This window comes from Zingiber officinale, chromosome 1B (genome assembly GCF_018446385.1).
Source record: "Zingiber officinale cultivar Zhangliang chromosome 1B, Zo_v1.1, whole genome shotgun sequence".
NCBI lineage: Eukaryota > Viridiplantae > Streptophyta > Magnoliopsida > Zingiberales > Zingiberaceae > Zingiber > Zingiber officinale.
In genome coordinates this window covers 149,938,167-149,996,429 of record NC_055986.1, presented here as the reverse complement: position 1 = coordinate 149,996,429, position 58,263 = coordinate 149,938,167, and the positions used below count along the sequence as shown (strand labels likewise).

At 37.3% G+C, this 58,263-nt stretch overlaps 1 protein-coding gene across 3 annotated transcripts; it reads right to left on the bottom strand.

The window, feature by feature from the left end:
* Positions 1-14,538: 14,538 nt before the first annotated feature.
* LOC121984902 (pyruvate kinase isozyme G, chloroplastic-like) lies at positions 14,539-45,493 on the bottom strand. Of its 3 annotated transcripts, none has more exons than XM_042538085.1 (12): positions 45,080-45,493; positions 44,484-44,735; positions 43,491-43,656; positions 43,088-43,222; positions 42,898-43,008; positions 42,718-42,806; positions 26,923-26,985; positions 16,432-16,607; positions 15,769-15,862; positions 15,673-15,692; positions 14,917-15,025; positions 14,539-14,834 (listed from the first exon to the last, which is right to left on the bottom strand). In XM_042538085.1, the coding sequence occupies exons 1-12, from the start codon at positions 45,287-45,289 to the stop codon at positions 14,727-14,729; spliced, it is 1,533 nt and encodes a 510-aa protein (XP_042394019.1). In that variant the 5' UTR covers positions 45,290-45,493; the 3' UTR covers positions 14,539-14,726. The 3 variants fall into 3 exon arrangements, with proteins under 3 accessions (XP_042394019.1, XP_042394010.1, XP_042394027.1); XM_042538076.1 differs by lacking the exon at positions 15,673-15,692 and adding an exon at positions 15,497-15,672; XM_042538093.1 differs by lacking the exon at positions 15,673-15,692 and adding an exon at positions 15,497-15,672 and having other exon boundaries at positions 44,484-44,701; positions 45,080-45,492.
* Between the last annotated feature and the right edge of the window lie 12,770 nt (positions 45,494-58,263).

The window sequence follows — 58,263 nt, the reverse complement described above, 5'->3', positions numbered from 1 at the left end:
ATTTTATTACAAGCCGAGCTCGAGCTTAAGAACTAAAGCTCAAATCAAACTCAAGCCGAGCTCAAGCTTAGGGATAATGAACCGATCCTGAGCTCGAGCCTCTTATTGTTCAACTTGGCTTGGTTCGATTACACCAATACCTGCTTAGACTTTTGCTAGTCATCCGATCACATTAACCTGCTTGGGCTTTCCCTTGTGATGGTGATAAATCCGCAAGTGCATGAAAATGTCGTCAAGTAATAAAAGATCGAATCCACAAGGGTTATGAATTAAGTACTAGTCAAAATGACAAAGTAAGTTATCTAGAGAATCAAGGGTAGTTGAAGTCATGAACAAGCTAGGGAGAATGAGAGAGAGAGAGTTGAGAGCGAGATGTGAGCAAGAGAGAATCAAGAGAGAGGCAGAAAAGAGAGCTGAGTCAGTGGAGTGAGTGAAGGGTGAAGTGATTCTAGGACTTTAGTTTCATCAAAATGATTGTAAACACTAAATCTATGTTTGGTTTCCTATCCTCAATGGATATTTATGTAGGTAGACTATCCCGTGATATCCGATTTAAACTTTTGAAACTACACCAGCGGATCAACCCTAATCATTGTCTACTTTCGGAATGATCGTAATTAGTGATTGGAACCTAGGGGGCCTTGTCACAAGATCCCTCGACCTCTAATCAACTACTTTTCCTATTATGTGACAACGAATTAGGTTTGATCCATTAAGATCTATGATGACCTAGGGTTCCTCGTGGCATACTGGGTTGCACTTTTGTATTCGACTCTTTGTGTCTCAGTTTTCTACGAGTCGAAGGATCAGGTTCTCCTTTTAGTTCATCCCTAAACCCTTATGGGATATGAATCTCATGCTTTTAGCATCGAGATCGTGTTAATATGGTATATCTGGACCATAAACACACATTTCATCAAACAAGAAACATGTAAACATATAGATTAAATGAAAAGATGTTCACATTTCAGAAGGGCTACTCCCTACATCCTAGAGTCAAGAGAACTACTCCATTACAAGAGAATTACAAACCAAAGACACTAAAAGAAGCATTCGTACAATCTAAAATAGAGATTAGAGATGAAGAAATGCTATGAAGAAGATTCTCGGTGTCTTCGAAAGGATTCCTTGCTCTGGTGGTGAACGGATCGTCATGATGGCTCCTTGAACGGTAGCTCTAGGGTTTCCCCTAGAGGGGAAAACTCTCTCCCCCAGCAGGGGGATGAAGCCCCCTGGTCCAAGATACTCAAACAAAGGTTTGCTTGACCCTTTTATGTCAATTTTTTTTTAAGCTCCCTGACATACTTTGTTTGATGAACATGAATTCCTTCCTTGACTTATTTGATTCAAATTCTCATAAAAATATCAATTCTCCTACTAAACTCACCTTTAATATTTGTAATGAATTAATTGAGAAATTGTTAATTTCTTGACCTAAAAATGATGTAATCAACATACACTTGGGAAACAAAGATATCCTTATCTTTAGACTTTAGGAGCAAAGTAAAATATATTTGTCTTCTTCTAAAGCCTTTAGATGCTAGAAAGGATGAAAGTCTTTCATATCATGCTCTTGTTAAGCTTATAAACATGGTTTGAAAATTTTAGGTTCTCAAACTAGGATAGTTGCTCTACAAATACTCTTTCCTAATAGATCCATTTAGGAAAGTTGACTTCACATCCAATTGAAATAGTTTAAAACCCTTGTGATCGGTGTACACTAAAATTCAAATAGACTCTAAATGAGCTATCGAGGCATAAGTTTCATCATAACCTAATCTTTTTACTTAGATTGAAACCTTGAACTACTAGTTAGCTTTGTTTTTGGAAACAACTCCATTGTCATTTAATTTGTTCCTAAAAACATAGTATCAATAACAATACTATTCTAACGTCTAGGAACTAAATCCCTAACTTAATTTCTCTCAAATTGTGCCAACTCTTCTTGTATAGTCAAGATACAATATAGATCAAGTAATGCATCATTTATTGTTTTAGGCTCAATTTGTAAGATTAGTGAAAGTTAACTTCCTAGGATCTCAAATTAAGACCTTATTCTCACCCTTTTACAAGTATCTTTCATTACTTACTCTAGGTTAATTCTACAAGTACTAGGTGATTGTGGTGTATTATTCACATAGTCAACCCTATTTTCTTCCGCTTTCCTTCATCATTCGATGTGAACCTAGCTCACTCTTGAACATTGCCTTCCTAATTTATTAATTTCAAGTTTAATAGCAAATCCCTTTTTCAAGTTTTTGTTGATATTCTTATCAATGTGAGAATTTCTAGGATAACTTGTACTAGTTTCACCAAATCTTTCTTAGCAACCTTTGCTATGTACTTCATGTTGGTATATGCCAAGCTTCTATGCCACAACCAACTTTACTCTTGAGCCATGAAACACTTAGTAGATGTGTTAGTCAAACAACAAAGATTACTACAATAGATATTTTTTTCTTTTTTTTGACCTACCAACACATCTTGATTTAGTTCCTTATGTTACACCAGGCTTTTGGTTGAATAAAATTTAACTTTATATCTAAATTTACATGATTGACTAACACACAAAAGATTGAAATTGCATATTTTTAACTAGTAAGAGCTCTTTGATGATAAGGATAGGAGATACCTCTGTTGGTACTCCGTGATAGTTTTGATGTGATCAACCAAATCAGATTAGGTCCTGTTAGTATTTAACTCTTATGACTAAGTGTACAAGATCTTAGGAACACAAGAAGTTGAGCGGAAGACACGGTTAGTGAGAATGATGGCACGGGAAGGGAGTCGATGTGCTCGGTGCATCCGAGGGATGAGGTGTTGTGGAAGAGTACACTGGTGGACGAAAATGATGTGCGTGACGTTTGAGGGACAAGAAGCCAGAGCGGAAGCCTGTTTGAGGAGAAGGCTGGAAATTAGATTCGGATGAGCCCTATTTCGGTTGCCCAAAATCATCCAAGCGATCGGAGCAGCGGAAGGGCTAAAATGGAGCTATGGAGCTGCTGGAGGCGACTTCAGGCAGAAGTAGGGTTGCAAATGAGCCGAGCCGAGCTCAAGCTTGATTCGGCTCAAGCTCGAGCTCAAGAAAATTAAAGAGGCTCGGTTCGAGCTTGAGCTCGAGTGAGTTTCTGAATTTGAGCTTGAGCTTGGCATGACCATTTAATCATGGGCTCGAGCTCGGCTAAAAAATAGCCGAGCCGAGCTCGAGCTCGAGAAAATTAAAGAGGCTCAGCCCGAGTGAGTTTCTGAATTTGAGCTCGAGCTCAGCTCGAAAATAGTGAATTTAAATGTAAAAACAAGTGCGCACAAGCTAAAATTTGAACCTTCAACCTCTAACAACCTTATAAAACACTCTAGCCACAAACACCTCCTCAACTTATTACTTAACTTTAATGTAGTAATTATTTTAAATATTAAAATATTAAATTAGCCGAGCTCAAACAGGCTCAACGAGCCTTCGAGCCGATATTAAATGGGCTCGAGATCGGCTCGAATATTAAATGAGCTCGCTCGAGCTCGGCTCGAGTTCGGTCAACTCTGAGCTCAAGTCGAGCTCTGATCGAGCTGTTCGTGAGCGGCTCGCGAGCGACTTGACTCATTTACACCCCTAGGCAGAAGACGCCTTTAGCTGGGCACAAGACGCCTTCAGCTGGGCTGAAGGCGCCTTCAACCAGCCATGGAAGGCACCTTCCAGCCCTTGGAACGTGCCTTCCAGCTCATGGAAGGTGCCTTCGACCAGGCAGATTTTGCTGTTGGTAGTGGATAAACTTTTATCCACTGCGCCTCGCTGGAGGCGCCTTCCAGCTTTGTGGAAGGCGCATTCCAACCACGGGTAAGATTTTTCAGGGGCTATAAAAAGATTCCTGGACCTAGAAAATATGTAACAACTGCTGTATTCATTTCCTAGCTATTTCTAAGCTTTTAACGAGTGTAAGAGGCTTCTTCGCCTTCAAATAAGGAGATCTTTAGTACATTTACTTGCTTTGGATTAACAACCTCCCCGGTTGTAACCAAGTAACACTTTTGGCCTTATTTTTCTTTAGTTGTTCATTTATTCTATTTTTTTAATCTGAGTTAAAAGTTGAAAAAGGTTTTTCTTAACAGCTAGTTCACCTCCCCTCCCTCCGGCCTACCTTGGATCAACAGTGGTATTAGAGCCAAGTTCGCTTCAGGAGGACTAACCGTCAAACGAAGCACACGAGATGGCCGGATCAAGCATCTATCCACCGAAGTTTGAGGGGAATTTCGTCAATTGGAAGAAGAAGATGAAAGTATTTTTCAAAACTGATTTTGATTTGCTTTTAATAATGGAATTTGGTTTTGTAGCACCCGAAGGCAAAGAAAAATACCACTGGACCAAAAAGGAGCAAGTCGATTTCATGGCAAACGGTAAAGCAGAGTTCTATCTGCTAAGCGTCTTACTGTCACAAGAAGTCAACCGGATCGGGGCCTACGAGTCTGCAAAAGAGCTTTGGGAGAAATTCCTAGAACTACACGAACGAACCTTGGAGGCGAAACTCACGAAACGAGATCTGCTCAGAAACCAGATCAGCAACATCAAACTGGAAGAAGGTGAAACCATTGCACACATTCACTCAAGGATCAAGGAGCTCATCATGGGACTCACGAATCTCGAGAAAAGATAAGTAACCGAGATTCACTAAGGTACGCTCTTAACGCATTCCCTAGAAATACTGAATGGGCATCATTAGTAGATGCTTATTATATATCTAAGGATCTAGATTCAACTACTTTAGAAGAATTATTTTCAACTTTTAAAGTCCATGAAATGAGATGTGCAGGTCCGAAGAAGGAGCATAACATTGTCTTAAAGGCAAAGGTGGAAGAACAAGATTCAAAATCTTCTCTTGATGATAGTGAAACAACACTGATGGTATGTAAATTTAAAAAGTTATTTAAAACTAAAAGATTTAATCAAGTGCGGGGTAGGAAAAGAAGGATAAGATGCTACCACTGCAATAAAGAAGGGCATGTGAAAGATAACTGCCCTAAATTGAAAGACAAAGGCAAGAGCAAGAATAAGAAGCTAACCCAAGCGAACAAGTACAAGAATATGAAGGCGATGTGAGACAAAACATCGTCAGAATCAGAAATTGAAGCCATCATCGGACTTGCGCTAGTGGCAAGTAATCAAGAAGAAGGAGATGAAGCAAGCTCGTCCGAAATAAGCATCGAAAGCATCGATGAAGGGGGAGTGACATAGGAAGAAAGCAGTACTTTAGGGGGAGCTTTGGATCACGGGATCGACAAGATAAGTCAGGTATGATCTCTTCTTCCTGACAAATCATTTTAATTTATTAAATTATTAACAAAAAATTACTGTAAATTAGAAAAAGAAGTTAAGAAATTAAAATCAATACTAGCTGAATCTTGTCGATTAGAAGACTTTGATAAAATTAAAATTGAGAATGAAAAATTATAAAAAGAGATAGAAACTTTGAAAAATCACACATGCTCAAATATTCAACATATTAGAAAATATAGTGGATTGAATTGGTACCTTAAATACCATAAGAGCCAAATTAGAAAAAAATTTCAAAGAAATACGTACCTAAGAAATTCCTAGTTAACCCAGTTGGAAGGAATCTATTTTGGATTTCAAAATCATATTTAGATTAATTACTTTTTGACTTAAAACTTTCAGAGAAAATTAAATATTGAATATCTTTAAGAGACTTTGTTTAGAAAGTAGTTGTTGTTCCAATATCCAAGAAGGTCTAGTGCCTTGTCACAACCTAAAAGCTAATTATTGAAATACGTATTTAATTGACTAACTGTTAAGCATTTAGAAGTTATAAAAATACCTTAATTTTCTATTAAAAATTAATTAAATATATTTTTTAATTAATTCTTATTAATAGTTAGAATTTTTTTCTCTTAGATTTTTAAAAGTACCCCATTTTTAATGTGATCTAGAGGGGGAGTAGTAAGAGATTAAGTTTAGGGGGAGAGTAGTACACATTTTAATTTTTTTACTTGTAAAGTTTTTATAACTATTTTTTATTTATGTTTTACCCTAATTTAACTTAGGTTTGATCATATCAAAAATGGAAAGATTGTTGGTACCCCATGGTAGTTTTGATGTGATCAACTAAGTCAGGTTAGGTCCTGTTAGTGTTTAACCCTTGTGTCTAAGTGTATAGGAGCTTAAGAATACAAGAAGTAGAGTGAAAGACGCAGCTAGCGAGAAAGATGGCACGGAAAGGGAGCCGACGGGCTCGGTGCATTCGAGGGATGAGGTTCTACGAAAGAGTACATCGGTGGACCAGAAGGGTGTGCACGACGTTCAAGGGACGAGAAGCCGGAGCAAAAACCTGCTCTTGGAGAAGATCGAAAATTTGGTTCGGGTGAGCCCTATTTCGATTGGCCAAAATCACCAAGGCAATCGGAGCAACGGAAGGGCTAAAATGAAGCTATGGAACTGCTGGAGGCGCCTTCCGCGACCTTCAGTTGGGCTGAAGGTGCCTTCAACCAGCCATGGAAGACGCCTTCGACTAGGCAGATTTTGTCGTTGGTAATGGATAAACTTTTATCCACTCCGCCTCGCTGGAGGCACCTTCTAGCTCTATTGAAGGCGCCTTCCAGCCACAGATAAGATTTTCTAGGGGATATAAAAAGACCCCTAGACCTAGAAAATATGTAACAACTGCTGTATTCATTTCCTAACTACTTTTTGAGCTTCCAATGAGTGTAAGAGACTTCTCCGCCTTCAAAGAAGGAGATCTTTAGTGCGTTTACTTACCTTGGATTAACAACCTCTCCGGTTGTAACCAAGTAATTCTTTTGGTCTCGTTTTTCTTTAGTTGCTCATTTATTCTATTTTTTTAATCTGAGTTAAAAGTCGAGGAAGATTTTTCTTAACAGCCAGTTCACCTCCCCTCCCTCCGGCCTACCTTGGACCAACAACCTCAATAGTATACTTACCAACAATTTTGAGCTCACCATTATTTCCAAATGATAATATCTTATTCTTGTAAATGATAATAGTAAATTTTCTAATATATCCCATCATGTGCCTTGAGAATCTATTGTCTACCATCCAAATGTTTGATTACTCCCTCTTGTTTGGTACCTATTCAAATGTGAAATATTAAATATTTTAGTACCCGAACATTGGGTCCAAGAAGGTTAAGCACAAGTTCCTTTGGCACTCATATGCTCGAACTACCGTAGACCTAGAGACCACTAGTAGAGAATTTAGGCATAAAACTACTCTATTAATGAGTGAAACATAGGCAATTTCCTTTTGTTTTAGTATAAATCCTATGCTCGCTCTACTATAAATAATTCTTTGGTCCCCAAGTATCATATAAGTGAATCATTATAAGCACTAGTCAATTGTTGTACTTGTAACAATTAGATCATTGTGCACTGGAGAGTGAATAACTCTTTTTCATTTTATTGAGTACGCAGTAAAAGTGACCACAACATGCTAAGGTATCTGAAGATTTTCTATGAATGTTAAAATCGAGCAAATTTACTTTAGATTCTTCAGTGATTGCTTGTATAACTCCAATCGACTTCTTACCATATTTGGTGTTAATTTGTTTGTTAAGGATTATTTGAAACTTCAAATCTATGATTAATGCCTACCTGAAATTGAACATCAGTCGACTGATGCATTCCTATTAGTCGACTGATAGTGTGCAATCGCCTAACATAGTTGATTGTCAAAGGTTCTGTGTTCTCAAAGTTCTGGCTAATCAACTAACCAATTGACTGCAAAAGTTATTGTGTAAACCACGAACAAGGTAGTAGTTGCAGTAGTCTCTTGTTGTGTTCCTAGAAGTCAACTGCTACCAAAACCATAAAATGATCATGATTTGGCCATATCAATTGATTGCTTTGTCTTGTGCACTGTCTTGTGCACTCAACTGATGTGAAAACCCCCACGGATTCATGGGTTGGCTATATTAGTCAACTATTATGACCATATCAATCGACTAATGTAGAAAATCTCAAATTGATTCGTGGTTTATCTCAAACAGTTGACTTTTATGTACCTAGTAGTTGATTGATACCAACATCACAATCTGATTTATGGTTTAGTCAAGCTGTGATTTCTTCATCCCTTGTACAATAGTGGATTGATATTCATCTATCAGTCAACTTTTGCACTATTTCTCATCCATTCTAATCCACGAGCCACACATATCTTTTTTTTACCCTTATCCCACATTTACCTTGTTCTAGAAAAATCTCCTGTTTTCTGGACTTTTGTGTCTGCAATCTTCTCAACTCTGAGTCTTCATTGCTTAACATTCGATCTCCTGATCTACTAGAGTTTCATCTTCACCAAGAATTCGGTTTCCCACCTTCTTGGACGTCATTGCTAAACATTAAATCACCGGACTTGTTAGAACTTCCTCTTTATCAAAAATATGGTCTTCACTCTTCTTGGATTTGTCATCTTGATCAAGCTACTTTTCTTGTACACTTAACAATCATGTAAGATTCCATAAGTTTGCCTTAACTTAAATGCTATCCAACATTAAAACCGCATACATGTACAGGGCGTGATTGTACCAATACTAACCTCAATGATGTATTCTCTTCCTCAAGTTTTGTAACTTGTGAAAAGCCTTTTTCTTGAGTCTCACATGTATGGGATTATATTACACTTCCTGTAATATGTTGGATCCTGTGATTGTTTTGATGTGATCAACCAAGTTAGGTTATGTCATGTTTGTTATTTGATCCTTGTGTCTAAGTGTGCAGGAACTTAGGAACGCAGGAAGTCGAGCGGAAGACGCATCTAGCGAGAATGACGGCACGAGAAGGGAGACGACGAGCTCGGTGCGTCCGAAGGACGAAAGAGCTGCGAAAGAATATACCGGTGGACGAGAAGAACGTGCACGACGTTCGAGGGACGAGAAGTCGGGTCGGAAGCCTACTCGAGGAGAATGCCGAAAATTGGGTTCGGGTGAGCCCTATTTCAGTTAGCCGAAATCACCCAAGCAATCGGAGCTTCAAAAGAAGAGGAAAAAGATAAGCTAGAAACTATTTATACCATGCAGTATTTATACCATGCGGTCCGAGGCGCCTCCAACCAGTCCGAGGCACCTCAGACCAGTCTGAGGCGCCTCCATCGCCTTGAAGGCGCCTCAGACTAGTCCGAGGCGCCTTCAAGAGCATTGAAGGCACCTCAGACCCAATTTTCGTGACCGTTTTCAACCGGATAGAGCTTTATCCGGTCAAATTGCTTGGAGGCACCCTCAACCCTCTTGGAGGTGCCTTCAACACTCGGGATAAGATTTCCAGGAGCTATATAAAGGCCTCTGGAGCTAGGAAATTAATCAATCAACTCTGTAACAACTTCCTAGCAACTTTTGTGCTCTCTTATTGTGTAAAAGGCTTCTTCGCCTTCAGAGAAGGAGACTTTTCTAGTGTGCTTTCCCACCGCCTTGGATTAACAACCCCCTGGGTTATAACCAAGTTAATTTCTAGTCTCTCTTTTATTTCTTGTTATTTCTTTTATTATTGTTGCTATCTTTTTGAGTTGAAAGTCTTGAGGAGGGTATACCCTGTTTTGCAGGCAATTCACTCCCCTCTTGTCGGCCCCGCTGCTTCAACAAGTGGTATCAGAGCCTGATCGCCTCAGAAGGACTAACCGCTAATTGAAGCACAAAGATCAAGACAATGGCTGGAGCGAACATTCATCCCCCGAAGTTCGACGGAGACTTCACTACGTGAAAACGCAAAATGGAGGTATTTTTCAAAATAGAGTTTGATATTCTTCTTATTATGAAATATGGTTTTGCAGCACCTAAAGACAAGGAAGAATATAACTGGACGAAGGAACAAGTAGATTTTGTGGCCAACAGAAAGGCGGAATTCCACCTGCTCAGCGTTCTGTTGCCCCAGGAAGTAAGTCGGATCGAAAACTACGACTCCGCAAAAGGCTTCTGGGAAAAATTCCTGGAGCTTCACGAAGGTACCTTAGAAGCAAAATTAGCAAGGCGGGATATCCTCTGGACTCAGCTAACGAACCTCGGATAAATAATGGTGAGAAGGTAGCGCAACTTCAAGCAAGGATCAATGAGCTAATAACTCAACTCAACAACCTCGGAGAATCGGTAACGAACCGAGACTCGATCCGATATGCGCTCAACTCCTTCCCCAGAACTCCTGAATGAGCATCCTTAGTAGATGTTTACTACATCTCTAAGGACTTTGAGGTAAGTAGTTTAGAAAGTTTATTTTCTACTTTCGAACTTCACGAGTCTCGACTTGCAGAGCCTAAACAAGTAGAGAAGTCAAACCTCAACATTGCCCTACAAGCCGAAACGGACGATCCCGACTCCGAAACATCAATCGACGAAACCGAAGCGGCGCTACTGGTAAGACGTTTCAATAAATTTCTTAAAACTAATAAATTTCGATCACAGTCGGGAAAGCATTAGCGCAACAGAAGGACGGTCCGGTGTTACAACTGTAATGAAGAAGGGCACATCAAGGATGACTGCCCCAAATTAAAGAAAAAGGACAAAGAAAATTCTCGAAGACTGACGCCCTTAAGGCGCAAGAGTCTGAATGCTACATGGGATGAATCATCATCCTCGGAATTCGAAGTCGAAGCCTTCTCGGGATTAGCACTGATGGTCAACCATCTTTTCGAAGAAACCAGCTAGGAGATGAGCATAGATGAAGGGGGAGGATCATCAGAAGAAGAAGAAAGTTGCGACGAAGGGGGAGCATCACCAAGTGAGGTAAGTAAGGTACGTGATCTCACCCCTACTCAGTCTTTTGAATTTATCAAAGTACTTACAAAAGATCTAGTGAAGTTAGAAAAAGAAAATGTTGAATTGAAATTAAAATTAGCAAAAGCATGTCCACTAGAAATTTATGATATTCTAAAATTAGAAAATGAGAAATTAAAAATTGAAATTGAAAAATAAAAAAAAATCAAGCATGCTTAATTAAATTTCCAAAATCAAAACTTAGAGTTTATGGAAAATTAAATTGGTATATTAAAAAGCATCAGAGACAACTTAGAAAAGTTCCTAGAAACTATGTACCCCCTAAGTTCTTAATTAATCCTGTAGGAAGGAACCTTTACTGGATTCCAAAATCATTTCTAGACTAAATATTTTTTTTTAAGTTAGAGCTTACAACGAGAAAATTAAATAATGAGTTTCTTTATGAGATTTTATCTAAGGAAGTGGTTGTTGCTCCAATAACCAAGAAGGTCTAGTGCCTCGCCATGACCTGGAAGCCAAAATATTGAAATAAAATATTTAATTAACTTTCTGGAAAAATATTAAAATTGGAATTAAATAATGCTTTAGAAAGTTTTTCTTTAACATTTTTTTAATTCAACAAAAATATTTTTAAACTTAGAAAAATCTTTCATGCATAAAATTTTTACTTAGGAAAATTTTCAAATAATATTTTTTGCCTAAGTTAAAATTTCTTCTGAAATTAGAACTAAATTAGATTTTTTTTTCTCTTACTTAAGTTTTAACTTAGAAAATTCTTAAATTATTTTTAACTTAGAAATTCTTTCAAAAGTCTCAGAAATTTATTTTAAAAGACTTAGAATTTAGTTTGAACATATTTTATGCCCCGTTTTTGTTATGATCAAAGGGGGAGAGATAGACACAAGTTAAGGGGGAGTTAGAAATATTTTCATATTTCATTTGAATTTTTGATAGTCTTTTCAAAAATTAATGTTGCAATTTATTTTAATTGCAAATTTATGCTTAGACTGTTAGTTTAATCATTTATTTAAATTATTACTTGTTTGTTTTACCCTAACTTGTACTTGGGTTGATGCACATCAAAAAGGGGGAGATTGTTAGACCCCGTGATTGTTTTGATGTGATCAACAAAGTTAGGTTAGGTCCTGTTTGTTATTTGATCCCTGTGTCTAAGTGTGCAGGAACTTAGGAACGCAGAAAGTCGAGTGGAAGACGCTGCTAGCGAGAAGGACGGCACGGGAAGGGAGCCGACGGGCTCAGTGTGTCCGAAGGACGAAAGAGCTACGGAAGAGTACACCGGTGGATGAGAAAAACGTGTGCGACGTTCGAGGGACGAGAAGTCAGGTCGGAAGCCCGCTCGAGGAGAAGGCCGAAAATTGGATTCGGGTGAGCCCTATTTCGGTTGGCCGAAATCACCCAAGCGATCAGAGCTTCGGAAGAAGAGGAAAAAGAGAAGTTGAAAACTATTTATACCATGCAGTTCGAGGCGCCTCAGACCAGTCCGAGGCGCCTCCATCACCTTGAAGGCGCCTCAGACCAGTCCGAAGCGCCTTCAAGAGCATTGGAGGCGCCTCAGACCCAATTTTCGTGACCGTTTGCAACCGGATAGAGCTTTATCCAGTCAAACTGCTTGGAGACACCCTCAATCCTCTTGGAAGCGCCTTCAACACTCGAGATAAGATTTCCAGGAGCTATATAAAAGCCTCCGGAGCTAGGAAATTAGTCAATCAACTCTGTAACAACTTCCTAGCAACTTCTATGCTCTCTTATTGTGTAAAAGGTTTCTCTGCCTTCAGAGAAGGAGACTTTTCTAGTGCGCTTTCCCACCGCCTTGGATTAACAACCCCTGGGTTGTAACCAAGTTAATTTCTAGTCTTCATTTTATTTCTTGTTATTTCTTTTATTATTGTTGCTATCTTTTTGAGTTGAAAGTCTTGAGGAGGGTATACCCTGTTTTACAGGCAATTCACCCCCCCTCTTACCGACCCTGCTGCTCCAACATAATAGACCTAATATATTCTTGAAGTGCCTTTACCCTTTTTTTTTTTTTTTGGATCTAGTAGGGGAGTTAATTAAGCATGCAATTGTTTGAAATAATTTCTCAATTTTTGAAGAGTTTGCTTGATCGCCACTAGATGATGATGCTTTCTCACTAGAGGTCTCAGACCTCTATGGAGTTGGTTCCTCACTTGAATCAGCTACTCCATTTATGGCTATAAACACCATGTGCCAAGCGACTTGACAAAACTCTTCAACCGATGACTCTTGACTTAGAATGATTTTCATCTCATATAACTTGGTGGGGCTTCCTTTTTTTTCTTTCTTTTTTCCTTTTCTCTTTTCTTAAGCTCCGGAGTCCTTATTATACTCAAAACAAACAACACTAGATTTAGATTTTGTCCCTCTTGATTTGACTTCTTGGCATCTCAAAGCATCTACTTCACGTCCTTAGTGTTGAAGTTCTTGTTCTTTCACATCATCCTCTTGATGAAGTGCACCACCTTACTAGCCGAAAGATCACCATCATTTTCTTACTCTTGCTTGGACTTGTAGATGATTCCTTCTTTCCCTTCTTTTTCTCCCTTTTCTACAATTAAAACTATATTTTTCTCTTTGAAAATCGCATTAATTTATTGAGTTCAAATTGACAAGATAACTCATCAATATTAACTAAGAAAAGATCCTTTCATACTTTATCGGCATCTACCATCACTGACAATAAAATAATCCTAGTAAAAGCTTTAACAATGACCACAAAGTGCTAATATTGTAGTCTACGTGTCTTCGGGGTCATAGTGTCGTAATAGGATATCTAAATTATCACCTAAACATTCGCGATTCGAACCCCAACTATGATATATTTGTAAAAAAATTTCCTCCAAATGAATGACGCAACTAAAGGATACTGGACTTCTGAACTAGTCGCCACGAACGCTTCTCGATTTACCCTGATGATCGATAAAAAAACTTTCATAAGATTAAATCGATCATCCTAAAAATAACCAATGAGATTAACTAAAATTATTTTTTTTTAATATAGCAGTCTGTATGTCCCCTAAGATTTTATTCATGCACTCACTTTCATTTTGACCACTAAAAGATAATGTTTTTCTTTATAAAAACATTAATGGTTAAAAGCCCAGGGCCACCACTTAAACCTATTTATGCACTGACTTTTATTTGTACCACTAAAAGACTATCTAAATATTTTTTGATGAAAAAAATATTGATCTTCCAACGGTGCCACTAGAAGTATGAAACCATCTATATATATATATTTTTTAAATAATTTGATGGTACTTTGCCATTCACTCTGAAATTCCAAGACCATTAATAAATTCTTTGGATTCTAATCTAAAAATTCAGTAATGCTTTCAATTAAACATCTGACAAATAGAAATGAGAAAAAATATATCGAAAGAAGAAAAACAGTTTAAGTGCTTAGACTTGCAAATTGTAGGTGAGAACCCTACGATATGAAAAAAGGTAAAAAAGAAAAAAAAGATTTGTAAAGTGAAGAAGTTGCTAGGGGTGACATACGAGACACACAACTGTAAATCTTTTGAAGGATGAATTAGGATAACTAGGTTTATCAGATACTACGAGGAAGATTAACAAGACTTAGCATGCAAGACTATATAGAAGGGATTGGGCAACTGATTTGAGTCAGTGGATAGGCAACTGAAGGGAGCAACGTAAAGGATGTTTGGAAGATTTTACTGGAGAAAGATGTGCCCTCTAGTGAAGTTAAAACCATAGAATTAACCCTTTTAATAAATTACCTAGGTTGATTCACACATCACAAAAGGGGAAAAAATTATTTGACTTGATTTACAATTTACCCTCTTAAACTAGAACTTAACATGTGATCAGTAAAATTAACAACAATATTATTTACAGATGACTTTGCTAATAGTTTCAAGGATCCAATTTAGCTGCAATATGTTTCACCGAGAATTTATCTACATAATTAAAAGAATCATGAAGACTCCGATCTAATCAAGCTTAAACTTTTCGAACTTGAATGTGGTGTGTTGACTTTCGTCTCCAGATTGAGTGCACTCCACTCTGAACCAGTGTGACATCTTCTCCATCCTTCAGTTGTCCATGACTCTGCTCCATCAAATTCAAAAATGTAGTTTCAAACAAAAAATAGCAAAGAAAGAGATTAAATTAACACAGTCATTAGCAATACCAAGAGGACATTAAGGGCTCTGGAGAAGGTTTCTTCTGCATCAGCAGAGAACTGCATATATATAGGCATCACCCCATGATAAAGTGTTAGCCTCTTCTTTATTTTTTCCCTGTCAAACATTTAACAAGACCAAAAGAGTTTTGGGAACTTTTAAACTGACTTCACATTTTAAAATTGCAGATCAAGAATTCAAAAAATATTTAAGTCTTGAATAGTATAATGCTCATATTTCCAGAGTAGATTAATATGTTCTTAATATAATCATATTGAGGCAGCATCAATAGATCCACAATAAAACACTAGAAATCAAGAGTGCTTATTAGTGGATGCAAATATAGTTGGCAAGTGTGATAATGGATTAATTTGAATGATTGATCAATTTATTTTGTTGGGCAATTTTAAATCCCAAACCTTGTATGATCATAATATTTGAACTAGAAGTTGAAGTCTCCTGACCTTTATATCATGAACAGATTTATAAATATATTATTCTTTAAATTTTAGTAAACTACAACTTCATCTAGTGTCTACATTTTAATTATTACTTCTCTAACTCTGTAATTTAGCTTAGTCCACATACTGATTAGTGAATGCAAATATAGTTGAGCAAGGTCGATAGTGGCTTAGAAGTATAGCCATGGAACCAGTTTGCGTGAAAACAATGAGAGCTGTGCCAAGAGTGTTTGCCATTGTTGTGGCATGTGAAGCAAACATAGCACTCATTTGGCTTTGAGAAAACTCCATCCCGTCCATTACCTGAAATAACATACAGTTTTCTAAAAGCATAATGGTTTAACATAAGCATGAAATGTAAACAGAAGAAGGCCCAGTATTGACTGAAGCATTTGATACCAGAGCAAAAGTAGCGGGAAGTTGGTGCACCATACTGGTTGATTCAGTCTTTAGTGCCACAGTATGCATTACTTTGACAGCTTTCACTGGATACCTTAGGAAAATTAAGCGAGTAACTGGTTAAAGCATAAGATTAATGGTCAAATGGCTTCGCTAGAAAACCTAGAAGCACATTCAGGAAAGTTACTTCAAATTTATAGTATTCCTGACAAATTAATGTAAGACACTTCTAAAGCTGAAATTATCACCATGCTGATTTAGAAATAACGTAACACTCAACCAAGAGTGATTTGATATTTATACAACCTTGATTGAAATTATTACTTGATAAACATGGTTAAGATCACCATGCTTTTAGATTGAAATTGGGAAACCACAGTTGCAGGTGACTCAATCACTGAGGTGACTGAAACCATTGCCCAAGTGGTACCAAATGCAGTACTTAAATCACAACTAGGCAATTCTAGAATGGTTTTGTTTGATTCACTCGTACTAAACACCAATGCTGTAATTAGCAACCCATTAGTGATAATCTGTATATGCAAGCCTCCGTAAGGCCCTAATGTTAAAGTAACTCCATGCAAAAAAGTTCATGAGATTGATACAAAATGGATTCATAAAGTAGAATTGTCAAGCCAAAATCAAAATATAAATACAACTTACTTCCCATGTGCAGTTTCACCAGATAGCATTATTGCATCCGCACCTTCTCGAACAGCAATTGCTATGTCTGAAACTTCTGCTCTAGTTGGCGTTGGATGATTTATCATACTCTCTAACATATTTGTGGCTACAATCACTGGCTTCTCCATACTTCTACACTTTCTGATTATATCCTCCTGAAAATAAAAATTAAGCACCTCAACTTTAACAAAGCCAGTGGATGATGAGGATAGATATCTATTACATTTACAAAATAAGGATGTAAGAAATGAACTTATAATAATTCATCAAATGACGTGTTTCTGATAACAATGACAGTGAAATATGATGCTTATTTTATAATGATAAACTAACTGAACACTGATAAAACAACCACCATGATAGAAACAATACCAGTAAAAAACACAAAATCATCCAATTTAGTTCTATATTTCAATTATATTTTATTTATATTAGGTTTAAAATAATATTGTATTTTATTTCATATTAACTATTTCTAGCACACTTGTTCCATTGTTGACTAATGCACTATCTCTTTATGAATTGCTTCAGATGCAATTCATATCATTTGATTTTCAATTTCTAAGCTTCCACACTATTATAGAACTTAAAAGAATGGGTTGAACTAAATTAATATAAGGGACATTTTTTTAAAAAAATAAAGGCTCTATTAGGGAAGTTGAATCCTTTCATTGTTTTGGTACTATTAGAATGATTGTGTTTGTAGATGCAATATCAAAGTTTCGTTCCAAACTGCGGTCTTTATCCGTTGTTGGAATGAAGCTATTTTTGTGTCATACAAAACATTGATAGTAGTGCAAGTCAGCACCAAAGAAAAACAAAGAATTCCCTTTACTGAGCCACCTTTGTTGTCAAAACCTAGTAGCATGAAGTGAATGCAAAGGAAGCAGTGGAGAGGAGGAATAAAGAAGAGAAACCTATTTCGAATTTCATGGGAGTCATCACTAGGGAAATTTCCCCATATATTGTTACTAGAAGCCTCTGTCAAAGGCCCCAAGTTTGTCTAAATCCTGTGCTGACATCTAAATGCAATAGTGGAAAAAAAATGCCTCCCCATTATGAGAGTTTAAACCATGGATTCATCAATGTCAGCATGGACAAGTTTGTCATGTCTACAGTTTGATAGCAAGATCATATTTATTCTCTAAATTTGCATATTTGGTATCACCAAATTCAAATAAGAATTTGTGATGAATGGAAGTCTACCTATTATACACAAGATCGAATTTACTAATACTTAAAAAAATGATGAATTAGGTAACACCGAACCTATGGCGACCGACCTAGTCTATGAAAGTTTCCTATTGACCGCTAGGGTAAATTGGAAAGTGCTCACGGCAGACGGCCCAGAAGCCCAACATCCCGTGGTTGCGCGCCCCATTTGAAGGAGAACTCTCTATAAATGCGCCGTAACTGGGATCGAACCGCGGGTGCCTGGTGACAACTTGGCGCCCTTCCGTTGCACTATAGCCCCAAGGCAAACTAATACTTAGTTATAGGCTTTCAACATTCAAAAGCTCTAAGCACAATGATGATTAGGACCTATGATCCTTTACCGAGAGTTCTTAATACTTTGGTTTGATATCCACATATTGTGAGACAAGGTAACACTCATACCATTGACAACTTATTTTTGAAATCCTTTAAATAAAAAAGTTATATATCAATGTCAAGAAATAATCTAGTTCAAAAGGTAAGTAAGTTATCCCCCCCCAGTTCATTATTTATACACAAGTAGATTAAAATCTCGTGTCGTTTCGCTCGACACAGGCGAAATATTTCGTTTCGCTCGCGGCATTGACACCGGCATCGACACAGGCACGCCTACAGTGTCGACATGGCCCGAGGCCTCCTGAACGCATCGTTCTGGCCTGAAGGCCGCTAGGAACACGCCCCGCTGGCTCGGAGGCTGCTAGCGATGTGTCCGGACGTGTTTGCGTGAGAAAGCAACATTGCATGAGATAGGTGCGGGCTAGGTTTAATTAAATCTGCTCACCCACACTGAGGGACCCTCGTGGGCGACGACCGATTTTTATTTTTTATTTTTTTTAAGCTCCCAATTATGCCAATAAAATTTTGCCTTTAACATTTATAGGATAGGTTACACAAAAAAAAATTCAAATAAAAAAAATTTAGGTGCTCATGGGGTGTGCAAGGTAAGGTATGCAGGATATCAAAACTCTCTATATATACTTTTTAAAATATATTTTATTTTATATTTTTTAAATATTCAGATTAATTTTTATTTATTTTTAGTTAATATATTTTATATTTAAAAAATACCAAAACTATGTCGGCATAACACGGCACGATACTGAAACTGTATTATTCCAGTCCGAGCACGAATAGAGATTTTAAACCATGAACCAAATAAGAATTAAGGACTGCCATGAATCCATATAAATTCAAGAAGCACGAGAGAAAATTTATATAATAATAATTTTTTTTTAAGATATTAACACACAATATTAAAAAATAAAATTTATCGGATTAAGTCTACCTCTACTCTTATAGAAGATAAAAAAGGATGATAAGGCAATGTTCTAAGATACCATGATATTTCAAACACTTTGATGTAGGGAAAGGGTGCACCACAAGACAACAAGGGCCCTTGATTAAATTCTTTAACAAACACTCATAGTTGATGTTGAATAGACACAAATGAAAATTCACACAAAGATTTAGCAGCACTTAAGGTAGCATGAGGATAAACAAATCAGTAATTAGAATCACCAAAGAGAATTTTATTTTCTCAATTGATGTTTTACCATTGGATAATTGAATAAATTCCTTTCAAAGACTCCAATCTAAACAAATTAAAAAAAAAAATCAAAATATAAAATAAGAAACAACCCAATGTAAATCTAACTACTCAAACTATACTTCACTCTAAAATAAGATGATTACTAGTTTAAAGTCTTCCTTAAAAACTTATTCTATGGTAGAGAATGACTTTTTACAAAGCTAGAGTATGGTGGTCTAACAAAGTACTTATGGAAGCTTGCCACTTGTTACTCAAAAATCTATGAAAATATGATAGGAATGTTATCATGACGATTACAAGAATACAACAACATCCAAGCATTATCCCACTAGGTGGGGTTGACTATATGAATCCTTTTACGCAATTGGGCTCTATATAATTTATATTTAAATAAATTTTATCTTATTTTATTGTTACTAACTAAGTCTTTTTTTTATCTTTCTGTTCCTCATTTGATATGCATATTTGTCATAGTTTCACATTACTTAACTAGAACATTTATTAATCGTCTAAGTACATGTTCGTATCATCTTAAAGTCTCCCGGAGCATGTGCTCAAGTCATTATCCAACATTTAACTCCATATAACATAGCAGGTCTAACCGTCGTTTTATAAAACTTTCTACTTTACAATCACAAAGAGCACCTTAAGTTTTTCATTTCAATCATCCCGTTTGTATTTTATATAAGACATCTCTCAATCCTTCCATCGTCATCTCCTATTTAACAATTGTCTCGTTACGCCTAATACTACTAAATTTAAATTTCATATATTTTGTTTTACTCTATTAAGCTTAAAACCTTTCACTTCTAGCATTTTTCGCCAAGATTTGAATTTAGCATTTACTCTCATCTAGAAAACAAGATCATCTACAAACAACATGCACCGCGGTACCATATCTTGGAGGGATATGTTGAGTTCGTCCATGATTAGTGTCAAGAGATAGGGACTTAGAGATGATTACAAGAATACTTATTCTTTTATTTAAAAAGAGTGAAAGTCATCTTAGGTTCTTCCAAACTTAATAAGTGATTTTAAACCTTTAGAAGGGTAGTTGCTTTCTTTTAAAATCTCAATGTAATAAAAATTCAAAAGTTCTAAAAAGGATTTTGCTCTTAACGAATCTTCTTTGATTTGTCTTTTCCTTATTTAATGTGTACATTTGTCATAATTTCATATCACCAACTGAAATATTTATTAGTCATCTAAATACATATCAATTTTCCTTCAATAGGCGCAACCTTGTTATTCTTTTTAATGTTCTCATTTTTTATCTTATACAATCTCTTATGTTTACAGATCCACCTTAATATCCTTATCTCTACGACTCTCATCTTCTGCTCGTGTGCTCGAGTTATAGCTCAATATTTAGCTCCTTATAATGTAATTGCAATTTTACAAATCTTTCTTTCAAGTTTTAAAGTTATTTTATGATCACAAAGAATCTAATGTTCTCTTTAACCATTTTATATAAGACCTCTCTCTCAACTCCTCAAACATTTTACAAAATACTCATAAATACTTAAAGTTCTCAATTAGGTAACTCGTCATTTTTTATCTTAATAATTGTGTTACTACGTTTAATATTACTAAACTTAAATTCCATATATTTTGTAGACAACAGTGTAAAATCTTTCACTTCACTTTCAGTGTTTTCCGCCAAGATTTAAGCTTAACATTTACTCTTTCATGTATTTTATCTCCTAAAACAATATCATCTACAAACAACATGCATCATAGTAACATATCTTAGATGTGTCCAATGAGTTCATCCATGTTTTTTTAATAAAACCAAATAAAATAAAAAATAAATTAAAATATTTTATTCCTAAGCTGAATCCTTGTATCAAGGGATTTTCATGACTAAATTTGTTTTCCTATAAAATTAGAAACTACCCTAAAATAATTATCATCTTTTCAACACTCCCCCTCAAGCTGGTGACTAAATATCATCCATTCCCAGCTTGGATATAATTGTTAAGAAGTCGTGTCTATTAAGTCCCTTTGTAAACACATCCGCAAGTTGCTCCTTTGTAAGGATATAGAAAGTACAAATCAACTTGTCATGAGCTTCAAGAATTAACCCTCACCTCTCTTTCTTGGATTAGCTTTTAGGTAGTGGAGTATCTGTTTTGCAGCATGTAGATGGACTTTTTAGGTTGTGCATGAACGAACTTAACACACTCACCGTATATGCAATGTCTGGCCAAGTGTGTGCTAAATATATTAGCTTCCTAACTAATTTCTATAAACCTTCCTTGTCTACTAACTTATCATCATTCGTCTCTTCAAGTTTATGATTGTATGATTGGAATCAATCGAAATTGATGCACGTTTACACATTATTTATCGACACCACATACTTTTGTTATTAAATGAAAATACCTTATTGAGACTGAGCTACTTCTATCCCAAGAAAATATTTCAAGCTCCCCGTCTTTGATCACAAAATCCTTTGCCAAATAGCTTTTCAAGGCCTCTTTTTTTCTCTTATCTTTCACAATAACAATAATGTCATCAACATACATCATAAGAACAATAACTAACTCCCAATAATTCCCCCTTGAAGGAATGTATTTTATGAATAATGTATGACTAGCATTGAGCATCACCTTTGTAAACCTATCGAACCAAACTCATGGGGTATTCCATACAATGCCTTTCTCAATTTGCAAACCTTTCACCCTAATGGAATCTCCACATCTTAGCCACCGGTGCAAATGTTTTTTAATAGTTCACTCTATAGGTTTGTGTGTAGCCCTTAGACATCAATGTCTTGTATCTCTCTAGAGACCTATCTAATCTGTAACAACAAACACCTATTTGCATCTCATTGTTCTTTTATTTTGTGGCAATCCTTTATGGCGTTCTTAGACTTATCAACTTAAATTCTAAGTTTGTGATGTCTTCAACCGTTTATAACTCAAGTTTGTACTTCGTTAAGCATTGGATCTCAGTTTTTATCATCTATCTTATCAATTTAGACTTTCTTACTTCTTCAAATAATTTGTTGTGGGTTCATGAGACATACTTCTCTTTGGATTCACATCACTCCATCTCTACTCTCATAGCTTCTCTCCATTTCTCTTTAATTTAGAACTTATCAAGGCAATTCCTTTTGGCATTCTTGGACTTATCAACCTAAATCCCAAGGTTCGTGCTTCGTTAAGCACTGGGTCAAGGTTTTATCTATCTTATCGATTTGGACTTGTTTCTTCTGACAATTTGTTGTGGGTTCATGAGACATACTTCTCAATCACTTGTGATGAGATGCTCTTGGACTTATCAACCTCAAGCCAAAGATTGTAGCATCTTCTATCTTCTATACCTTAGGTTCGTAGTTTATTAAGCATTGGGTTTAAGTTTTTACCATCCATCTTATCAATTTAGACTTTCCTTATTTCTTTTGACAATTTGTTGTGGGTTCATGAGACATCCTTCTCCTTGGGTTCACATCACTCGATCTCTACCTCATAGCTTCTCTCCACTTCTCTTTAATTTAGAACTTATTAAGGCAATCCCTTGTGGCATTCTTAGACTTATCAACTTAAATCCCAAGGTTGTGGCATCTTCTAGCTTCTATACATTTGGGTTGTGCTTCGTTAAGCATTAGATCAAGGTTTTTATCATCCATCTTATCGATTTAGATTCTCCTTGTTTCTTTTGACAATATGTTGTGAGTTCATGAGCCATACTTCTCTTTTGGTTCACATCACTTCATTCTACTCTCATAGTTTCTCTCCACTTCTCATCAGATAAAGCCTTATATAAGGTATTAGGAATTGGGATGATGTTTAAATTTGCTAAGAAACTACTATGAGATGAAGAAAATCACTTATTTGACCAATAGATATCTTGGACGTAATGCACTCTCTTGTCCCTTTTCTTAAGGCAATAGGTAAATTATAACTTGATGAAATAGAAGAGAAAATAGGGTTTGTGCATACCTCATTTTCAAGAGTAGAACCTAACTTTTGGACTTGCACACGATCAAGTTTTTGTGGGGACAATTCATGGGAATGGCTCTTGTGAAGATGATTTGGACTGAGATGAGTAAGGTTGTGAGATGAGTAGGTCAAGGAGTAGATCTTCTGCCTTATATTTGTCAATAGAGAGAAGCTCGCCTTGAAGATGAGGCTAAGATAAATAATTCACCTTCCCCAAAAGTGACATCAACAAAGATATAAAATTTTTGTGTAGATGGGCGATAACACTTGTAGCCTTTCTATGTTGGAGAATAGTCAACAAATACACAATTGATTGCTCGTGGATCTTATTTGTCTTTGTTGTGGCTAGACACATGAACCAAAGCATAACCAAAGACTCCAGGAGTGAGATTATTTGTGGTTTGAATATTAGGATAAAACTGAAAGAGTTGTATAAAAGTTTGATTACTCAAGACTTTAAAAGGTAGTCGATTTTATAATGTCAGTTGCAGTAAGGACAGCTTTCTCCTAGTATGATTTTGGAACTCGGCATTGGAAGAGCAAAGCATGGATTATGGCAAGTGACTATTTTTCCTCTCAGCAACCTTATTTTGTTGAAGAGTTATCCAGGATGACTCATGAACTATCCCTTAAATATGGTGAAAGAAATTAATTAAAACAATCCTTGGCATTTTCAGACTGAACCTTTTCTACATTGACACTAAATTGGTTATTTATCATGGTAATCAAGTTTGAAAGGATAGCGGCCACATCAAATTCATGATTGAAAAGGAAAATCTATGAGATTCTAGTGCAATCATTAATGAAAAAAAAAAACACTACGCTCCTGTAATATTGAGAATTCTAGAGGGGCCCATACGTCAGTGTAACTAAATAAAAAGGTAAAGAACTTCTATCATTGCTCATTGTAAAGGAAGCCCTTTTATGTTTGGCAAATTTGCAAACCTCACAATGAAAATCTTCAAACTTAACATTCTTAAACAAGGAAGGGTACATTGCCTTTAAAATAAATAAAGGATGACCAAGACGGAAATATTAATGGCAAATGAGATCATTATTTGAAACAGAAAAATAAGGGTGTGTTTGGTTTGCCCCATTTTCATTTTTATTTTTTGAAAAATGCGCGTTTTTCGTTTTTTAGAAAATGACTTTTCCGCGTTTTTCGTTTTCTTAGAAAACGCTCTCTCATTTTCTTAGAAATGAACATGGAAAACGCAAACCAAACGCATTTTCCATTTTCTCAGAAAATGAAAACAGAAAACAGCGTGGAAAATGCAAACCAAACGCCCCCTAAGACTCCGAGAAAACATGCTTAAAAGTAGTTGAGTATATAGTTGATGCATCAAGATAGTAGAGGCCACCAAGTCCAATCCTCTTCTCTAAAGTTGATTGTGAAATACACAGTGAGAGGGATAAACAAGACATTACAGTCATATCATTGGTTAGTTTGTGAATAGACAGGAGACTAGTGGGCAATTTTGAAATATGTACATCTTTTAATAACAAGGATGGACTGAATGTGATCAACACCAACCTCCGTGGTAAAATAACCATCAGCAACAAGTTTTCTATTACTAAGACAAGGTGAATATGTTATAAAATGGATTGAGGTATGTGGCACGTGATTTATGGCTCATGAGTCAATAACCCAAGAGTCTCGTATATATACCAATGATAGAGGCATTTACTAGACAATTCTAATGAAAATGAGCCATTGGATTGCTCCCCCAATAAACTTCGAAGCTTCTAAATCTCGGTCTGATTAAAGTAGCCAAGAGTAGTTTCTCTAGGAGGTTAGGGATGGAGTTTTGTGGAGTGGTTTTTATGGAGCAGACATAATGAGCTTGCAACTGAATTTTTTTTTTCACCCCACCCCATTCTCGTCTTGAGATAAGGGCTTTTCCATGTAATTTCCAACAATAATCATTGGTATGCAAGACTTCTTATAAAAGGTGCATTAAAGATTATCTCAAGTCACTTTGAGATGTTTCCTTGGTTTTATTTAGGTTAGTGTTCTCTTGTGCAACTATGCCAGATTTTTAGTTGCTATTGGTTTTAGCATAATATTTCTCTAACTCTCAACCCAAATCAAGGCGATAACCTCATTCAATGATGGGACATCTTCCTTGCTAAGAACTAAATCCGAATGTTGTCACGCATTTAGGCCAACCAAAAATTGATACACTTGATCTTTCTCAATAAATTTCTTCAAGATTACGTCATTCTCAGGGAACTTTGTCTCAAAGGGCCTGATAATGGTCGAGTTCTTGCCATAAATTTTGTAGCATATTTGTATATTCTATTACTGTTTTATTGCACTGTTTCTCAGCAATGATCTTCACTTTGACTCCATACACACGAGAAATATCTTTGGCCTGTTTGGTGACAGGCATCCTAGATATCTTGTGCAGGTGTGAGAAACGTACATGTACCACTAATTTCTGGTGTCATTGAACTCCATGACTAGGACATAATCATGGAATCTCAGGTCCAAATCATCCTGTTTTGGTCTTATGCTGAGAAGATGTCTAACTTTTTCTTTGCCCTTTACGTAGGCACAGACTAACTAAGACTTTTTTTAAGTAGTTTTGACTAAGAGTGGTGGATATTTTGCAAGTAACTGGCCGGAAGATGAATTCTTGTTGCTCCTTCATCAGATTGAGGAGGGTAGTTTGTTTCTACAAGCTTAGGCATCGCACACTATGAAAAAAGTACCAACCAAGAAGGCCAATACAACAGGAAGAAGAAAAAAAAATGATGCATGCAATGAAGGCCAACACTAAATCTGCAATGAAGGCCAAAAAAAATCTTAGAGGCACAATACACTAGAGTTTTTGATACCATGGCAAGAAAAGTGGAATGAGTTTCAGTTACTTTTTCATTACGCACAATAATAAGCATATATACAATGATTATATAAGAAAATCAAAAAAATAGAAAAGAATAAAATTAAAATATTTTACTCCTAAGTTGAATCTCTGTATCAAGGGATTTCCACAACCAATATTCCTTTTCCTACAAAATTAGAAACCTAAAATACTTGTCAGCTTTCCAATAGTAAATAAGGGAGAACCATGTAGTCAAGCAAAACAGAAGCATGGGATAAGGTTGAGGAAGCAAGCAAAGGCACAATGCTGGACTTTGATACCATTGGGTGTGGTAAGACCTAGGTTGTGCCCTAATTGATGGTCTTATATATATATATATATATACTCTAAAAGTACAAATAAATTTTTTTGAACAAATTAAAATATATGAAAAAATATCTATCATGAACTGATTTATTCTACTGAACAGATGTATTTTTAGAAGGCTCTATTATTTTTAAGTGTATCAACATCATATCAGGAAGAAAAAAAAAACAGAATTATGAAAATCACAAATAATGGATATCAGCGTCACTAAAAGAATCTCCCTCTTCATAATTCATGATAAGAACTACCACATCTTTAGGATGTAGGAAGAATTAATTGCCCCACAAATCACTTTTTGAAATGACATCAAAATAAAACAACTTGATGTTCAAGTTGAAATCAGTACAATCTGGGATCCGTGTTTTCTGATAAGTCAGTTAACAATTATGTTGCCAAGGACGGTTACTTCCATTAGAAAACAAGTGGTGCAAAGACCTAAAGTAAAAAAATCTAATATCAAAAGAAAAATAGTAGATTAGATTCAAATATTAAGCTTTTAGAAACAGCATCACTCATACAAAGAACAGCCAAAGTAAAACTAGATATGTTGCAACTTAATATTCACCTGCAATAAGGGAACATCCTCAATAGGAAGTTCAGCACCAAGGTCTCCACGAGCCACCATTGCCTATACATATTTTGATAAGTATTGTCATACAATCAGAAAACAAAAGTATTGACATACAACACGCAAGAGATAAAATGTAAAATACCGAAAATAGGCGAATAATCGTAAGGGAATTTTCCGGAATTTTTAGAAATTTTTCGGAGCTCGTACGGACAAGTTAACGGGGATAAAAACGGGGCCCGGAAAAGCCTGTTTTGGCTACCCCATTTAAATGAGGAAAAGTTGAATTTTTCTTAATTCTTTTCCTTTATTTAATTTCCCTTTTTCCTTCATTTTTCGCCGTTTCCTCTGTTTCTTCTCCCCGACGCCGCCCGCGCCCTCTCCTTGCCCTAACCAGCGCCGCAACAACCGACGCCGTCGCCTCCCGATTTCCTTTCCCCCTTCTCTGGTCCGACGAGCCACTGCCGACCGAAGTCTTCTTCCTCTTCCTCCCTGTTCAAGCACCGACGACGCTACCCGAGCTCTCACGGCGAATTTGCCCTAGTCGACTGCCACAATCCGATCGCTCACCGCCGGCCGAATCTTGCTTCTTTTCATTCCTCGCGTCTTCATCGCCGTCGGCGTTTGAGTGTCACCCGAGCCTTCGCCTCTTCGGGTCGGGGACAAGAGCCGAGCACCCGAGTTGATTTGTTGCCGGTGCCCTAGCCACTGCCTACTTCTTGAAGTGGTGCTGACGCCGACTTCTTCATCTCTGTGCCACTGCCTTTGCGTGCCACTGCCTCCACACCTTCTTCTTCACTGTGGTCACGCCTCCCGTGCCCTAGCAGTGATCTGGGAGGTGAGTGTTCTACCCTAACTGGTGAAATTTGGGTAGTATTGTTGGGTGTGGATAAGCGAATCTCCTCTTTTGTTCCGGCAGAATTCCCTCCAGCAGCACTTGGTTTCTGCAGCGATTGTGAAGTGAGATAAGGAGTGGAAGAATTTCTTTTTTTGTATTTGTGGCAGCATGTTCTGGGTTTGAATTGAAAAAGGTTAAGAATAGAATGTATTCGAGTTTATTTAACTAGGTTGGTTATAGATAGATCTGATCAATTGAATGAAGGAAGGGTTAAGGTTAACGAAGTTAATTTTAATTGATTAGTTGGATTAGAATCTAGTTTGGCTAATTGTTGTATTATAGAATTAGCTAAACTAGATATTTTGTTTGATACTACAGGACTTTGACGCGAGACGAGTATCTCGATTTGTCTGGACCATTTCGATTGGAGACGGGTACTTTTGACTTATGTCATTTGATATACATAGTAGTGATTTTAACAAGTTGCATTAATTATGTTCTTATTTGTTCCGGTTAATCACTACCCGATACTTGTTACATGATTGATTGATTGCTTGTTTTGCATTTCATGTAATCCTTACCGGTTGATACATGCTTATAGGGGTAGTGATATACCATGATTCACCATGTTCAGGACCTAGGTTTTATATCTTCTGTGTACCTTTGATTTGATTTGATTCGTTGACCTATGATGCACTTTTATATATATATATGGATTAGGTCAGGATATTTGTGGTTAGTGCCATGCACCATTTGCATGATTGCATGCTGTGCGATAGTTCGCTCTATTATTGTTGAGCACATCGCCAGTTACATGGATCTGCACACACCACCACTCATGGGTTAGTGGTCGATTCAGGCAGAGTGTGTTGCAGCAGGGACTCTGTTAGGCACCGTTGGTCCGCTCATGGGTAGCGTGATGCAACGTGTTAGCCGACAGGGATTCCTCCCTGTCATCGTGTACCGAGAGTTGAGAGCATTGCGCTCCCCCATTTATGATTTGGGGTAGGAGGATAGGTGTACTCCGACAGCATCCCGTCCACTCGGTCACTCTTCAGGAGTAGTGACGACAGAGTGCACGGTTGTCACAGCCCTACCCACTCGGCCTCACTATTGGGTGTGAGATGATTGACTGGCGTCAGGGGTGACCAGGACGCATCATTGGCATCATATGCATGATGCATTTATTGATTATGTTTGTGTTTGCTGCATTGATATGCTGCATATTGTTTGGATACCTATATTTGACATGCATACAAGATTTCCATATCACTCGGACTGTTTGTCCTTATACTCAGGTCCTGATTAGTACAGTTTCTCTCCTGTTTACTTCAGATGCATTTTTTTATCCTTCTTATATCAGGAGACTGTACGCATGATTAGTGCTAGGTGTTATTTCCTTACTTTGTATATCAGTTGTACCTGCTGAGTGTTGGACTCACCCCGCCTCCATTGTTGTTATTTTTCAGGTTGATATTGTCAGGAGAGAGTTCCAGTTGCTAGTCCCCTGCTGACCACGAGGGCTTAGTAATCTTTTGGTTTTCTTCTTTATTAGTCTATGTTCAGACTTATTCCGTTTTTGATACTATGGATTTTTTATACTATGGATCTGGTGTGAATTTTATGTGTCGATGGATTTTATTTCAATATGTTTTACTACATGCCTGCCTGGACGGCAGAAGAAGTGAGTAAATCGGATTTGAGCTTTACGAGTGTAGTGGAGTAGGGTTGATTTTGAGTCAGAGTATTATTCTTCCGTTTACTTGTCATATAAACTGCGTGGTTGTGTCAGCCAGAGGCTGAAATTGATATTAACTGCGTGGTGATGGTTTTATTATTGTTATTATTTCAGCCGCATGTGGCTGAGGTATATAGTGTTTGTAGAAAGTTTCAGATTGTCCACCGTACAGGCGAGATGCTGCCGAAATTTCTTCGGACAGGGACTCCTCCAGGGCGTGACATAAAACCATGTCTCTTGTTAAATACTGCTTTTTATAAAGAAAAACAAATATATTTAAAAAAAATAGACGAACCAAATGATTGAACACGAAGTGAAGGTAATTAAAATAGGATTTGAGTTCGAATTTAATCCAACAAGTAGACACGAAAATAAGGATTACGTTGATTCAAATTGGGGTTAATTTGGATTTGATTTGACCGAGTTATGGTCGAACCAAGTGATAGGTTAAACCCGATTTAAAATGAATCAGTGTATTTTTGAAGAAATCTTCTCTTTCCTCTATATTATTCTCTCCATGTACGCAACATCCCCTACTGCCTCACACTGGCCCGCTTCCACGCGCCATCAGCTCCATGCGGATACGCCTCTCTTCCTTCTTCTTATCTTCTTCTTCCTTCATTTTGTTTTCCCAGCACCAATAGCCATCTCTTCTCTCCTTCCTCCTCTCCACAGCAGCAGCTGTTGCTCTCTTTCAAGAACCCTGCTGCCCTCTCTCAAGAACAAGAGCAGCATTCAGTGTGGCCTTTGTCATCCGGCCAACAGCAGCTCCTCCATAAACAGCAACAGCAACCTTGCTGCCCTCTTTCAACCGCTGACTATCCTTTGGCTAACCAACATTAGCTTCTTCCAAGGTTTTACTTATCCTTTTTAGCAAAAGCAAGAACAGTAGTTTTCTTCTCTTCTTAGCCAAACCAACAGCAAGTTTCTTCTTCTTTTCTTTCTCCAGCAGCAACAAGCAATTGATTTTCTTTCCCTGTTCTTACAGCCAACACTACGACAAATAGTGTTGACAACGAGCGTTGTTATTTTCCACCACTTGCTGCCGGAGCACTAAAGATGAGAGCCAACAACTCTCGTGTTGTCCAAACCATAGGGAATCATAGTTTTCCCTTGTTTTTGAATCTTCTGGTATTCTCATTCAAGGACATTGTTGTGTGTACAATGACCAATTGAGGGTAAGGATTGATAAATTTGATTTATTGATATTGAAGAATAATTAGTTAATTTGGATTAATTATGATTTGTTGTATAGGAGCGATTGGTTGGAGCCTTTCATATCAACGAAACACCTTCGTTGTTTTATTCGTTGAAGGAATATTACAAGGTAGATCAAATTGATCCGTCTTGTGTTATTGGGTATCATTTTAAGTATTGGATGTATTTTAATATCATACTTGTAGATACGAGTTTGAGTAGAGCACGGTGATCTACTGAGAACTTTTTGCTATTTATATAAGTGGGTAACTTCTATCCTTTGACTCGTTATATATTTCCTTGTGCATGAATAAATAGATAAATTGGATTATGTATCTGCTTGTATTACTGTTTTTAAAATAGGAATTAAACTGATAGTTAAAATAATTAAATCATTGGAAGGTAAATAATTGATATTATTTCATGTCCACGTGTGGGTTTCATATGAGAATGAAGATGGGAAAAGGTGTTTAAAAAATTAAATGAATGTTCTAAATTAATCTTCTGTTGATACTGTCTTTAAATTTATTTGACCTTCCATACTGTTGATATTGTGCATACGGTTGATATTTACACCATTAGTTCTTGCAAATCTTATGATGATACCTTAATGAAGTATTAAAAGTTGAATTGAATTGGTCGTTTAAACTAACCAATAAGATATGACCTTGAATTGAACAATTGTGGTCATAGTCGTGATCGTACATATGTTTGCTACCCCGAAAGTCGATCAAGATGTGGATAATGTTCCTATTATCATCTCAGAGACATTATTCGAACTCCAATTTGATTCTGGAGCTGAAGCTATTAGTTCGTATATAAGATTGGGAGGTTTTTGATTCCCCAATTTTGTGGATTAGTAGAGTTGACACCATCAAGTGCAGCGTGTAGTTCTAATATTATATAAAAGGGTAAGAGTTGTCCCTTGAACTTTAGTAATCATATCCTTGCAGTGTTGATATTATTCTAGATATGAATTAGTTGTCAGAGCATCATATTGATTATCGAGCTAGATTGGTGACTTTTAGATCCTCAAATCAGCCTTCGTAGGAATTTATTGGAATAAGCGATCAGGGGCTCTCTATCATCTCAGCTCTCCAGCTCAACAGTTGTTGGTATGGGGATGCGAGAGATATCTCTTGTCACTAGTGATTTTTGATGTGGATAGTTCAATATAACATTCTGACATCCACATAATATGAGAATACTCCGATGTATTTCATGAAGAACTTCTTGGCTCGCCGCCTTAACAAGAAGTAGAGTTTGCCATCAAGTTGTTGCACAACACAACTTCAATATCAAAAGCTTCATATCGGATGACATCAAGAGAACGGAAGGAACTAAAGGTCTAGCTTCACAAGTTGTTAGACAAGAGTTTCATCCATCCCAATGTTTCTCCTTGGGTGCTTTGGTTCTTTTTATTAAGAAGAAAAATGGATCATCGAGGCTTTGCATTGATTATAGACAGTTAAACTCTGTAACTATCAAGAACAAGTATCCTCTACCTAGGATAGATGATTTGATTGATCAACTTAAGGGCACCTATGTGCACTCGAAGATTGATTTGAGATTAGACTATCATTAGTTACATGTTAGATATACGCCTGTCTTCCGTACTCAATAGAGATATTATGAGTTTTTGGTAATGTCATTTGGACTTACCAATGCTCTACAACCTTTATGGATCCAATGAATCGGGTGTTCTTAGAATATTTAGACCATTTTGTGATTATTTTTAGTGATGATAATCTGTATATTCTCGATCAAAAGAGCATGGACATCATCTCAAAATGATTTTGGAAACATTACAGAAGGAACGCCTATTGCAAAGTTTAGCAAATGTGCTTTCTTGCTTACTTCTATGGAATTTCTAGGGCATGTAGTCTCTAGTAAAGGTATCAATAATGGGAATAACCAAAGTTAGTACAAGAAATTTGTAGTTTTCTACGCCAAGTTGGGTACTATCAGAGATTTGTTGAAAGATTTTCTAGTATTAATGTACCTTTGACATGGTTGACTAGAAAAGGGGTTAAGTGTACTTGGCCCGAGGCTTGTAAAGCAAGCTTTCAGGAGCTCAAGCAAAGATTAGTGAGTGCTCCGGTGTTAATTATTCCCTCTAGGATTAGGTGCAATTTTGATACATCGAGTGGTAGCTTATGCCTCTCGTCAGCTAAAAGACTATGAGAAGAATTATACTATACACAATTTAGAATTGGCAATTATCATTTTTGCCCTTAAGATTGAGAGATATTATCTCTATGACATTACCTTTGAGATATTCACTAATTAAGTCTGAAGTATCTTTTCTCACCGAAAGAGGTGAACTTTAAACAAAGAAGGTGGGTGAAGTTTCTAAAAGACTATGACTGTAATGTCAACTACCACCTTGGAAAGCTAATGCAGTGGCTGATGTATTGAGTAAAAAGTCCAAAAGCGAATTGACATATCATAGGGTGGACAAACAATTTTTAGAGTTAGATTTGGCTGAAGTAGGGCAGACACAACGTAGTATATTGGTCTCCTTGATCGCACGATCCCTATTAGTTGAGCATATCAAGAAAAGTCAAAGAGAAGATTAGTATCTCAGGACTATATCTAGTGAGTTGGAATTAGGCCCAAGAGCAAAATTTTCTCGTGATGTGGATGCGTCTCTTTAGTTCCGAGGTAGGTTTTACGTTCCTAAGGTATACCCTGTTAAAGAAGATCTCCTTTAAGAAGCACATCGGTTGAGATTTGCAATCCATCCTGGTGATACTCGGATGTATCCAGATTATGATCATATTGGTGGAAAGGGATAAAACGAGATTTGGTGATTTTGTAGCTTGGTGTCTAGTTTGCCAACAAATTAACGCAGAACACTAGAGACCAGTCAGGTTACTTCAGAAGATCACCATGCTAGAATGGAAATGGAAGCACATCACTATAGAATTTATCACGAGGTTACCCTGACTCAGAAAAGATATTATTCGATTTGGGTGATCGTTGATCAATTAACCAAATCAGCATATTTTTGATTTTTCGAAAACTCTCTTGACCATCTAGCAGAGTTATATTGTCGGAAATTACTAAACTCTATGGTATTCCCCTCACTATTATTTTTAATCGAGATCCACACTTTACTTCGAGATTCTGGCAGAGTTTTCAGAAAGCATTGGGTACAAAACTGTGATTTAGCATGCTTTTCATCCTATGGATAGTCAAAGCGTACTATCCAAACTCTAGAGGATCTTTTGCATTCTTGCATCTTAGATTTTGGTAGCAGTTGGGAGGATTATCTATATTTGGTTGAGTTTGTTTATAATAATAGTTACCACTCTGCTATTCAGATGTCACCTTTTGAGGCACTTTATGGCAGAGCATGTAAATCTCCTATTGTATGGGATAAGGTTGGTGAACGTCAACTCTTGGGCCCATAGAGCATTCAGCAGGATGTTGAGCTAGTACAGACTTAGAGTGGACAGAAAAGCTACAAAGATCGTAAGACTAAGAATGCAAGAATTCCCGGTATATGAGCATGTATTTCTTCGTATTTCACCCATAAAAGGAGTTAAGAGATTTGAGAAGTTGGCTCCTAGATTCATCAGACCTTTTCAAACCCTGAAGCAGATTGGTATTGTTGCATATTGACTTGTGTTACCCCAATATTAGCAACTTGATGCCTTTCATGTTTCTATGCTACGAACATATGATCTAGATCTGACATGTCTACAACTTGATGTGACATACGAAGAATTCACTTATCATATCTTGGGTTGCAAGGAACATCAGTTGCAGAACAAATGCATCCTCATGAATGTTAGGTGGAAGTACCACTCCAATCAAGAAGCAGCTTGGGATTGTGAGGTTGATACTTAAATTTGGTTAGTAGAGGAGGATGTTAAATATTACTTTTAAAAAAAGAACCAAATTGTTGAACATGAAGGGAAGGTGAATTAAAATATTTGGGTTCGAATTTAATCCAACAGGTAGGCATGAAGATAAAAATTATGTTGATTCAAATCGGAGTTAATTTGGATTTGATTTGACCAAGCTATGGTCGAACCAAGTGATAGGTTAAACCCAATTTAAAATAAATTAGGGTATTTTTGAGGAAACCTTCTCTTTCCTATCTTTTATTCACTCCACGTGCGCAACATCCCCTACCGCCTCATGTCGACTCTCTTCCACGCGCCATCAGCTCCATGACGACACGCCTCTCTTCCTTCTTCTTCCTATATTATTTTACCAGCTCTAGTAGTCATCTCTTCTCTCCTTCCTCCCCACAGCAGCAGCTGCTGCTCTCTTTCAAGAAGTTGGGATTATTATTTTTTTAATTTTAAATATATCTATATTTTATTGGGATAATTTAATTAGAATTTATAAAAACCTCTTAGAGATATCACATTTAAGTTGGGAAATGTTTGAATTAATTAAATCAAAATATTTAATTTTTAATAGTGTCGAACGCTTGTCCGACGGCACCTAAGCATCACGGGACGCCTCCGGCACAGTGAGAGGAGTCCCGCACAACTGCACCTCCTCCGGTGCCGCCGAAGGAGTCTCGTGACTCCTCCTGCGGCGCCTGCGAGACGCTCGGGATCGTCTGGCGGTACTGGAGGAGTCCCGCGACTCCTCTGGCGGCAGTCCTGTGACTCCTCCGACGCCATCTGCGATTCGTGCGAGGCGTCTGGGATGACAAGCGCGCGATTCCTTCTGTCGCGTGACACTCCCGATGATGCACGACGAAATCATCGCTACTCTGGTGTCGATTTCGGTGCACGTGCGAAACGGCAAATTTCGCCCGTCTGCCTGGCACAGAAATAAATTTTGAACAAGTCTCATCGATCAAAACAATGTGCAAATACCATGCTAACATGTCTTGGATGTGTCTGCGAGTTCATCTATGATCCAGGTAAAAAGAGTAAAAAGATATGGACGAGTTAATCATTTATATAACTCCATTTTTATTGGAAACGCTTCAATTAATCTGCTTAGAGTTTTTATTTTATCATTACATTCTTATACATATCCTTAATTGTTTTAATATACGTTACGCTAACTTTTTTATAGAATTCTCCATATAATTTCCCTTGGAACTCTATTATAAATTTTTTCTAGGTTAATAAATATCATATCTAAGTGTTGCTTCTTTTTCTAAAACTTTGCAATCAATTATCTGAAAAGATGTATAACTTTTATCTTCGATTCTTTTCCCTTTTTAGTGTTCCAAGCATCCTTACCTTGGAATCTAAAGACCATGAATCCTAATTTGCCTTCTGGAGCTCCACTTGGAGTTCCCAACCTTAGCCAACTTCCTTGGACCAAATGCCACCTGGCATGGTTCCCCCTAGATGGCCTTCTTATGCCATTATCAAATGGTATACCATGGTAGGATTGTAAAATATCGAACCAGATAATAATTAAATAATAAGGTTATTTGAGGAAATAAACTTATTGAAATTTTTTAGGAATTTTTGGAAATGTTTCTGGATTTAATCGGAACTCATATGACGAGTTTAAGAAGGGTGGATCGGTTAAGCTAGATAAAGCATGTTTGGAATACCCGGAGGTGAGAGTTGATTGAGGAATGTACCTAGGGTTTGATTAATCAAAACCTAAGTTATAAATATTAAAACCTAAACCTTCACCTCCTAATTCCCGATCCCTTCTCCCCTCACCCCTCTCGCGCCGACTCCTCCCCGAGCCCTCACGCGACGCCGTCCAAAATCCATCGCCGATCCTCTTCTCCGTCGAGCCACAGCCATCGAACCACAGCTTCCGGCATCTTTCCCTCAGGCGAGCACCAGCTGATCCCCTTCTTGCGACCTTCTCCCCAAACCATCGCCGGTCTTCTTCTCACCCAAGTCGCACGCCGCCGACCCCTCCTCCTCACGCCAGCACCAGAGACGAGCCCCAGCCGCCGGTCTCCTCCCTTCCACGCGCACGAGCACCGCAGCAGGCGATCTTCTTTCCCTCACGCGGGCACCAACCGATCTCCCTCTCGCGAGACCTCACAGACCACAACCGCCGATCCTCTTCTCTCCGCGCTGTGCCCCAACTGATCCGGCAAGTATACTTCATTGTAGGTATGAGTAGGGCTTAAGGTGTTCTTGCTTGTCTGTGATCTGTTCGGATGCCTCAGATTTTTGCCAAAGTAAACGATTCTGGGTTTTGTATTAGTTTGTGCGATTCGGGAAAATTCGAGTGTGTTTTGTGTTGTCGAGTTTTCCATCACAGTCCGAAGGATTTCTGCTTGCCGTTTCGGTATTGGTCAGAAGGTTTCGGTGTTGATGGAATTTCTGGTTTCCACGAGTTGGTTGTGAAGCAGTGGACGAAATTTGGTGGTGGTATATGGTTTTGATTTTTGTTCATGTTGCTGTGATAGTTCGATTTTGTGTTTGGACAGATCTAAGGGTTGGGAATCAATCTTGATGTAATTTTTGTTCGGCAAGACAACTTTGGATTTTTGGGCAGATTTGTATATTTTGAATCAACCTCAATATTTGTTTGGTTTCGGCAGATAACCTTGAATTCTAGATAGATTTGGAAGATTATGAGATGATTTCGATGTTGGTTCTATTTTAGCATGCTAGTCTCAGATTTCTTGATGGATTTGGATGAATCGAGGTTCATAGTTGGATTAGGATTTTTTTTTTTCCTAATTAAGTTGGGTTTGAGTTTAGCTAGTTGTTATTTATGAAATTAGCTAAATTGTACATCACGTGATTTGCAGGACGTTGATTCGGGACGAGCGTCTCGACGTGAGACTACTTGGCACGATCTACGTATAAAGGCGGGTACTTCTTATCTTGATTCTGTAGTTCTTTAAACTTAGTGCATGAGCTACCTTTGGATAGAAACTGCTTTTACCTTGACTCCACTCTTATTTTTCCTGCGTTTGAGCTACTCGTTCCTATGTTTATACAGTCTCTTGATGACTTCCATGATATTTAGCAAATACTAGATACCATGCTTACTTGCTTTGAATGTTGTTTATTTACACACCTTACTGAGCATGCTGGCTTCATGTAGCATACATAATTTCTGCTTATATTTGTATGATGACTGTTGTATCTAGCGCATCATATCATTGCATGCATGTCAACGACAAATTCTCCCTTGTGGTCGAGAGAGTCGTTGACCAAGGCCGCACGCTCGGCCACTCGAGAGAGTGGTAGCTTGAGCATATGCCGCTTGTCCTGTCGTACCGCACTCGACCACTCATGGGTAGTGGTAGCTGGAGTTGCGAGCAACAGGGACCCCGTCGCAGATGTAGTTAGTTAGCTACTATGCAACTGTCCCCTCGGCCACTCGAGAGAGTGATAGCTAGAGTGGTGTACAGTCTGTCACTGACCCGACCTCTCGACCATACAGGGGTCATGGTGCAGAGAGGTGGGCGGGAGTGACCATCCGTGCATACACTGTTTGTTATTATACTTGCTTTGGCTGCTGCTGTTTACATATGTTGTTATTGTTTACTTATGTTATCATTGCTTACTGCTGTTGTTCACTTATGCTGATATGCATACTTATGATGAGATATACGCTCATGGTAGATGTTTAGACATTGGTTTATTTATTGAAAATTTATATATACCTTGCTTATTACGAGCAGTACTGTAGCAAATTAGTACCAATTTTGACCTTCTATTACCTAGCCTAAGATATGGTTTCAGGTATGAATATTTATTATGGTTTTATTTTAGTATCTGCTATTCCCTTTATGAGACTGTATACTGTTGGCACTCTCTATTTGTATGTTACGTTCATACACTATCTTTCCTTTACCCGCTGAGTCCCAACACTCACCACCCCACAAACCACAAATTGATTTTTCTTTTGCCAGGTAACAGGTAGATGAGTCATGGATGCTTGAAGAGATGCTGCCTGCCAGTCCTGCGTCATATCCGAGGAACAATTTTGGTTTATGTTTCTCTTTACTTGCATTTCGTATTTGTTGGATTTGGTGATGTGAGAACTAACTATGTTTTGACACTAGTTTTGTGGACTTTGCATTTGTGGGTTTTCTTTCCGTTATTCCGCTGTGTTTTCAGTGCAGCCGTGTGGGCTGTTAGTGTTTTAAACTGTGTGGGTGTTATTGTTTTGTTCCAACCGAGTAGGCTGTATTATATAAACTGCGTGGTTATGTGTGTTCCAACCGTGTGGGCTGATGAATATGTTGTTATGTTATTTGTGTATGTATATTGTTTCATATTGTCACCGGTACAGGGGAGATGCTGCCGAAATTTTGTCGGTAGGGACTCCTCTGGGACGTGACAAGGATAGCATTTGCCCTCCTAACATAAGATGATGATCAATATTCCAAACCAATCGATCTCTCTTAAGTCTTTACCTTTCTAAAGCTATATTTAAATTCTTAGACCCATTTATAAATTTCTCTATGGTCTTCTCTAAGTCCTCAAATTTGACCTCAAAGATTGGTTTTCCAATTCTAATTGTTCTCATCCTAGAGTTATCAAGTCCCCTTGGCCTTTCCTAGATCTAGGCATATGTCTATCCTTACGAGATTTCCCTCATAGGTTTTTCTCTACCCTCCTAATCTTATATATGGTAGTTTTATCATGATCCTTAATCCTTTACATAAATCCTAGATCTATCATGATATTTAAATCCAAAATTATGCATAAACATACAAATAAAATTATTACTCCTATGGAAGAATAAAAATTTAAATTTACATCTAAATGCAAGCAACCCTTTATCTTTGAAAGCTTCCCCTTTCCTTGAGCCTCTAATTCTCTACTTTCATTCCTTCAATTGCTTCATTTTCTTCATTTCCCCTTTCTTTAGCCATTTCGTGTGGTAGTGCCCTTCTCTCTACACATGAAGCAAATAATATATTTTTTCTTCTTCTTCGCCTCATCTTTCCTACAACTTAAGTTAGTTAAAATATTGTAGAAGTCACCAAGTTTAGGAGTTAGGGTTTATATTTAACCTCTTTCTTCAAGAGTGGGCATCGGTTCTTGTAGTGCCCTTTTAATTACACTCAAAGCAAACTATATGGTCTTTGCTTTTGATTTGGGTTGAGGTGCTTAAGGCTTTTACTTTCAAAATCTCCTCCATCAAATTTCACACCTCTTCGCTCCTTGAGGAGGTGGATGGCTCTCCACTTACTCATCCAACATATAAGGTCTTTCATCCTCAATGGCTTCTTCATGAATTAACCTTGCCTTTCTTCCTCCTCTCCTACACTTTGTGGAGTTGAATGTTAGGCTATGACTCGAGCACATGAGCAGAAGTTGAGAGTTGCAGAGATGAGGATGTTCAGGTGGATGTGTAGATATACGAAGATGGACAAAATAAGAAATGAAAGCATTAGAGAGAAAGTCGGAATTACACCTATTGAGGAAAAACTCCGAGAGACACATTTAAGATGGTATGAACATGTACTTAAACGACCGATAAATACTCCAGTTAGGCGATGTGAAACTATGATAAACACGCATATCAAACGAGAGAGAGGAAAGCTATAAAAGATTTGGTTAGCAATAATAAAATAAGATAAAATTTAAGTATAGATGATGATATAGTAGGAGATAGAGCTCAATGCCGTAAAAGGATCCATATAGTCGACCCCTACCTAATGGGATAAGGCTTGGTTGTTGTTGTATTTTCTACAACCTCTTCAATCTTTTCTTCTTTTGGGGTTTCTCATAAAATTCCATAACTTTTTGCCAATGCTCCTTAGCATTCTTATATGTCCCTAATCCACTCAAAATATTGTTAGATAACACAAACAATATTGACTCAATACCTTTTACCTTCACCACGCTGATCTTCTTGAGTTTCTTCCCCTTCTTTTATGCCGGGAAATCAAACATCCACTTCATCGCACGCATCATTCCAAAATTGATTCTCCAAATGTTAGTCTTCATCATAAGACAATGGCTCGTATGCAATCTTGGCCATCTTTGTATTGTTCTCTTGATAGTTGATCCAATGAAAAATGTCTTCCTCTGATACCATTTATTGAGATCATATGGCTAGTTAAAAGGGATGAATACCCATGATTCTCGAATGTTCTTGCTCTTGATAGCAAGGTCACATATGATTAGCAGTGAAAATTAAACATAAATGAGAAAATACTTACAAGATCGCTAACATGTCTGCTTAACATGGTTCAGCAACCTCTAGGCTCCTAATCCATGACCTATGATCCGTTCGTAGATCACTCCCAAAAAGCCACTAACTTTCTCCTTCTCAATCAATTACCATAGGTGGAGAAACCTATTACAATCACAAAGGATTACAAATAATTCAAACATGAAAGTTTACATGAAGAATAAGACTTTTAATGGTGTTTAACTAGCACTATTTTGTCCATCTTCAAGCGTCCAATTGAGCCTCCTTTAATAACCTTTGAATCTTTTACAGTAAGCGTTGGTTTGTCACCAATATGTTGCCATCAATCGACTAGTCTATCGTCATCAGTTGACTCGGCTAGTCAATCGCTACCAGCTGATTGCTCCTTATGATCCGACCGTTAACACATAGCAATAACTCTTTTTGGCTTTCCACATGGGCTATTAGTTAACTGGAAACTTACCAACAATCAACTGCCTGAGCAATTGAACCATTATGTTTGCTGGTTCCATGGACCCATTCAACTGCCCCAGCCAATTGCTAAATCATCAGTAGAGTTATCTCCAATACCAGTCGACTAGCAACCCTCACTACAACCTTCTAAAGTTGAGTGTGCCTAAGATGAGTTATACCCCCATCCCCATGGGTATAAGTTACTCAACCCTCATAGCTCACTAGAGTCTTACCCTTGTAGTTTCATTTGGCCTCGAAGCCCTCTTCCTTCGAGTTCCATGTCCTTTGGCTACGCCCGAGCCCACTACTCATCTTGTGCCATCATTCATATCTTTGCCTTTAAAATCTACTTCCCTCGATTGTTGTGCAGCCTGGCGATATACCTCATGGCCCTTCTTCTATCTCAACATACCTCGATACATCGAGCTACCAACTTGGACATGCTAGGTCAATGCTCTAGAACTACTCTGGCACCATCTTAATGGTCCTCATCCTACGGTCCCTTAGATACCTAAATATCATTCTTCTCCAATCTCTTCAAACCTAGAAGCTACTAAGCATGCCACATTAGTCACGCCAAGAGATGAACTCTCCAAGCTCTTTGTGTGTTCCTATAATCCTACACTCAACGCCATGGATTAAAATCTCGAGTCGTTCCGCCCGATACTGAGGAAATATCTCGTTTCACCCACGGACAGACACCGACACACGCCAGCATGTGCGGGCCCGATGATGCTTCCAGACGCATAGAGCTAGCCTGGAGATGTGTCCAGACCCGTCACATGAGCCTGGAAACGTGTTCGGAAGCGTTGCACGAGCACAGAAATGCGTCCGGAAGCATCATGCAAGCCCAACGATGCCTCCGGGCACGTTGCACGAGCCCGACAAGTCCAGACGCATTGTGCGAGCCCAACGACGCATCCGGACGTGTCGCGCGGGCCGGCATGGTCATGGTCATCGCGTAACAAGACAGCGGGTAGGTTTTGACTTGGGCTTTAATAATAAACTTATGTTAATAATTTTAATCAATTCCCAACTATGATTAAGATAATTTAAATAGACTTAACTAAAACCTAATAAAATTATCCCATTAATTATATATATATATATATAGATTAAATTTAAATTTTTAGTTGATATATTTTATATTTAAAAAATACCAAAACTATGTCGGCACTATAGGGTACCAAAATCGTATCGTTCCAATTTTACCAAACATCAAAACTCAAATTCACACAAGACCGTTTGGGTACAATTACACCAATCCCCTTGACCAAACCTCGGTTTATACTCATATTACAAATTGACAATTTAGCCTTTCTGATAAATGGATTTATGATTGGGTTGCTAGCATATTTACAATTAGGTTCCTTACAATAATCATTTCAAGAACATAGTATCACTAATTAATCAATGATAACCAAGGGAAATTAATACAGTAATATAGCATTACTAAATAACAGATAATAAAAAATGATCTAACCCCATCTGAGGCAGAAAGTATTGACTGAAGATTTGGAATCGAGTCAGCACTTTCTATTTTTGGGATCACATGTATGTCAGCATTCTGTCCTATAGACAAAGAACAGAGAGAAGAAAGAATTATTGCATTTAAAGAATTTTATTGAAAAACAACCTTGCCAAAGGAGGAATCAGATTTTACTTTTAAGGTAGTCTTTAAGCTCATGTATCACTTTAGAATCCTTAACAAACGAAACTGCATAAAAATCAACTTCATTCTCCACCCCAAATTTGATGTCCTCCCAATCCTTGTCTACAGAAAAACAGAAACAGTAGGCTTTATTAATTGGAACGTATATGACTAGAAGCATGAAAAGACAATCAAAATGAACCTGTAATTGATGGAAGTCTAGCACTTTTCCCCCTCACATTCAGATGACGTCTTGACTTCAATTCTCCACCATCTATTACTTGGCATTTAACAGTGTCAACAGTTTTTGACAACACAGCTAATGACATCATTCCTCCTGAAAGAATGAAATTGAGTTTGCACATCATACCTTAGTTATCAAATGATGTAATCATATATCATTGGTCTGCAAGATCCACTTCTACGTGGAGGAAAAATGTCTCAACACTTATCTAAATAGCCAGAATCAAAAGAGAGATGAAAAAAAAATTTGCCTCTATGAATCATTTAAATAATGCATATCAGCTTGAGAAACTCTTTTTTAGTGTTAAAAATGTTGGAGCATTTGCAATAACCTCTTGATTGTCTATCTAATATGAACTCACCATCAACCAAAAGAATGTCGCCAACTTCAACATCATTCACAAAACCATCATAATTGACACTAACAATATCTTCCAAACTAACTCCTCTTTTGATAGTAAAGTTGAAGTCCTGACCCGCCTTGAGTAAGATTGGTTGGCTCACATCTCCACTTCTGACCTCAGGACCCTATATTCATCAAAGTAGTAGATAAGATGAAAAATTCAATTGCTGGCATCATATATCAAGGCCATAGTCAAAGGCTGATCTGGGTGAATGCAAACACTAGTTAATTAAAAGAGAATGCTATTATAATCCAACAAGGCATCAATTTCAGGTCCCTTTCAAATAGAACTAAAGCCAAATCTGTGTTTGTGCAAGAGCAAGAGAATCTCAACAAAGGAAGTTCTCCTTTCCTAGGACAATAGATTTACAGAAGAACAATTGTATAGAAGTACAGAGTTCCATAAATCATAAAATTCTGCAACCTCATGATGTCCATCCATATCTTGACAAATGTAACTGCAGGTATTTTATCAGGAATATGCATCTGAAAGCATACTATTAAAAGGATTGGTGATATTCATGTGAAAAAGCAACTACAAGTTCACATGACAGTGGCACAATATGGATGGACAGATATAAGCCACCACTTGATGGATAAAGCATGTTTCTTAAATAACCAATTTAATATTCATCTTTAATTATTTCTACAGATGATATGAATTCATTCTACAACACACAAAAGGTTGCCTTAACTTACAAGTGACATTTATTAATTGCATGGTTAGCTCTAGCAGCATAGAATTGAGCTTTGTGGACTTATGATCATAAGCTTGTGCAGAGGTTGCTTACTGACTTTGATGGTTATGCACAATTAAAGAGTGACAATGGCGTAGGAAGCTAGAAGAAAGAAAATGGTTGGTTTGCATGCAAAACAGTTCCAGTAGTGCTAAGTGATAATTTCAATACGGGGATGTTAGTGTAGCAGGTGAATTTCACAAACAACAATGTACCTTCGTATCTAGCATTATGGAGATAACATTATCCTTTGACTGAGCATTATACTCCTTGACCAAATCAATGATCTTCTGATGTGATTCATGATCTCCATGAGACATATTGAGTCTTGCAACATTCATTCCTGCTTCTGCAAGTTTCCATATCATGTCACGTGTATTGCATGCCGGTCCAATTGTGCAAACTATCTTTGTTTTACGTCGAGGATTGGAGGCTGCAACTGTTTGCGTCTCATTCAGTGTACCAGACTGAAGTTCATAAATTATAATAAAGTTAAAATTCTTTATGCAAAAGGAAATCACGAGATGCAAATCGCCACCAAATTATCTACTAACATAGAAAGACAAAGGCGCTAAACAGGTATCTAAAACTCCTCTTCTATATTCTCGTTGTAAAGAAATATTCGGTTTGATTTTTGAACAAAAGTGCAGAGAAAGAAAGTTCACAAGTGAAAAACTCTTGTTCAGAATAATATGAAAAGCAGAAATATCATCGGTTTACTTTTTCACCCCGTCATTAATCAGTACAAGGCCGACTCCTTTGGCCCTAAAGAAAAAGAAGTAAAGCGATGAGGGAGAAAGTAAGAACTCGCCAAATTGATAGGGCCATTGTTGAAGCCAAACTCAGCGGCTTGTTCGCCTCTCTCCGCCATTTTCATCGATTTCACCTCAAGTCTACGGGCCCGCCGAAAACAATTTCCCCGTCGATGAAAATCCAGCCCCACATGCTGTGGCAAAGCCAGGGACGCGCGATTGGGCAGGATATGCACCGGTGCAGCGCCGATCTTGGTCGCCATCGCCATGGGCGACGGATTACTTCCCAGAAAAACCAAAGGAAAAGAAAGACCAATGAATGGGAGATATTTATGGACTGAAGAGGATCGGATGACGCCTGCATCATGCTCGCGTTGTTGAAGTGGAGCTCGGGCAAGTGTAGTGGATCATCGCTCACCCGCGCTTTCTCGCCCACACCACCACCACGACAACCACAAGGAAGTCCATAAATATCCTAATATCGAAGACATTAGGTCCCAGATCAAGTCAGTATCCATGATTTTCTTTTTGTAGTTTTTTTTAAGCCAGGTGTTTATTTGTTTTTGATAAATTAGAGAAAAATCTCTAATTATAATTTTAACTTTGCATACATTCTCTAATTAAAAAAAAATTATTTCCACTCTTATACAAAATTTTATTTGCTTAACTTTTTCATATAAATATTATTACCTAATTGTCCCTCAAATTTTTTTAGATACAAAAAATCTAAAAATGAATATAATTCCTAAGTCATCACTTTATAAGTGTATTTTCTATCAAAATTGTCTCTCATATTTTTTAGGTACAAAAAGTCTAAAAATAAGTATAATTCTTGTTAAATTCAGCACTTTATTCTAGAATCGAGTATATTTTCTATTAAATTGACCACGACTTTTTTTCTACTTAATATAATTTCTCCTAAATTCAGTAAAATCTAATATATTTTTCATTCAATTGAATATCATTTAAAGAAATTTAGTATGTGATCCTGTCGAGAAGCTGAGAAGACGAACCTGTCGGTGTGACGCGTCCGGAATATTGACCGCATCTCCATGACTCGGACGGTGAGCTATCTTCTGTGTTGACCAAGTCGTCAGAAGTCCTCCTCTGATCAACCGTACCTGTATCCAGTGACCGAGTTACCCCGGTCCCTGGTACCTCGATGCTCGAGGTGGGTCCCACGAGTGTGTAAGCATCCGCATAATAATAGGACAATAAAATAAGTGCAAAATGAATACGGCGACATACCCTGGCCCCGGGGGGGCGCCCTCGGATGGATAGGTGAGCTGATCGAGTCGTCGCGACCCTGAATAGTAGATAAATGTCCACCAGGTGAGTAGCTGGCTCTGGTGGCTCGAAGCCGGACGTGATCTGGATCCGCAGGACGACACACGATCCGACTACAACCTCGGCTCGCAGGCCGGAATGCAACAGCGGCCCGAAGGCCGAACACTCCATCGGCTATCAGGCCGGGATACAATAGCGGCGCGAAGGTCGAACACACTCTCAGCTTGCAGGCCGGAATATAGGCATAATACGATACCTGAGCCCTCAGACGGCGAATGCTCGGAGGGTGACGACGACTGTCAGGAGCAGTCGGCGGCTGCCGGAGGTGGCGGCGCTGGCTGCTTGAGGCGGTTGTGGCGTGCTGTCAGCAGTGGCTACGGTGCGCGGAGGTGTAGACGCTGCTGGAAGCGTAGACGACGGCATCCACTGCCACCGGGGGGCGGTGGGAGGAACCAAAGTCGGAGGAGAAGGAAGGAGATGACCTTTCGTCGCCGGCGGATCTCTCCGACAACAGTAGTGAGGGATCAAGAAGAATCCTTTGCTTCTGTCCCTGGTGGTGGCAGCAGCCCACAAAAGCACCTCCTGTGCGCGAGGCGACGGAGAAGATCAGAGAGGGAGGGAGGAAGGGGCAGCTTCCTCTGGTGGTGGAACAGATGGTGGTGGAAGAAAAGCCTCCCAAGCTTCTTGTGCTTAGCGGCAGCAGAAGACCCAAGCACGAAGCCCCCCTTGTGCTCAACGGCGGCCTCCCCCACCTGAACCGCCCTCCTCCTGCTCCATGAACAGTGCTCCTCATATACTCAAAACCCTTGGCAGATGAGATGACAAAAATGCCCTCCATCTTCCTCCCTTATCACATGTTGAGCCCTCCTAATATATCTGTATCGGTATGTTTCCATCCAATTGAGATGGAAAAAGAATTGTACTCAATTTGATTGAAAATATATTAAAATGAGCATAATTCTTCTTAAAATCAGTACTTTATACTAAATTAAGTATATTTTCTATCAAAATTGTCTCTTATATTTTTTAGATACAAATAGTATAAAAATGAGTATAATTCTTGTTAAATTTGACACTTTAAATTAGAATCAAGTAAATTTTCTATTAAATTGAGCATGACTTTTTTCCTGCTTAACATAATCTCTCCTAAATTCAATATCATTTAAATAAAATCTAGTATATTTTCCATCTAATTTAATATCATTTTAAAAAATCTAATATATTTTCCATCCAATTGAGGTGGAAAAAGAATTGTGTTTAATTTGATAGAAAATATACTAAATTATAATTTAATGTACTGAATTTAAGAGAAATTATATTCATTTTTAGACTTTTTATACCTAAATATATTAGGAGTAATTACGTAAATATGTTTGACTAGAGAGTGAAAACAAATATTTTTGTCAATGGGGACTACATACAAAATTTTATTTACCAATGGAGACTGTATGTAAATTTTTCCTTTATTTTCCCTACATTCATTTTGAGATAGCCAGTCACCTAATAAATCTAGAAATCACATATGAACCACATGAACAAATCTATTTATAAATATTTTTGAATAATATTTGGATTAGATTCTGATTGAGTTCGGTTTAAATAAGTATATTTTATAAAATTATTCTTTTCGAGTAGAGTTTGGATTCGGGTTGAGTTCGGATTAAGATGAATATATTTTTATAAATATGTCATTTCAAATTGAATCGGATTCGGATTGAATTCAAATTATAGATCATTTTAGATTAGATTTAGATTAAATATAAATAAACAGATCGAATTCATATTTTGACAGTCCAATCTATCAATTTCTCAATCTGCCAATTTAAATCCGACCCAAATGGTCACCCGATTCAAATCTCACGTAATGTATATTATACGTAAATCATTTGAAAATTTTATAACGTTGTGTTTCCGATTAATCATTGTAATCGATGAAAATTTTCACTTCTAAGATTACTCAATAATAAGAGCAAGATATCATGATTATTTAAATAATAATAATAATAATAATAAACTCCACTAAATAAAGAAGTCATCCTAAGTCAAATTAATAGCTTATCATGCTTTTCAAAAATAAATTAATAAATCAAATGTCGACATTTGATACGTGCCGCTTTAAAAGCATCATTTTTTTTAATTTAACTGTGATAAGGAGGTTAGGGATGATAATAAATTGGATTGGAATCGAATTATATATTGTCTATTCTCATCCATATTTATTATATCCATTTTTATCTAGTTGATAGTCTATGCTTCCCACGGCTACCGCCCTATATATATAATTGATTATTTGGATAGGGTATAGTAGAATTTTATTAAATCTATCTCTATACTTGATTATTCAAATACTCATATCCAATTATTTGATTATTTAATTATGTTCAAAAAGATTTCTTCATACCTTTCTTCATTCGGATCGGATATTAAATATTCTATTAGATTCAAAGAAAATTGTTATCCATATTGAATGTTTGCTACCGGCACTAACAAAGAATCAATATCTATATTTTCCTAAACATTAGAAAAACAAAATATGGGAAAAAATTAAAATGGCACATTTTTTTATATAAATTATCAAAAGATGTTTCACTTTGCTTTTTTTATCAAAAGAATGGTTTATCCTTGTAAAATGATATAATTGACCTTCAGTATTATTCATCTCTCACCTAAATCATAAATTAGTTGGGCATGTTATAGTAGATATGAAATCATAGTTATTATAACTATACTACCACACAGTTGTAACAACCACGATTTTGTAACTACTATAACATGGGAAAAAATAGATCAAACGATAAGTTTTTAGCTTGAAATTATGTTATTACGGTTTTATTCCATAATTAATTATAGATATATGAATGAGCTTTGATTTAATATATTACACGACATGTGATTTAATATGAGTAAAAAAGTTATGATATCTTAAAATTTAAGATTTAACATTATAGCGGTTATGAAATCGTAACTGTTACAATTGAAATTTCAATCTAAAAACATCATTTAAATCCTCCTAAGAGATTCCAAACAATTTTAATCTTAATTTTTGTTCCTAGTATAATAGACTAATAGTTATGAAACCGTAGCTATTATAATTATATAGTAATTATGATTTTATAATTGTTATAACAGCCTAACCAATTTAAAATTTAAGTTAAATATATATAGGATAATAATAAAAATAATACTAGAGAATAATTGGAGCGCCTTTTATAAAACAAATTCAAATAGAGTGCACTTTGATAATTCGGTAAAAAAACAATGCCTACATTGATATTTTAGTTAGTTAATTCACTACAAAAAATAAGGCATTTTGGGACAAAATTGGGGACGAATTTTAAAAAAAAAATCGTTGCAAAAAATTTAGGGACAAATTTGGGACGAAAATTTTTTCGTCCCAAAATGGTTGATGCCAACTTTTGGAACGAATTATGGATTGTTGCAAATTTGGGAACGAATTTGGGGACGAATAAAATTTTCGTCCCCAAATTCGTTGCAAAAAAGTATACAAATTTGCAACAAAAAATTTTTTTGTTGCAAACTTAGGAACCAATTTGGGGACGAATTCACATAAATTTTCCGCCAAATTTATCTCTATTTTTGCAACAAATTTGGAGACGAATTCGGTGACAAATTATATTTTGTTGCCAAGTTTGTCCCTAATATTGCAACAAATTTTGGGATAAATTCGGTGACAAAATTTTTTTTGTTGCCATTTTTGTTCCTAAGTTTGCAACGAATAATAAATTTGTTGCAAAACTGGCAACGAATTTGGCAACAAAAACTTGACAAATTCTTTGATAATCATAAGATAAATTTTCGTCCCAAAATTCGTCCCAGAATTTGGGACGAATTCTGGGACGAATTTTGTAGATTCGTCCCAGATTCTGGGACGAATTTTGTGGATTCGTCCCAAAATTCGTCCTAGAATCTGGGACGAATTCTGGGACGAAAATAATTTAGTCCCAAATTACGATAGAATTGGGACAAATCATTTTCGTTGCCAAATTCGTCCCTATATCAAATATTTTTTTCCAGCTTCAATTTATTTCTGCAATATCATCTAAATACATAAAAACCAAATTCAAATAACAAATAATATGCATTCAACACATCCTAATTTAACATTCAACACATCAACTCATAATTCAAGAAATATAAAGATTTCAACAAAGTTTACAAGATCCATCTTGTTCAACAAAGTTTACAAATTCAACAACCCAATTCAACAACCCAATGTTTTATATGTCCATCATCCATCCAACAACACTAAGAATACATAGTCATCTTCGTGTGCCACAAAATCTTTGATCCCCATCAAATTTCCTTTGCCTACATAACAACAAACAAATAAACTAGATTATGTGTAACAAGAAAGATTGTAAATATTATACGATATGGCCATGTAAAAAGAATAATTGGAAACAAAACATAAATGTGAAATTCCTTAAACATTCTAATAAAAGCCCTAATTCTAATAAAAGTCATATTTACCAACGATATGAATCATCCATGTCATAGCAACGGTAAATAAAATTATAAGCATTATTTTGAAGCTAAGGACATGTATCGTAACTACGATACAACTTAATATAATTGGCACATCATATAGAGAGAAAGAGAGAGAGATCTTGTGAAGTATAATATTAGGGTTCAAATTTTCTCACTTAGTTAACTTTATTTTTCATTTTAATTTGCTGAATTTATAGTTTTGTCTTTGGTTGGTATTTAATGTAAACTAAAGGATGAATAACTTTAGTACATTTTTAACAACTCTTTGCAAAATATTAAGGTAGGAGGATGCATCGTTATCTAGTAAAGAATTTTAGAATAGTGTGATATAATTCTAGATGAAATATAGAACTTTTATGTATCTATATAGTTTTGAGACTGTACATAGATTAAATTCAGAACTTTTATGCATCATTATCATTGAAGACAAAACAAGAAAGAGCAGCTTATCAAAAAGAAGGAACACAATTAAACAACTATTTAAAGCTAACTTTAACATAATTATTTAAAGTTAACTTTATATAATTAAACAACTATAACATAATTATTTAAAGCTAACTGTATATATAGATCAGTAAATGCATATTAATGAACTTAGGAATACCGAAAAGAGGTGAACAAATACAGCTGTCTTCAACTATAGTGAGATCACACCAAATTGAGACCTGCACAAACAACATTATCAAATCAGGACAAAAATAAAGTTAGAGTATTAGAGACTCCATTCATATTGCTTAGTTATGCTTTAATTTTGTTATTGGTACACAACTAAGAATCATATAGATTAGTCTACGTCAAAGATAAGTCATCTCATACATTGACAGTGGAACAGTGCAAGAAGACAATAGACTTAACCTACAAATGGCAGAGTTGAAAAGTTAAAAAACCATTGATTAATGTGTAAAGCAGTAAACATGAGAAAAAAAAATCATCACACATTATTAAAATCATCAAAAATCATCACCGCCATCATCGTTATCATCGTAGGCATCATCATCGTCGTCATTGGGAGGATTTTGACTTTGAGCGGAGCTCAACTGAAGGTGTTTCATGATTAATTCTTGTTGTCGGCGCATATCTCTAATATCTTTCTCCAAATTAGCCCGTTCTAGGTCTCTTTGCACCCTTTCTTGGTCTCTTTGCGATATTATTTCCTTCAGATGGCTAACCTCATCAGTCAAGGTATTTATTTGGGTCGTAAGTGCTGATGTGGAGGAAGAAGTTCCAACTAATCTTTGGGTTCTACTCAAGGAACCCATCCCCAATATTCTTCCCCCTTTTGGTCCTCTACTGGCCTCTAACCATAAACTCAAATTATTGCCAACAGACTCCTCAGACCCCTGACTATCGATACCAGCTTGTGAGCATGTTTGAGCTAGCTCGAGTTGATCATATTTTTCCTGTTTTGTAAAACACATACGATATTGATTAGATATAATAGAAACACATATAATATTAAGACAATAATGGTAGGTAACTAATTAAATTTAAACCATATATTAAGGTAAAATAAATATTACCTTGACTGCTTTTGCTCTCGCCCCACTCCATGTGCTATCTTTTTTTTTTAAAAGTGCGAGTGAAAGTATCAATGAAAGAAGGCTCCTTCCCTGTCTCCCTGGTCTAAAAAAACATTATTTCAAATAATGAAATAATTTGATATATATTAAAAATTTGTGAAAGAGTGAAACAATTACCATTCTCCGTCTATGCTCATCTATGTTAATGGAGCCTCCCGCATATATAGCACTTGAGTCACCAGAATTGTGAGATTGATTCATTCTATTCAGGTCACTCCTTTGTTTACTTTCCTCCGTTGCCCAAAATATAGTGATCCTCTCCCAATTTTCTTCAGTGATGAAATTTGGCTTTTTCCCCCGACTCTTTGCGTGACTTAATACATGTCTAATGTGATCGCCACATTTCTTTTTAAATATTCTTCGTATCTCCATTTCGTCATTCGGGTCCCAATTATTTAAGCGCTGAAATAGAAATTTATTTTATTATATAATCACTGTAAAATTGAAGTAAACTCAAGAAAATATACTTTGAACTCGCTCCACCAAAGTTGTTTTGTGGCTGGTGGAGTGCTTGAATATGTCAAAGAATCCCCTCCCCAATGGTTGTTCACGATTCTATTTATTTCTCGAACAACTTGTACCGGATTTTCAAAGCTGCATTAAATTACAAAATAACGATGTTAAATAATTAAGATAGGTCTAAAAATAAAATATTTTATAGTACTTACGAATCACCAATGGGGACTAATGGAGCTCTATCATTCCTAAACTCAGCAAATGAGTTTCTTACTGAGTCAGGAGGATCTGAGTGGACAGGTAACTGCTCTGGGTAAGGTTCTTGTGGCTGCGAATATGAAACCGGTGCAGAAGGTACATGAGATGGGCCCGGCTGATGAAGGGGTGGCATAGGTACACTGGCAGGGGAATATGATGCCGGTGGAGAAGACACATGGGATGGGCCTGCCTGAGTAGGGGGTGACATAGGTTCACTGGCAGGTGATGGATGTGTCTAGTCCTGTGGTCGCCGTCTACGTCCACCACGTCGAAATATATGCTGGAAATTTCAATAATTTATTAAAATTAATTACAGATCTGATACATAACAAAAAATTTGGGTTTTCTAAAGATTTAGGGATTCCAAGTCATTGTTGGTGTAATGACAGAAGTTACGAGCATGTCTTTAAGGAGAGTTACTCTTTAAAGACATGAAAATTAATTTTTCATACACCTTGGAAGGTGGTTAACCTTCCTTAGTGTAAATGCTCAAGGTTGAGCATTTTAACATAATGGAGAGTGGATATCTTCATTATTTAGTTGTGTATGCTCAAGGGCGAGCATTGGATACAATAAAGGGTATGAGACCTTCATTGTTTTTGTAAAAAGGTTACTGCTCACGGATGAGCATAGGATACAATGAAGGGTATGAGACCTTCATTATGGTGTTGTGAACAACATGTGAGGTTGTGAACAACGTTGGGTAACTCTTTAGAAGGAGAGTTTTTGATGTGTGCCAATATGGAGAGAATGTAGGGTTTAAGTTAGGCCTTTGCCCCTCTAGGGAAGTTAGGGGGAGAATGTAGGGTCTGTACTATGCTTTCATTACCTTAAGAGGGAGTTTGCCCTCTAGGAAAGAGAGAGAATGAAGGAAACCCTCATTCATGCTTTGGCATGAGGAATAAGTTAAGACTATGGATTAGCCTAACTTAAAGGTATTGTCAAACATCAAAAATAGAGAGATTGTTAATGCAATATCCCCTAGGTCAAGGTTGACTAAGCTTGAGTTGGCTTAAGCCTGAGTCTTGATGTTTGAGTTTCGATGTTTGACAATACGTGGAGATTACAGATGCAATCATCCGATTGGGGAGATTGCCGGTGTAATTCTCTTTTGGTTAGGGTTTGACCAGTTTGGTGTGAAGAAGAGTCAAGTATGTCAAGGTTGACTGGATACTTGACAGTGAAAATCCTAACTAGAAGTTAGGCAGTTGGAAAGTCCTGGTGAGTGAAGCCAAGTAGAGGAAAATCCTAGTGAGTGAAGCTAGGTGAAAGTCCTGGTGAGTGAAGCTAGGTAGATGGAAAGTCCCAGTGAGTGAAGCCGGGTAGTGTGAAAGTCCTGGTGAGTGAAGCTAGGCAGAGGAAAATCCTAATGAGTGAAGTTAGGTGAAAATCCTGGTGAGTGAAGCTAGGCACGTGGAAATACAGGTGGGTCAAGGTTGACCGGACACTTGGTGTTGTGAAGTCTAAGTAGGTCAAAGGATTAATCGAATACTTGGCACGAGGAAATCCAGATGGGCCAAGGGTGACCGGACATTTGGTGGAAGTCCAAGTGAGTCATGAAGGACCAGACACTTGGCACGAGACGGTAAGTCCAAGTAGGTCAAGGTTGACTAGACACTTGGCACGAGGAGAAAAGTCCAAGTGGGTCAAAGGGATTGACCGGACACTTGGTGAAGGAGTCCTTGCAGGTCAAGATTGACCGGATGCTAGGCATGAAGTTTCAACAAGTCACGGTTGACCGGATGATGGATTTGGGGACCCAAGACTTGGTTTAAGCAAGTCAAGGGGAGACCAATCAATCATCTAATCGATTGAACAGTGGTTCAATTGATCAACCAATCGATTGGTACTGTGTTGTGACAAGCAGCGGCCCAATCGATTGGGAGCCTTTGTCACAGGCACAGAATGCTTCCTAATCGATCAGTTGATCAATTGGGCATCTCCAATCGATTGGTCGATCGATTGGGGGTTGATTTTTCTCGCGCGATCGCGAGAAAGCCTAAATCGATCGGTCAATCGATTCAGGCATTTTTCAGAGAGTACAAAAAAAGGCTGAATGGATTAGCTGATCAATTCAGCCTCCCCAATCGATCAGCCGATCGATTGGGAGGCGATCATTGCGCAAGATAAAACCGTTGGCGAGCGTCTTTCTTTGCAGTTCTTTCACTCTACTTCCATCGATCACTCTCAGAGATTCATGCCAGTTCTTGAAGCTTTCTTGGAGCAAAGTGTTGCTGCACTTCCAAGATCAAGAGGCGTTCCACACAAGAAGAAAAAGCTAGGGTTAAGGTTTCATGTTGTAAATCTTGTAAGATTTTACTTGTATTTGTTTCCCTTTTCTTTCTTCTTGTATTGAGAGTTTGTACAAGGCTTCTCCGCCTTCGGCAGTTACCGAGAAGGAGTGTTTTGATTAGTGGAGTGTGTGTCACGTGTGGATCCTTGGATTAGTCATCACATCTTCTTGAGGTGGATACCAAGTAAATCCTAAGTGTTAGTATTGCTTGAGTACTTTTCACTGCATATCATCATCAAAGAAGCAAGCAACGAGCACGCAACGAGCTATTCACCCCACCCCCTCCCCCCCCTCTAGCACCAAACGACCCTAACAATTGGTATCAGAGCGAGGTCGCTCTTTACCGGAATCATCGCCGGAAGGGGTAACAAGGCTAGAGGGTGAAGAAGTTGAAGCAAGTTCATCAAAGTCAAAGAATTCAAAAAGCTCAACTTCAAGATGGACTTAGATTTGATACAAGGGTGCCTCCACCATTCACAGTGATGAGCTTCGATTCTTGGAAATCAAGGATCGAAAACTTTCTTATGATGGACATAAGCAATGGTTTGCTCTAATGGAAGGTTTCTAAGCTCCAACAAATATCAAAGGAAAAATTCTCAAGAAGAACAAGGGGAGCCAAGAGCAAGTCCAAAGGTGCGAAGCGAATGATAAGATAACCAAATTATTGGTTAGTTTATTGCCAAGCATAATTCTATGCAAAATTGGAGAATTTGAAGATGCAAAAGAATTGTGGAGCAAATTGGCCAAGCTTCATGAAGAACCCTCCACTATACTAAACTAAGAGAAATCCAAAGAGGGAAACTCATTGGAGCAAGACCAAAAGGAGGAGGACACCGAGGTTGAGAGATGCTCAACATCGGAAGAAGAAGAAGCTTAATCCTCAACGGAATGCAACGAGAAGGGCAAAGAGGGAGCACACTCTTTGTTACATATAGAGAAAGAAAATGATGCAACCTCCAAAAGTCATGAAGAATCAAATGGAGGATCGAATGTCATCCCTACACATGAAGGTATAATCAGTTCAATTAAAAATAAAAATCATATTATATGTTTTGAGTGTAGGGAACATGGACACTACAAGAGTAAGTGTCCTAAATTGGCTAAGAAAAAGGGACAAGTGGCACTTAAGGGCAATGAGTAGCCCAAAGAGATCACCCCCATAATAAAGAAGAGCAAGAAGTACATTGTGTGCTTTTCTTACAACGAAAAAGAACATTATCGGAGTTAATGTCCTAAGGGAAAGAGAGTGGTCAAAGTCAAAGGAGGAAGCACGTAAAACCCAAGATAACATTTATTGAGCCTATCCCTTTAAATCATGGTAAAAAGTATGCTAATGCTAACTTATATCATTTTAATGCTATTTACCATAAAAATAAGAGACGTGATAGAATTAATGAAAATCATGTGGCTTTTCATGCTAAGACTATCTCACCTAAGGTTAGGAAGGTAGATAAACTAGGTAAGAACATTAAGGACCGTAGTTATAAGCCTAGGAATAAAAATGCTCATGGACTAAATGAAAAATCAAAATCTAGGGATTTATGGAAAGAAAATCAAGTTTTGAGGTTAAGGGTTGATAAAATGAAAAAGTCCCTAAAAAGGATGGAAAATATCCAAAACGAGAAAAATGAGCATAACCTAGATCTAGGAGTACAATGTAACAACCCAAAGTTCCTCATTACGAGTCCTAATAGCACTTAAAAATATTTATAAAGGATTTATAAATATTCTAGAGATTTTTAGGAATTTTTAGAGTATTTTTATGTAATTTTCGGATTTCGTTTGGTATTTTTACCAAAAGAAACAGAGTTGAGGCAAAAAGAGGTTGGGCCGAGGTTCAAACCGGAGACCTCTAGTTAAGTAAAGTCTTAAGTTATTTCGGATAACCAGGAACCCAACTGGGCCATGCTGATCAAATAGAGGGCGAAAGTAATTTAAGCAGTAGATAACATAAAATACCTAAGTATAAGAGGGATAAGTTAAGAGAGGAGTTGAGGTTTTATTTTTGCCCGTGACCTAACCCTTCCTCTCCTCTCTCGTGTGCGACGGCGGTGCTCGGGCGGAAACGAAGAAGGAAGCTAGGGCTTCGTCTCCGGCGACCGACCAAGGGTCAATCCGAGGGTTTTTCACATCCTCACGATCCTCTCGTCAAGGAGAACGTGTAGATGTGAGGAGTCGCTGGAAAATTCGAGCTATTCAAAACCCTAGAAGCCTATCTCGGCTGTGAGTCAAGGGAATAAAGGTAAGCGTTACTCACCTACAGTAAGGGTAGTTTCGAGCTTCGATTTTCTTTTCTCTACTGCCGGAACATGCTGTACCGAATTGAGGTTGCTAGGGATTAAGTTTTTCCTTCTTGGCTTTCGGAATATGTTGTACAGAATTGGTTTGTTAGAGGTTTAAGAATAGTTTCAAGATTTGCCTTCTCCTTTGCATTTCTGCTGTAGCATGCTTAAAGATTTCTGTCACTCTATAAAAGCATAAGCTTTGAACAAGTTTTACATGGGGTTTGTTTTAAAATTCCAGCAAGCTTAACTTGATTGCATGAACAACCTTAGTTTTAGGAGTATTCGGTAGATCTTTTATGCTATTTCTTTAACATGTAGTTTAGATCTTTTCTCTGTCTAGTTTAGCAATTATAGTACAAATGACTTTGTGAATTCTGAGCAAGAACAACCACTAATTTCATATTAACTGTAGGTCCTTTGCCGATTTGTAACCAGGCGTGAACAGCTTGTAGTAGTAGTGCAGATTTATTGCTTCTGCCGTGCAGAGTTATCATTTTTCTGGCTTTGTTTAGTGTGAATGACTTTAAGAAATAAGCATTGTATGCAGATTTTTGTTAAGCATTGTATGCAAATTT

Bases quoted from the DNA above. Each gene is read 5' to 3' on its own strand.
- LOC121984902 (XM_042538076.1), bottom strand. From the start codon at position 45,289: ATGGCGATGGCGACCAAGATCGGCGCTGCACCGGTGCATATCCTGCCC. The intron at 43,223-43,490 runs GTGAGTTCATAT...TCATTCTTTCAG, and splicing joins CGACATTCTTTTGGTTGATG to GAGGAATGATGTCATTAGCT. The intron at 15,026-15,496 runs GTATGTGGACTA...AATGTTTGACAG, and splicing joins ATATTTGCATTCACTAATCA to GGAAAAAATAAAGAAGAGGC.